We start from the raw sequence: 72,089 nt of genomic DNA, 5'->3' as shown, positions 1-72,089 counted from the left end.
GGCGAGGAACAAGACATCCCCTCCCCATTCCATGCACACCGACTGCATTGGCAGCTGAAAGTTTCTTCAGTATTGGTGGTGAGACAGAGTCTCCAAGGCAGCTGGCTAGTTTAGGGTGGCAGGACAGACCTTTTTGTAAGCTCTTCTAGCTCACCAAGAGAATGGGTCTTTGCATAAGACCTACCGGTATATCTAGCAAGAAGTAAGCCCTGTTGTGTTAAGTGTGGTTTAAAGGTAAAGGTAATTGTTTACAGAATTGCAGCCTTGCTGTGTTTTTAACTTGCATTTGTATGATTCTATTGCATGGCAAATGCGGTGTCCTGCCTTGAGCACAGGAAGCTGATAATAAATGTCTTCCTTTATTATGATTGCATCCCACCTTTTCTCCAAGATTTTCAGAAAGGTGTGTGTTGCCTCCCACTTTTTCCAATCAACAACTCTGTGAGGTAAATTAAGGTGAGGTATAGGAACTAGCAAGTATCACCTACTGAGCTTTTGTGGCTGAGTGGAATTCTGCCCAGTACAGGCCACAAACCCCACCCACGACACCACACCAGCACTTTGTAAATACCATAACTGTCACCGGCGATGGGTTGCGACTACTCTAGAGTAACGACTCTCCAAACCGTTGCCTTTTCATGCTTTTATTATGTGCAGGCTATTTACAGTGCTAGAGCTGTACAGGATACATGTTCTTAGTCTGACCCAGAACCCTGGAATGGCGCTCCCCGCGTTTTCTTCCAACATAAGAGTCTGGGCACCCCAAATCTCCTCCCGCGTTTCCTCCTGCGTAATTCCGGAACCGGAGGGAAAAAGGGTCTCCTTTCCATGTTTTCCTTCTCCCCCCTTCCCCCCCCGCTCTCTCTTCCTCTCCCACGTGCAGCAGAGGCTCTGCTATCCTGCCAGAGCCCTGTCTCCTACTTCCTCCTTCCCCACTGGACTCTTCCCCCTCCCCGCTGGCTCCGCTGCTGGTGGAGGAGCTGCTCCTCAGGATGGGGGGGGGGCTCTCTGTACTCTTTCCCCCTCACAATAACCAATTAAAAAATACCCCAAAATAATGGCAAGTGATTTCCGCCCCCCTCTGATCAGTTGAGCACTTTTAGTGGCTATAGAGATGAACATTAATATCAGATATGTACCCCCTTTTCTACCTTCTTCCCAGTCAGATGTTGTTGTTATTTGCAAAGTTCTCTATGGAGCATAATATCTGGAATTGAAGAAGATGTTCTACGTTGAAAGAGCGGTTGTAACGGTTAGTAAAATATGAAAGAAGCTGCATCTCTTTTTTTACTGGGGCTGACATGCTAGATTGAACTAGCAAGGAAATCTGTCTGTTATGGAGACAGATGGGGGAGCTCTGGGACTCTTAGTGAAATGATGCCGCGGTTTCTGCCAGTGCTCTTACAGCATCCTGACAATCGCTGCACTCCGAAAAGCAAGAGTTTACATGCCTGAAATAAATTGTTTTGATTAGAACCTTTAGGAGAGAAAGTCATAAGGTACAGTTTTATTGACTACTTGCCAGACAACAGAAGCCCTGGCTATCTGTGAGCTTGTTTTGCTCTTGTAAGTCAAGCAGGGAACCGGGCTCTGCTTTTTCTAAGGTTATGGTCTTAATACTGCAGCACATTATCAATTTGCTCTGAATTATTACATCCACTGTACGGTCCGAGGCAAAACACAGTTTGGATTTATAAAGTATCGCTTATCTTAAGAAAAAGTTACAGGTACCGTTACACTTCCTATAATTTATGTGCTTGGGTAGGTGAAAGCTGGAGGCTTGCTTTGAACTAAATTAAAGATACAGCGATGGAAGAAGTGTCTAGTTACCGGTAGAAAAGTATTTCCTCATTTGTGTAAATTAGATCACAGTTGTTGTTTGTTTTCATTTTTATGACAATTATGTGTCTGAAGCCACTATTTTATATACCAGTTTATATAGCAGGGACCCAGGTGGCACTGTGGGTTTATATATAGTTTATATATAGGGACCCAGGTGGCGCTGTGGGTTAAACCACAGAGTCTAGGGCTTGCTGACCAGAAGGTCGGCGGTTCGAATCCCTGCAATGGGGTGAGCTCCCGTTGCTCGGTCCCAGCTCCTGCCCACCTAGCAGTTCGAAAGCACATCAAAGTGCAAGTAGATAAATAGGGACCACTCCGGCGGGAAGGTAAACGGCGTTTCCGTGCGCTGCTCTGGTTCGTCAGAAGCAGCTTTGTCATGCTGGCCACATGACCCGGAAGCTGTCTGCGGACAAACGGCGGCTCCCTCGGCCTATAGAGCAAGATGAGTGCTGCAACCACAGAGTCAGACACGAATGGACCTGATGGTCAGGGGCCCCTTTACCCTTTACCTTATATAGCATAGTTAATTCATTAAGTAATATAACCAGTCTATTATTATTATTATTAAAAAAGAGGTGCTGGAACTCACCACAAACACCTCCCTTGTTCTATTAGAATGGCAATGGGGCCCACCTGAGAGGTGCTGGAACGGAGTTCCGGAAAGTTCTGGATGGGGAAAAATATAACAGCGTTGTTATTGGGAAACAAAAGAGATGAGACAACTCCCTGCTCTGATTTTACTTCTTCCTCCTTGACCTCCTAGTTAAGGAGAAGTCTATACATTTTAGAGAGCAGGGTTTTTTGGGTTTTTTTTGGGGGGGGTAGATCTTTCTTGAGTCTTGAAAGTTCTGTGGGAAAGCCTTTCTGTTTCTACATTCCTACTGGAATGTAAAATCAGTAGTGGTACAATGGGCCAGAGATTTCGGTCACAAAATCCAAATGGAATCATGGGAAAGGTTATGGAGGGAAGACCTGACATTCACTGCATGCTATGACTTGAAAGAAAATTTCATGCAAATGCTTTACAGATAGTATTTAACACCTGTAAAATTGGCCAAAATGTATAAATCCAGGTCAAGCATCTGTTGGAGATCCAGGGAGGCGGAAGGCACGAAGTGGAGGAACTGCAAAAAAATAAAGGAATTTTGGGAAACAATATATAACGAGCTTAAATAATGTTTGCATGTTCCTTTCCTAAGAAACCTGAAGCCTTCCTGCTGGGTATAATGAATAATGAAATTCTGAAAAATTTAAGGAGAATTTTAATGTATGCAACAGCAGCAGCAAGAATCCTAATTGCGAAGGGATGGAAAGGGATGGAAAGGAGACTCCATTCCCTCTAAATTGGATTGGCAGAACAAAATGTTAGAATATGCAGAGTTAGCAAGATTGATGGCAAGATTCCAAGACTATACAGACCAAATATTTAATAGAAAGTGGGACATTTGCAGAGTATACCTAAAAGAACATTGTAAAAATCTAAATTCTTTGGCAGGCCTGGATTGACTTCTGCATAAGAGAATTTTACAAAACCAACACAACTGAAACAACTTGACTTATATTGTGTAGTCAAAAATGTAATTTAGGAACTTTACCTAACTCACAGCAAAACACAGCCACCCTTCAGAACGGGTGCTCAGAGTTTTGTATGCCATTCTCCAACCAAACTATGTTTACAAAAACACAAAAATTAGGGGCAAGTGGAGGAAGAAAATGCATGAAATAAAAAGTGAAAATAACATAGAATAATGCACTGTATTAGAAGAAATTGCTTGCTAATATGAGTATGTTAGTCAAAACCGCGTATAAAAATAAATAAATTGTGTTTGTGAGGAGAAATTCACAAATTGCTGCAGAAATGTGCTGCAGAATGTAAGATTGGAAAATTTTGAAAGGGAGGGAAGTAAGATTGACCAAACCTTCCATCTCTAGGTAGGGCTTTGATGCACATGCCATCTCAAACACATTAAGGCAATCAGCTGAATAGGTTAGGCCATTGACTTCTAACCAGTCTGCCGTGGCACCCTGGGGTGTCTTGAATGACGGTCAAGGGTGCCATGGGCAACACTGGCCTCTGTCCCTCTTTCCTTCCCTCCGTTCCTCTGACCTCTTCTCATGGCTCTGCCTTCCAAAGGCTTGAACAGCTGTTTGTTGCAGCAGCCCTGGCTACAAGTTCCCCAAGCAAATGGTGCTAACTGTGGCTGGCAAGGGGGTGCTTCCCAGGCCCCTGTGGGGCAGTGTGAGGAGGCACCTCTCTTTGGGGCAAGGGGGCAGCTCAGGGACCAGGGGGCAGCTGAGGCTGCCCAGATGACTCCCAAAGAGAGGGGAGAAGAGAGGAAGCTGAGGGAACACTCCACAAGAGAGGGTGTTTGAAAAAGGGTGTTGGGCTGCCAGCAGGCAAGGGGGGGACATACCGTAACTGTGCCCCACAGATGTGCCACCGAAAGAATGTGGTTGGTCAAGGGATCTGTGGACCCCAAAAGGTTGAAAACCTCTGGGTTAGGAGAACACTCAGGCTTGGTTATGTGATGATGTCTGTGGAGGCAAATTAAGCTATGCCATCAAGGGTAAGGTCAATGAATACATTTTTGGATTCATTGTCCTCTCTCCTTCCACCCCCAAACCCACATTAATAGAGAAGAGTGTTGTTGTTGTTTTAATGTAAAAAAACTTCCCTCCTTTCAGCTTAGCTCTATTCACTAGAAGACTGGTTTGAATTCTGTGTTGACAAGGAAGGATATTTCAGTACTCGACTGAAGTCAAATTCATGTTGTATTCATTTCCGGGCTTTCTGCATAAGCAATGTTGCATTGCTCCACATTTCTTCTGAGAAATGAGAATAAGAATAAATCTTTGTGCCGAGTATCGTTCATGTGGTTAGGAAAAACAAAACAAAGCCATACCCTCAGCATTGTAAATGTGTGCCCAAGCAAAGCTGCATATTTCACAAGCTATGCATTTTGCTGATTGCTGATTGCTTATGTATTCACTTCAGATTTGAGCCCCTTGCGTGTTGGCAAATATATATATATATATATATATATATATATATATATATATATATATTCTGTGCAGAAATAATTTCTGACAGCGTTTGGTAATGAGAAACATTTTGTCTCACATCACACAGGAGAACTGCTCAAGAATGGCAAGGTTGTTGAAGGCCGTTGGGGGAATCAGTCAGAAAGGGGAGCGGAAGCAGATGGATTTCTCTGTTTCGTCAGAGTAACGAGACTCCAAGTTTGTGTGCTTCTGTCTTTGCTTGAATACAGAAATCAAAACAGAGAACTAAACCTTGTTTGGGGGGGGGGGTTCACATTCCTTGAAGGAACAAGTAGGCGGCGTTTCTATATTCTCAAAATATAAATGTCAACGGTTATTTTGCTTGCTTCGCTATTTTCAGTTGCTCTTGTCTTCATCGTAGATAGATGTTGACTTTGACATTTAGCCATGATGCTGAGGGCTAAGCTCATGTTCAGCAGCAGGCCTGGGTCTGAGAAACTGTCCTTCCATTAAACCTTTAAGTTGGTGAAGGATGCTTAATGCAATTCTCGGTCCACCATTTCTCTCCTGCACTTCCATTCTCCAAACACATTCCAAACCAACCTGAGACCTAGACTTCCCCGTGTACATTCAGTTTGTTCCACCAACTATCAAAATTGCATCCCGCAATACGTGCTCTGTGTGTGTGAAATAAAAACTGGCAGCTTTTTGAATGAAAGGACCTAGTTTCCAGCAGACCAAAACGAGTGCTCAGTGGCAGATCAGAGCCATATCAATTCACATGTATGTTGTAAAATAGTAAAGATGAGAGAGAGAGCCAGAAAGATTTTTAAACCACAGCACAGCCCTGGCAGAATTAATTGTGCTTAAAAAACGTAGAGGAGGAATCTGGGTCAGGAAATTCTATCCATTTGCCAAATGAGAGCAAAGGAATTTGCACCAAGTCCTGTAACATATATTGTAACATTAAAATATGCTGTAATGTAGCAGAAGATACAACACTGATGTCCTGCAACAATATAGTTTGTAACGACAGCACCGAAAGAAACAAGCAGAGACTAGCCTTTCATTGATAACTCTCCTGCATTTCTCTCTTCTGTCTTCATCTTTTGCACCCAGCAACATTTTGATAATCCTACACATTGAGACTGTGGGCACATTGCTGACTTACAATGCTGTAGTTAGGTTGAACATTTGCTTAATTCAGATCAAAGATGGGTTTTTTTTGGGGGGGGGACACAACAAAACACAACATTTCATAAGAAATAACAGGATACATATGGATTGTGACTTATGTCCTGGATACAATGCTTGCCAAACCAGCGGTGGGAGGGCACTGGGTGCAGAATAAAGAGGAATGTGTGCACAGCCCAGTACTTTCATCAAAAGCATTTTAATCTCTCTGATTTAAAGAGCTTCTGAACGGTGGATAATCACAATGTCAATGCTGTGCAGATTGTCCTAGGCATGGAGACAGGAGTCCTTCCGTGGAAACTAGAATAATAATAATAATAATAATAATAATAATAATAATAATAATAATAATTTATTTATACCCCGCCCATCTGGCTGGGTTTCCCCAGCCACTCTGGGCGGTTTCCAACAGAAAAATAAAATACAATAATGGATTAAACATTAAAAGCCTCACTAAACAGAGCTGCCTTCAGATGTCTTCTAAAAGTCTGGTAGTTGTTTTTCTCTTTGACATTTGATGGGAGGGCATTCCACAGGGCGGGCGCTACTACCGAGAAGGCCCTGTGCCTAGTTCCCTGCAACTCGGCTTCTCACAACGAGGGAACCGCCAGAAGGCCCTCGGTGCTGGACCTCAGTGTCCGGGCAAAACGATGGGGGTGGAGACGCTCCTTCAGGTATACTGGACCGAGGCCATTTAGGGCTTTAAAGGTCAGCACCAATACTTTGAACTGTGCTAGGAAACGTACTGGGAGCCAATGTAGATCTTTCAAGACCGGTGGTATGTGGTCTCGGCGGCCGCTCCCAGTCACCAGTCTAGCTGCCGCATTCTGGATTAATTGTAGTTTCCGGGTCACCTTCAAAGGTAGCCCCACGTAGAGCGCATTGCAGTAGTCCAAGCGGGAGATAACCAGAGCACGCACCACTCTGGCGAGACAGTCTGCAGGCAGGTAGGGTCTCAGCCTGCGTACCAGATGGAGCTGATAGACAGCTGCCCTGGACACAGAATTGACCTGCGCCTCCATGGACAGCTGTGAGTCCAGAATGACTCCCAGGCTGCACACCTGGTCCTTCAGGGGCACAGTTACCCCAATCAGGACCAGGGAGTCCTCCACACCTGCCCGCCTCCTGTCCCCCACAAACAGTACTTCTGTCTTGCCAGGATTCAACCTCAATCTGTTAGCTGCCATCCATCCTCCAACCGCCTCCAGGCACTCACACAGACTAGAAGTGGAGAGATATAAGCTTATTTGTTTTCTGGCTGTATCAGCTTTGCACATGCTTTGTTCTGCCTCTAACGCCCCCCCCATTGGTTTTTTTCTTTTTTATCCCTGAAAAATCAGCATCTAAATTTTACACATATGCATTCTTCCCCTAAAATACACATATCTGTGAGTTATTTGGTGCAATACACATTTCTGTGTCCATATTTCTCCAGTCGAAACGGCATCACAAAATTGGGAGAAATGCGTAATCCAACTGATAGCTGTGTTAATTTGGGACAGAAGGATGAAGTTCCTGTATGTGAATCTTAGCTCCATATTAAAATACTCTAAGGAGGCTCTGAAAATTGTGTGTGTGGATGCAAAGGGTATTTGGCAATTAAGACAAGGAAATGGTGTATGATGAGGAAAATGTTCTGCCACCTGACTGTCAACTTTGGTTTTGAAGCACTTGATTTGTGTCTGTATGTTCTAAATGATGAATAATCCATTTCTGTTTGAGTAGCGGGTTAAGTGGTGGGCATCCTGTATAACAGTTGAGATCTTGCATTCATTCATTTGTTTCTCTGCAAATGAGTCATGTCGTTGTCCTTTTCAGCAAAGAAATTATTAAAGGAAGGCATTTTTTTGAGCTCTTTATTTCCTGCTATCAGAAATGGGTCGTAGCAGCCAGTTCAATGGTATTACAGAATGCTAAATGATTTGTGAGGGCTGAGCAAACAAGAAACTGGGTGCTCTTTTATTTATTTTTATTATACAATTTGATGGCGGGAGAGGGTCTGAAAGCTATAAGGAAGGGGTAAAAAAATGGAATAAGATAATAAGTAATTTATCGTTAGAGAAAACTAATCAGAACACCTCAATTCCCTTTGTCCCTACACAGGTGTTCAATTACTTTCTGGGAGAAGCTGAAAGACCAATAACCCAATGTCTAAGATATAAATGAATTTTATTATTAAGGAACGTATTAAAACTTACATAAGTATACCAATGTAGCTCATCTAAATTCTGTACAGATTTTCTACCAACCTTCCTTCTCTGGAGTTTCTTTTTCTTAATACAAGGTTCTGGTCTCACTTTGAGCTGCTTTATGAATGGCCCCAATAGACATGTTGCACGTGTGTGTGTGTGTGTGTGTGTGTGTGTGAGAGAGAGAGAGAGAGAGAGAGAGAGAGAGAGAGAGAGAGAGAGAAAGAGAGCATGGAATTCAGCTTTGGGGTTATATTTGCACTCACAACTATAGAGCTCTTCAACTGAGGCCAACACAAGTAAATGCCCATCTAAGAAAGCCTGGATCAGATGAGCCTACCATTTCACTTTTGTGTGTGTGGCAGCAGAGAGATTGTAGCTTATCTCGTAGCAATTTGCACATGTTGGTTTCCATTCAGAGCAGAGAATCTGTGCATGAGTAGGGATGGGGCAATAAGAGTCTAAGACTCATTTGCATCCTTCAGTGGCTTCATCAAGCATTTCATGTTTATGTGTATGTCTTGTGTAATGGCTTGGGTCTCTCCCACAAACGCGAGATGACAACGGCAGTGATTTTCTCAGATTGATTGATTGATTGATTACGGTTCTTGACCAGCACACATAAATATGCAATACATAAAACAATAAAAGAAAAACAGTAATAATCTAAAAATAGGCAATAAATATAGGTTTTAACAATTGTTTAAAAGAAAACTGATTAAAAGGAGTGTTACTACTTAGGGAGGTAGACTACAGCAATTAATAACACTGGGTCCTCTTTAGCTAGTCCTGAAGATGTTCTGAAGATATTTGGACACTGCTTATTAGATTAGACTGAATTTCTATGACTCTAGCACAGAATTTGGCTACCTTCGCTGACACATTAGAGTTAGCGTCGGAAAGAAGCCACTCTATATAGAAATTATCTGAGCGTCCAGGTAGCTCTGCCAGTATAGTGTGGATAAGCTCGCCTCGCACCTCCTCGTAGAAGCAGCATTGCAAAAGTATATGGCCGATAGATTCCATTTCTCCTGATCCACACAGGCAGCATCTCTCACATAAAGGGATCCGTTTGTACTTCCCTTGGAGAACTGCTGAAGGCATTATGCGGTTATGGGCCAAAGTGAATGCTCTTCTATGAGAGGGTATTTCCAGGTGGAATACCCTATGAGAGGGTAGTTCGCTTCAGTTTATGAACGCTTCAGTTTATGAACAGACTTCCGGAACCAATTGTGTTCATAAACCGAGGTACCACTGTATATGTATTCTCATACAACCTTTCCCACATTTTCCGTTGGAGACTTGCACCACAAAATTCAGAGGAGTGCACATTCTCTGAAGGCTCATTTCAGTTTATGTATCATCTTGGGAATAAGGTTTGCATTTAAATCTGAACTGATCTGAATGTCTCTCCTGCCCCAGCTGTATCTGGCCATGAATAAAGCTACTCTCTATTCTGCTTGCTCAGTGCCGATACCAAGATAATGTCGGTGGTATGGGAAGAAAATGGTGGGGAACAATAGAGTAGGTAGAAGAATTAGCACCTTTGTTCACAGCCAGTATTTACACTTCCATCTACCAAGTTTCCCTTGCCAGCTAATTTTAATGTTACCCTCTAAGGTTTATAGGGCTGAAACCCATTATTAACTTTATATAAAGGCTTTTATTAACTGGGAACTTAAGCTTTCTAATAATAGTTTTAAATTACGGTGGTTAGCTCTCATGCCACTTCAGTAAGGAAACGAAACACCATTTGAATGAAATGTTCTGTTGTAAACGGAAAGAATGACCGCTTCCCCAACATAAAGGGGAGGCGCATTTTGCGCAGCCGCGTGCAGCCCCCACCTGGGATCCCTGGGGCAGACCTGGAAGTTTGGAGGCTGGCACTGCCTACCTGAGGCTGGAGGCTGGAGTCACCGCCCACTCAGTCAGCCAACCAATCCAGCCGTGGGGAGGCGTGCCAGGGGGATCGGCCAGGTAGGATCAGGTAGGCTTACCTGCACACAAAGAAGAGGAGCCATTCTTCGGAAGCAGCCGACGGATCGGGGGGGGGGGGCGGGCTATCTGCTTGAACATATGTTTTCCAGAGTTAGCCCAACCCCCACTCATGCTGGACAACCCTGAAGATAACCCCACCACCGGCTGGGGGCTGGGAGGGATATACGCCCAATGCCTGCGCCAAGGTCTTCCTACATCTGAATATTAATAAAGTTGTGGCCAATTTTAATCCCATAAATACGTTGTCCTGTGTCATTATTCCGCTCAGGGCTGCCCCGGGGACTGGGGGGGGGACTCCGCCTGGCTGCGCAACAAATGCTGCAATTTTGGGGGAACACGTGCAGTGGTGGCTTTAACAAGCTGGTGAGTTGCCATAGGGTGACTGTGACTCACATCCAAGACTGGAGTCTTGGGATAGTTCCAAGGTCGGGGTGTACAGGACATGGCTTTCTGTTGTTGTTTTTTTATATAAATTTATTTATTTGGTTTTCAGATTAAAATTTTGCATTCACATATCAAACATTCTACAACATAGAAACAAGATTCCTTGGAATCTCCTGAACTTCCCTCCTTCCCTTTGTGGGTCCTATGTTAATCATTTCCTCCTGCATGTTTTATGGTGATCCAACTCTTTTACATCTCCATTATGTCCATGATTCACCACAAAACCACAAGTGTTATTCCAATCCTACTAACAATTTTAACTGCTTGCAATGGTTTTTAAGGTAAGTGTAATGGCTTGGTTCTCCCCCACAGACACGAGACAACTCCAGCAGTAATTATCTCAGGTTTATTGCTCAAACTCATAAATCACTGGAATTTCACAGAGCTGATGCAGTGCTTGGAAAGTTTCCATGACATTGGTCCAAGCCAAGCTGCAGTGCTGCATGGCTGAAGAACGTCTAGCAACACTGGGCTAAGACAGCTGATCTTTGCAGGGTAGCAAGAGTGTCTGTCCTGCACTCAGTAGCTGCAAGGAAGCAGGAGACAGCCTGCAGCAATGAACATGAGTACCGATTTCCATGCAGGTGGCGCTGTGGGTTAAACCACAGAGGCTAGAGCTTGCTGATCAGAAGGTCGGCGGTTCGAATCCCTGTGACGGGGTGAGCTCCCGTTGCTTGGTCCCAGCTCCTGCCAACCTAGCAGTTTGAAAGCACACCAAAGTGCAAGTAGATAAATAGGTACCGCTACAGCGGGAAGGTAAACATCATTTCTGTGCGCTGCTCTGGTTCGCCAGAAGTGGCTTTGTCATGCTGGCCACCTGACTTGGAAGCTGTATGTCGGCTCCCTCAGCCAATAACGCGGGATGAGCACCGCAACCCCAAAGTCGGTCACGACTGGACCTAATGGTCAGGGGTCCCTTTACCCTTTACCTTTATACAACTAGTAGCAGACCCTCCAAGTGTCCCTATTTTCCAGGGCTGTTCTGATTTACAGAAGCCATCATTGATCCCAGAATGTCCTGCTTTTCCTTAGGATGTCCCTATTTTCATTGGAGAAATGTTGGAAGTTATGGTAGGATGTCCTTAATTTCATTGGAGAAATGTCTGAGAGTATGTAGTAGTCCCATAATAGCCAGTTTGGAATCAGATCTCTCATACATCCCTCCCATTAATAGATGGGTTTTGAGTACAAACTGCACAAAAGGCTTGTATATCCCCCCCCCCAATGCTTGATAACGCAGGCTCAGGGTTCTCACATTTTAAGCTTCCAATGTTCCTTTTCTTTCCTTCAGCTATTTCTGTGTAAATATCCACAGAGGTCAAGCAGGTGCAAATCGGAGACATTGAGCTACCCGCTTGATCTAGCCACATCACTGTAGGCCAGACGTACACAATTCATGAATCGCCAACCCCCACATCTCAAGTACTTGACACCCCCCACTTCCCGATACAATCTCAATCTATCCTGTTTAAGGCAGATGATAAAAACAGGAAGTTTATTGAATAGTCATCGGGGCAAAATACTAGGCCTTGGAGCTGAATTTGGCTGACTGGGTTGCCAGCCAGGCCTGGTGCCAGTTGCCGTCTGTGAATCTATGGAATATATAAGGTGAAGAGACTTTATGTCTGTAAAACTAAACAACAGACTTCAGTATCAGACTTACCCTGGTCTTCCAGAAATTAATCTACCTACTAATAGTGTGATCAATTTTGGAAGCCATTTCAAGTGACTTGACATACTAACTTGAAATGTCAAACAGCGTAGCCTGATTAAAATTAATTATTCTTATTTCTGCATCCAGCAACATTAATTTCATATTGCCTTTGCAATATTGGAAAAAAACAACAAGTGGGCTGATCGACAGCAGTCACAATTTTTTTTTTAATAAACTGTTAGAACTGTGTGACTGCTGTGGACTTGCATGTGTTGATATAGTATATAGTTGCCTTTGCCAGCCTGGTGCCCTCCCAAAGTACAATTCCTGACAACCCCAGTAAGCGTGGCTATGTTGACTGGGGAATGATGGGAGTTGTAGTTCAAGGTGTATGGAGGGCACCAGGTTGACAAAGATTGTATTGCAGAATAGGTTAGGCCATACTTTTTTGTGTGTCATCTCCATAAACGCACTTCCCAGCTGTTTCTCTGGTGAGTGGTATGGAATGGGTGGATTTGCAAATAGACTAGCCGAAGTATCTGATACTTTCATGAGACCGTTCATTCCCTGGCAATGGCAAAAGGCCTTTGCACTGACTGTTGAGGCCTATGGTAAATTGGAGTTTGAGAAAGGAGATTTGGAGGGAGAGACTGTGGTGGAGTTTGGCAAAGTTTTTGGAGGAGGAGTTTCTGCACAAGTTTTTTGAGATTTTTTTTCTTAGGAGGTTTTTTTGAGATTTTTCTTTAGTTTCTTTGAGGAGTTTTTGTCAGCTTGCATTTCTTAGTACAGAAAGTATTGATCTGATGTGTAGAGATATTTCCTATTCTAATTAATTCAAGAGGGTTCTGGAAGCTTCTCTGTGTGAAAGAAACAAGCAGAAGGTTCATGATGTTTGGGTTATTCCTTCAGAGAAGCTGACTACAGCCAGTTTAAACTGGTTCTGTTAACTCTTTCTGTCAAGGTCGTGCTGACTATAAAAGTACAGTCATACCTCGGGTTGCGAATGCTGCGGGTTATGTGATTTCGGGTTGAGCTCTGTGCCGAACCTGGAAGTACCGGAACAGGTTACTTCCGGGTTTCGGCGCTCATGCATGCGCAGAAACACAAAATGACAGCATGCACAGAAGTGCCGAATCGCGTCACGCGCATGCACAGACACGGTGCTGCGGGTTGCAAGTGCACCTCCCACACGGATCACGTTCGCAATCCGAGGTATGATTGTAAGGCCAGAAGGAGCCTGGGTTTCACTTTCTCTTTCTGTCTCTTCTCTTTCTGGTGTGGTGTTCTGTACATAGTATGCTTAGTGTTAAGGTTTAGACCAGGCATCCCCAAACAGCGGCCGTCCAGATGTTTTGGCCTACAACTCCCATGATCCCTAGCTAACAGGACCAGTGGTCGGGGAAGATGGGAATTGTAGTCCAAAACATCTGGAGGGCCAAAGTTTGGGGATGCCTGGTTTAGACTTATTATAAGTTATTTTAAGTTTAAATTAAGTCTGCTGCAACTGGGTTTCTTGTGGACAGTGCCAATCCTGAAAGTATTGGATTTGTGACCATTATACTCATTTGCCTTCAGTAGCAGTAAAGCTCTGCTGGATGAAATATTAATTGCCTCTGGTCTGTTTTTGGGGAAATCCTGCAATGTGTTTAAGTTTTTACTCTGCTAACTATATGTTGGAATCTGCCGTGGATCAACATTCAGTATAATTCCATGACAGTTTTTAAAGCCTTTTTAAAGAGATGGCACCTAAGCATAGCACATCGTCATCTTGATGATGACAATAAAATCACCAAGTGATGACAAACCCAAGAGGCAGCCATTTTGTGTAAACATGCAGTGCCTCAGAATGTAATCCCTGTGTTAATGGGGAGTTGCCTGTATATGGAGTTGTATATAGTGATAATAATAATAATAATAATAATAATAATAATAATAATAATAATAATAATAATTTTTAAAACCCCTCCCATCTGGCTGGGTTTCCCCAGCCACTCTGGGCAGATTCCAACAGAAAAATAAAACACAGTAATCTATTAAACATTAAAAGCCTGCCAGAACAGGGCTGCCTTCAGATGTCTTCTAAAAGTCTGGTAGTTGTTTTCCTCTTTGACATCTGTTGGGAGGGCGTTCCACAGGGCAGGCACCACCACTGAGAAGGCCCTCCGCCTAGTTCCCTGCAACTTGGCTTCTCGCAACGAGGGAACCGCCAGAAGGCCCTCGGTGCTGGACCTCAGTGTCCAGGCAGAATGTGAGGGGAATGATCCATTCACAAGGGTTTTTCCTTGTGCAGCAGAATATTTTTTCCCTTTCCTACCCACGGTTGCCCATAAACCTGTTCTGTGGTTCTGCCCAACCATCCAAACCAGATTTTGGGATGGTGTGGGACTCATGCACAGGGGGTGGGGAAATCCCAATGTGTTAGCATTAATCTTTGTACTAGTGCAAGTGTTTATCTCTATATTGCCCATGGATCTTTTTTTACCAGTACTTCTATTTTATTTCATTTTGTTTTGTACTCCTGATGCATGATTCCAACGTTGGGGGGGGAATGGACATCAGTTTTTTTAATGTTTGGGAGACACTTAAATAAAAAAGCAGCTGCCCGTCCCAACGTTAGTCTCTCAGGTTCATATATCCTATTCCTTTTATTTATATTTTGAAGTTACACTTCAGTGCAATGAAGACTTGCTCCTGTTAGAAGCTAGTTGCGCTCAGCCTACATCCTATTTATTTTCGTATCCGGAGGTGGGAAATTTGTGGGAGGCAAACTTACTGTGTTAGCATTTAAGTAGCTTGCACTTGGCTTTGAAGTGAATATGCCATTAAGATGAATAAAGGCAGTTCATACAGTTCTGCTGGCATTGTTATTCCTGTCCATCTGGGAGCAAAACACACAATGCAGGAATACACTGATTTATAGAACCAGAGCTTCCTCTGAAAACAGGTCTAGAAACTTTATTTTCTTTAATGAAGCCTGCAAATCTGTCATGTCGAACCAAAGGGAAGCTACCTTTCCCCTCGATGCGGAGTGAATTTGTGTTATAATTCACATTAACTCTTGACACATTGTAACATCAGAGGGAGAACATAGAGCCTTACATCATGAAAAGGTAGGATGTTTTTTAGGAAGCGGTACATTTATTGTCTTGTGGGAAGGCAATGGAGTGGTAGACTTGGAGGTAATGCTTCTGCTGCGGCCATTGTAAATTAAGACGTGGCAGTAGCTGTTTCACATTTCCAGACATGTTTATAAGGGCCAGGTCAGTGAGGATTAAACAGGAGAAAATCAACAGGGTTGCACTTTCTCTCCTGGAAGCAAGAGTTTCCGTGCCAAAACCAAGCCTAATAGATCTGGAAAATCAGGTTCACCCAAGACTGCCTGGCACTGTTAGACAACCACTTGCTCAAATACCTTGCCCAAGAAGAGTGGTTGCCATATCATCTGTGCTGTGTTGCCTTTGGGGTGTTTCTGACTAGATATGGGGCTCCTCTGGATTATCGTATAGTGAGGATTTAACCTCATTTGCTTGCAGAAAGCTGGTTAGACAATGTCCAGTTTTAATTAACCATTTTCCAGATTTGTTTGTGGGCAATCATAGAGTCATATACTTGTAGAATCGGAAAGGAACCTGAGGGACGTCTAGTCTAGGGCTGTCAAATGTCCTGGTTTTCCACGACATGTCCTGGAATTCGCCTCCAAAAATGGTGGTCCTGGATTATTATTTTTGGAAATTGGGCAAATATTCTGGAAAAACAGCAATGGTTTTTTTACTAAACAAAACTCAACAACTTTTGGGGTGTTTCAACTAAATCATACATGACAGGTGGCCATTCAACCTCTGCTTAAAATCTAGAGTAACATAGAGTCCTCTACCTCTTGAAGGAGTCTGTCTAACAGCTCTCACTGTCAGAAAATTCTTCCTGATGTTTAGTCAGAATCTCCTTTCTCATAACTTGAATTCATTGGTTTGGATCATAGCTTCCAGAGCAGGAGAAAACAAGCTTGCTCCATCTTCCATGTAACAAATAAACACTTGGGGGGGGGCATCTTTTAAGGTAGTGCACTTTTGTATGTTATTTTCATGAATGCATGTGTTTTCATGTGCACTTCATCTTTATCTCTACATATTTGAACACATTATCCGCCTGGAGAAATGGCTGCACATTGGTATTTGCAAGTGTGTGGCAAAATTCAGATAACTGCACATTTTAAAGGATAGGTCTGTTTTGATTTGAGTATTGTTTCAGCAAGTACAATTTTTTTAGGTAAAGGTAAAGGGGCCCCTGACCATTAGGTCCAGTCGTGACCGACTCTGGGGTTACGGCGCTCATCTTGCGTTATTGGCCGAGGGAGCCGGTGCACAGCTTCCAGGTCATGTGGCCAGCATGACAAAGCCGCTTCTGGTGAACCAGAGCAGCGCACGGAAACACCGTTTACCTTCCCGCTATTTATCTACTTGCACTTTGACATGCTTTCGAACTGCTAGGTTGGCAGGAGCTGGGACCGAGCAACAGGAGCTTACCCCGTCACAGGGATTCGAATCGCTGACCTTCTGATCAGCAAGCCCTAGGTTCTGTGGTTTAACCCACAGCACCACCTGCGTCTCTTTTTACAAATTTTACAAATTGTTTTAGGACAGTACAAAATATGTAGGCTTGCCTTTAAATGTGAATCAAAACTGTCTTCACTTTACTCAAATGTTTATACAAAATCTTTCTTTCGTAATTCCTTTATTGATTGTTTGGTCTTAGTGCTGAATGTTTTTGCACCTTCTTTATTAAGCAAATTATCTGCAAAGACCAGGTTTCAATAGTTGCATGCAATAAATGTGTTAACTTTTTCTTCTTCTTTTACTGGCACTCAGTCAATTTATTTTTAAGTTCCTTATTTGGAGCAAGAAGATAGGTGTGATTATGTGATCTCTTCTCCTCTTCCAATCCTCACCAGCCTAGAGGAAGCTTGTAGCTTGTAATGTCACCTGGGATGGTTTGCCCCCTTTGGGATTTCCATCTGTCATAAGGAAATAGAGGTTTGCATAGGAACAAATGGAATATGATAAATAGTTCATTCCTGCATGTGCAGAAATAGCTTAGGTGATATATCTCAACAGTGCACAATTTCATATTCGTTTTATAAGAGGCTAGAAGGCCATCAAATCTGACACAATGTTGTATGTCTGTTGAGAAGCATTGTTGTTAGATAACAGATAAATAGAATGAAAGGGGGGAAAAAACATTAAAGTGGGGGAGAATGAGATGTTCCTCCTCGTCACATCCATACTAAGGTTACAGAACTAAGAGGGAACTACTAAAAGAGGGGCAGAATGTTGGGAAGAGGTTTCATCTTCATAGTGAACATACTGGAAAGAAAACAGGATCACTGAAAAATAAAGTAGCAGTTTCTTCATACATGGCTCAGGGCAGCTAGAAACTCCTGATCATGTCTTCTTCCACTGCCAATACTATACAGACGTACAAGTTAGGTTTATCCTGCCAATACTGTACTACACAAATTGCCTGGATGGACAGAGAAATTCTTTACCTCCTTGCTACTTCAAGATGCAAACCCAGACATAACTTACTCAGCAACCAGATTTTCGGTGCTATGATGGACATTTGCCAAAGAATGGTTTGGAGCACGTACCAGACCCAAACTGAAGGCTCATATGCCCTCTTTGGCACCCTCCCTTCTATAGTTACTTTTGCAACTGCTGGTTTTAAGTCTTCCTCACCTCACACATCCCCCCCCCTTCTTTGAGTCACTCCTTTTACATCCTTTATCTGTGTTACTTCCTAAATCACTGTGTGTTTCTATTTTCACTTAGGCTGGTCTGTGACCATAATGAAGATGGTGATGATGTAGTCAAAACTTGGTTCCCAAATGGCTTAGTTGCCGAACAAATTGACTCCCGAATGCCACAAACCCGGAAGAAAGTGTTCCGGTTTGTGAATGATTTTCGGAAGCTGAACGTCTGAAGCAGCTTCTGTTTGAGTGCAGGAAGCTCCTACAGCCAATCGGAAGCCGTGCCTTGGTTTTCAAACAGCTTTGGGAGTCGAACAGGCTCCCTAGGTTTGAGAACCAAGGTACTACTGTACGTGCATACACACGATATTGATAGGCAGTTAGTAGCACATAAACTCTGCAGTTTGCCAAAAAATACAAGGACAATCTATGGAGTACTGTTTTATTTGGAGTCAATATTTAAATACAGCTCCAGTAGCAAATACAAAAATCCCTCTTTTTTTGTCTGTGCTCAAAGGGTGCATTCTCCTTCTGTGATCGACACTGGAACTTGCTATAACACATGCAATTACTTAAATGTCAAGATCAGCTTCATTGAGGTTCTTTCTTAAAACGATCATGTAATTTGTTGTTTTCACCCAACTGCTTCTTAAATGCAAACATGGAAATTTACTTGCTTTGCCATCTGAATTATTTACATCCTATAAATGACATGCATGTGTACAAACAATTAAGAACTGTAAATAGAATAGAAAGCATCCACAGAGGCTTGTGAACATAACCCTGTGTGTGTTGCTTAAACTGTGTTATGAAACTGCTGAAGACTTAAGAGTCATTACTGCCATTTTAACTAAAAGCATATTGGCCCTGTGAAAGAGACATTGTGCTTATAAATATTTTACAGTTAAAACTGAATTATTGAGAAAAAGTGAAATTCAATAATCTAGGGTGCCTTTAGCATTCATTTTACACAAAGAGTGTCTAGCTATAAGGAGGAGATCAGGAAGGCTGCACATGCAGAGAGGCCCATTGTTCTTAACTGAATATTTAAACTTCAAAAACCTGCCAAGGGAAATGCTGGGTGGGAATGAATAATTTCTTCTCCTAAAAGCTTAACCACTACAGTCTGCTGTACTTGACTATGTTCTAATCCATGGGTAGGCAAAGTAAGGCCCAGGGGCCGGATCCGGCCCAATCACCGTCTAAATCTGGCCCAGGGATGGTCCAGGAATCAGCATGTTTTTACATGAGTAGAATGTTCCCTTTTATTTAAAATGCATCTCTGGGTTATTTGTGGGGCATAGGAATTTGTTCCTTTCCGCCCAAGGCCTGACACCGCCAAAGTTGTGACGTATTGCTACGGGAAAGGCGAAACCTGCCAATGCAGGGAAATTCCTTTCCGACCCTTCAACAGCGGCCTTGACGTAGCAGCGCCTGAGAACCTGTAGAGAAAAAGGTTAACCTGCAAAAGAACCTTGAATGAGAGTGTGGAGGGTGGGAGAAGCTCTGGAACCAACTGGTGCTTGGAGGTAAGATTCCAATTCTATTGTGTGAGCTAGAAAGACCCTCCCCTTACCTGGCCATCCCCTGGCAACAGCTCCCCAGGCAGGATTGGCCACCAGGCTTGGGTAGGCGGAGACCCCTGGCATCCTACCTGGGAAGGCGGTGCCAGCCCCAAAATCGCCTCTGGGATCAGGGGGCTGCGCGCGATCATGCAAAAGTCGCTCCCCCGTTGATGTGTGGAGTGGTCATTACTGCAATCCTGCTAATGTTTTCATCTGCTTACCATGGTCTCTAGAGTAACCTAAAAGAAAATCCCATTCTTTATTGAAGTTTTGGTCTTCTTCGTTCCTTAGCTTTCTGGTCAGTTTTGCCACTTTGGCATAATCCGACAGTTTAATTTGCCATTCTTCTCTGGTAGGGAATTTGTCTTCTTTCCATCTCCAGACTAGTAGCATCCGTGTGGCTGTTGTCACATACATAAAAAGTCTTTTCTGCTCCTTTGGAATATCAGTACCTACAATTCCTAATAATAATAAAAAAAGCTTCTGGTTTTTTTTTAAAATAAAAGTTATTTTAAACATTTTTTTCAGTTCATTATATATTCTTTCCCAGAATGGCAGAAGAGGATTCAACAAATTCAGAGTGAATTTAGCTATCATTGAATACTAGCCATGATTTAAACCCCGATGTAAAAATTATAGTAAAAGTAGATTTATTTTAATATATTTTTATATAAATGTTTGCTTCTATTCTAAAATGCATTTTATTCTTCTTTTCCCTGGAAGTGACTTTGGATAACAATTCGGGGGGGGGGGGAGGGCGGAATTCATTGTAGGGGAGGATGGTTCAGGGAATGAGTACTGAAGCGTTTGTAGTAGTAGCTAATTGGCTATATTAAATCTACTTACCTTTTATAATCATGTGGAACTTGAACGGGATGCATTCTCTCCAGTGGCTATGTCGCAGAAATGCAATCCAGCCTGTGGAGCAGTTTCCAGGAAAACTGAGAGGGCTCGTGAGATGTGTGTGCAGAGCCCTCCCAAATTAAGGATACAGCTGGCACCTTTACATGCACTAAAGAAAGTAGATGATGTGCTGAATTTGCACTGCGTCTTGATATCCCCTTGGTAGAGCGCCACGTAAATTATGCAGCTCCATGACTGGAAGCTTTTCAAATGCAGACCGCAGTCTAGAGTGAGCTCGGTGGCAGTGATAGATGGAAGCACTTTGAGATAGGAAAACGACACAAGGTGTAGCTCAGAGGTTTACCGACAATTAGCAGGTTCAAGTGATTATTGAAATGAGACTGACATTGGTAAATGATGTCTTTGCGCTGCCAGCTTTTCCTCTGTGTTGAACACAGTTATCTGTGCTCCAATCCCCTGCTGCTATTTTTCCAAGACGAGGTACATGACGTATTCATCACATTGCTGCTACCCTGTTTCTCATATTTTAGGACATACCCATAAAATAAGCCATAGCAGGATTTTTAAGCATTCAAGGAATATAAGCCATACCCCGAAAATAAGACATAGTGATAGGCACAGCAGCAATGCCGGCCGCGGCAGGAGGAGGAGGAGGAAAAAAATAAGACACCCCTTGAAAATAAGCCATAGTGTGTTTTTTTGAGGAAAAAATAAATATAAGACGTGTCTTATAATATGAGAAACACGGTACCGTAATATTAACTCCCATGCAAATTGTTATTGAGGTAGAAACGGGTGGGTACTCTTCTTCTTCTTCTTCTTCTTCTTCTTCTTCTTCTTCTTCTTCTTCTTCTTCTTCTTCTTCTTCTTCTTCTTCTTCTTCTTCTTCTTCTCCTCCTCCTTCTCCTCCTCCTCCTCCTCCTCCTCCTCCTCCTCCTCCTCCTCCTCCTTCTTCTTCTTCTTCTTCTCCTCCTCCTCCTCCTCCTCCTTCCTCTTCTTCTTCTTCTTCTTCTTCTTCTTCTTCTTCTTCTTCTTCTTCTTCTTCTTCTTCTTCTTCTTCTTCTCCTTCTCCTTCTCCTTCTCCTTCTCCTTCTCCTTCTCCTTCTCCTTCTCCTTCTCCTCCTTCTCCTTCTTCTTCTTCTAAATTTTCAACTGGAAATGCTGGGTTAGAATCAAGTCTGTACTAGCAGATGTGCAAAATCTCCCCATTTGTTTTCAAAATACCTTTAGGAACACCAGGTACCAGAGATATGTGTTATATATCTGGTTTGGGCTGGGTGTTCATCAATATGCAGATGACACCCAGCTCTACCTCTCTTTTAAATCAGAACCAGTGAGGGCAGTGAATGTCCTGTGTGAGTGCCTGGAGGCGGTTGGAGGATGGATGGCGGTTAACAGATTGAGGTTGAATTCTGACAAGACTGAAGTATTGTTTTTTGGGGGACAGGGGGCGGGCGGGTGTGGGGGACTCCCTGGTCCTGAATGGGATAACTGTGCCCCTGAGGGACCAGGTATGCAGCCTGGGAATCATTTTGGACTCACAGCTGTCCATGGAGGCACAGGTTAATTCTGTGTCCAGGACGGCTGTCTACCAGCTCCATCTGGTACGCAGGCTGAGACCCTACCTGCCCGCAGACTGTCTCACCAGAGTAATGCATACTCTGGTTATCTCCCGCTTGGACTACTGTAATGCGCTCTATGTGGGGCTACCTTTGAAGGTGACCCGGAAACTGCAATTAATCCAGAATGCGGCAGCTAGACTGGTGACTGGGACCGGCCGCCAAGACCACATAACACCGGTCCTGAGAGATCTACATTGGCTCCCAGTACGTTTCTGAGCACAATTCAAAGTGTTGGTGCTGATCTTTAAAGCCCTAAATGGCCTCGGTCCTGTATACCTGAAGGAGCGTCTCCACCCGCACCGTTCAGCCCGGACATTGAGATCCAGCACCGAGGGCATTCTGGTGGTTCCCTCACTGTGAGAAGCAAAGCTACAGGGGGGGTTCCGGTTTCCGCCTGCAGGAATGGCGGACCTGTTTTCCATCCCTCTGACCTTCGTAAGGAATTTGGTGGTTGCTAGGGGAGTAAATGGCAACCCCCTACCCTCTCCGGGGGTTACGGAGAGGGGCCGCTGGCCCGCGATGCCCCCAGACCCACTCCGACTGTTTATGGAGTGGGGGGAGCTTGGGCTGAAGCACTTACGAGGGCCAGGACTCCCGGACGCTAATCTGCATGGCGGGGATTTCCATGATTAAAGAAGATAATTAGGCTTAAATCTATGGACATACTTCAGAAGGAGGGGCAGAAGCGCTGTTTACTGCCGAGAAATCTATGCTGCTGAGGGTGAGGAGTTAAAGGCTGTATTTCATCTGGAAGAAGAATTGATGGGGACGGAGCGATAAGGGAAGCGAGTCTTTTTTATTTTTTTTCATATGAATTACTTCGTACCTTCCCAGACGTGATGTCCTGGCTTGTTTGGAGTGAAAGAGAAGCAAAAGACTGTGTGAGTTGAACTTTATAAACTGTTGTTATTGAGCATATTTTTTGAAAATGAGGAGTTGCTGGCGAGAAAAGCCCCCCTCTAGTTGGATGGGAGGAGTGCCTGGACGCGTTCGGAGGATTTATGAGTTGTGACGCACTTTGAATTGGAGCAGCGACCTGAAGCTAAGTTCAGCTATAGGGCAAGGAGATCCATTAATTTACCAAGAGTCTATGCATGGTGTGAGGTTTGGTTCTTCTGCCTGGAAAAGCTGTAAATTTTATAAAGATCGTTAATCTATGAGAGAAAACGAAAGTGATTTGAGTTTTTTTAAGATGGCGCTGCTTCGTGTTGAGAGTCGACGCAATAGGGACGCTCCAGACCAAGAAGATTTATGGGGAGGCTGGACTGATTAACTCACACAGGAGAAAGAACATTTGTGAAACTTTGTTTGACATTTATCTCAGCAGCTGGGAAATAATCGGTTGAAACATCTATGTGACTGTAAGGGAAAGATCTGGATTATTATGAACTCGGAGAGACGATTTGAACTTTAGAAAAAAGACGGCAGTGGACGGTTGCGAGGAATCCCCAATTTCTTGAAGCATGGGAACCCAAAAAAATTTTCTAGATGATTTGGCATAACATTCGGTTTGATTGATATATATGTGTATAATTTGAAATAATGAATGTGATATAATTGGTTTTAATTGGAAAAATTAATAAAAATATATTTTTTTTTAAAAAAAGAGAGAAGCAAAGCTACAGGGAACCAAGCAGAGGGCCTTCTCGGTAGTGGCACCCGCCCTGTGGAACGCCCTCCCATCAGAGGTCAGAGAGATAAACAACTACCTGACAGCAACTACCTAAAGGCAGCCCTGTTTAGGGAAGTTTTTAGTCTGTGATATTTTAATGTATTTTGATGTGTGTTGAAAGCTGCCCAGAGTGGTGGGGGAGACCCGGCCAGATGGGTGGGGTATAAATAATAAATTATTATTATTATTATTATTATTATTATTATTATTATTATTTTGCAATGTTTGTATCGATGGATGCAAAGTTCACTGTTCTCACGATTGTTGACATTGTAATTGTACATTGTGATGCAGTTGTGCACTAGTGCATTCCTTCCCATTTAAGTAAAGCACAGTCCTGATTTAGGCTGCAGTTGTATTCACATTTACATGGGAGTAAATCCTAATGGTGCTTGTATAGGACTTACACTATTAATAGCTCATCATTTTCCATCCAGTAGCACAGACTTGGAATTCTTATGCATTGGTCTTCATTCAGAAACCTTCACCATATCATTATCAGCTATTGTTCCTTAGGCTTGAAAAAAAAATGTCATAGCTACTTCAAATGGTTTATCATTTCTCACATCTACAACACCTATTTGCAAACCTTTCAGTCACTGTGGACTCCTGATGACAAATATGCAATTGCTGCTTAGGAAGTAGAGAATCATCTGTGGTATTCTGACACCAATCCCTGACTCAAAACCACATTTGAATGCTTAGCAAAACCAATGTTCATAAGATCTGGCAGTATAATAAGTACCTAAGTCATCTTTATCTATCATGTGAGAAGCTCAGTTTACAACATAAAAAGCATGATGATGTGGTGGTGTGGTATTTATCACCTCATAACACACGCGGGTGGCGCTGTGGTCTAAACCACAGAGCCTAGGGCTTGCCGATCAGAAGGTAAGTGGTTTGAATCCCCGCAACGGGGTGAGTTCCCGTTGCTCGGTCTCTGCTCCTGCCAACCTAGCAGTTCGAAAGCACGTCAAAGTGCAAGTAGATAAATAGGTACCGCTCTGACGGGAAGGTAAACGGTGTTTCTGTGCGCTGCTCTGGTTTGCCAGAAGCGGCTTGTCATGCTGGCCACATGAACCGGAAGCTGTCTGCGGACAAACGCCGGCTCCCTTGGCCAATAAAACGAGATGAGTGCCGCAACCCCAGAGTCGTCCGCGACTTGGACCTAATGATCAGGGGTCCCTTTACCTTTAACATACACACAGAGAAAAAACTTTTTGAATGAAGGTTCATTGAAAGTATGTATGCAGGTGGAATACGGACTTGGCTGAACACCAGTTTTGTATTAGTATTAGCAGAAGGTCTCATGTTTGGTCCCTGGTTCTGCAGGTCAGACTGGCAAAGACTCCTTTGTGAAATTTCGGAGCGCCACTGCTCTCTGGTAGCACAGTTTTGTGACCAATATAACATCTGTAAACTTTTTTTATATGCTATTTTTTATTTTAGCTAATATGATTTAAACTCCAATTAATATTGAAATATTTGTGTTTTAAATGGATTAATCTTCCCTAGGAAAAAAAATCAAGAAGTTCGCCAAAAAATAGTTTAAATGCTTTCTTTCTGTTGTGTTTTATGAGATGTGACCAACATGTTTGGAACCTCAAGAATTTATCTGTAACTAAGACATTCTTATTTTCTAAATGTGTGCATCAAAAAACAAATCCCATCTGCAGCAATATATATTTTTAACACACTCAACCAATGTAAATTATATTGTCTCATTTGTTCCTAATGTACAATTTCTTCTTGATTCTACAAATGAGAAAGCAAAACTATCAGTACAATAAAGGGACATTAACCTATTGTCTTTTTTCTTGGAAAGGTCTTTAATTAAACTTTAGAAAATAATTAGAGAAATTCTGAGTCATCTTGCATGTCATGCTTCGGGTTGTTTTACTCACATGTAAAATGCCACCTTTAAAAAACTGTTGGCAGATTATTGTGGATTCGATTGCTGGTTTGATGTGAATGATTTTTGGTCTGGGGGAGTTGAAGTTTGTTTATTTGCTAAGTAATGGATAAGTAATACTTGAGTATTCTTAATGTTGTTCACTACTATTGATACAGTTGGTATGTTCCCCCCTCCCTGCATGGATGTTACGTTATATGAAATATTAATGTATTATATGATCTCCCCCCTTTCCCCCAATGGTATTATGTATTGTATCTTTTTGTTTGTTGTCACTTGGAGGCTTTTGGGTGACAAGGATTTTTGTTGTTGATGATGTTGTTCCTGTTGAGTGTGTTCCGTTTGTAAATTGAGTCCCCCGCTGCTATGGGAAAGCACACCTTGGTTTAAGAACGCTTTGGTTTAAGAACAGACTTCCGGAATGGATTAAGTTTGTAAACCAAGGTACCACTGTAGATGATAAACATAATGAAGGCATCATCCAAACATATTCACAACTCTTTGCAAATGGGTGATGGCAGTACAGACAAGAGCATTTCTGAGCATATGAAGTGTGACTTTCTTTTGTTCTCGTTCTACTGATGATATAAATTTCTGTCCCTTCTCTTAAGACATTATCTTAACATTTAGGTGGCGCAAAAGCACTCCTAATTGTTAGGAACACACACACACACAATGCATTCATAGATTTGACTCTAAGTAACCAATTTTAAAATATTGGTTAAGTGAGCAGGGCTGTTTCCTTCGTTCTCCGGCTCACCAAAGTTCTCTTGGCCTTAAACATTTCTTATTACTTTGTGAGACCTTGGCTCTTTTGATGTCTGCATTTGCTATTAGAATTATATCCATCAAAGGCTCAGGCTGTCACTGTGAGGCTTACCCACTGGAACAATGTCCAAGAAAGGATCTAACACCTCCATGAATCAAACATTTATTCATTTTTGTTTCTGTGCCAGGTATCAATAAAGCTAAATATCCAGTGTAAATAATTGGGCTAGCATCTAAATGAACACTGACCAAAGGCAAATGGGATGAGGGCCAGCTGCTGGCTGTCAGGAGAAAGATGGAGAGCTCTGTCCCTCCTGCAACAGCTCACTGTGTTTTTAGGATGGGCATGGAAGAGATTGCGCCTCTCTTCTAGTGGACCACTTGGTTTATTTGATGAAGAGGAGGGCAGAGAGCCCTCTCTCTTCTACACCATATATTGTGTAGATGTGGATCCGCTCTGGTCTAATTTTCAAGAACAAACATGCATAAGGTATCTATTCAAAATCAAAGCTAAATCATTTGTTGCTTGATGCACTTCATGTTGCTACTTAGTAGCTACTCCAATATTACTTATGAATCTTATAGATGGGCCTTCTCCAGAGCTCGATTTGATGTGATGCCTTCAGCTGTATTACACGGCAAATTCTTGGGTGTACCAATTGATGAGCGCTTTTGCCCATGCATGTCCAATAAGGTGGAATCTGTTATTCATTTTACCCCTATTATCAAAATTCACACCCTTGCAATATTATCTGGAATTTCCCCCCGAAACATTACGTAAATTCCTTTTGGAAGATTCTCTGAGCTCAGTATCCTACGCTGTGGCCAATTTTTGCACCTTAGCTATTAAAAAACGTAAATCTCTTTTATTGAATAACATATTATAACAATTTGTCCTGCCCTCCGATGATGATATTGCTGATCTTTTGTTTGGAGTTGTGTTGTTTTGTTTTGTATTGCTGGCTCTTGCTGCAATAAAATTGACTGACTGACTTAGTAGCTACAGTGGAACCTCGGTTTACAAACACAATTGGTTCCAGAAGTCAGTACTTAACCTGAAGCGAACTTTCCCATTGAAAGTAATGGAAAGTGGATTAATCTGTTCCAGACGGATCCACAGAGTACTCAACCTGAAGCATGCTTAACCCAAGGTATGAGTGTAATTGGTTCTGGAAGTCCGTACTTAACCTGAAGCGAACTTTCCCATTGAAAGTAATGGAAAGTGGATTAATCCGTCCCAGACAGGTCCGCGGAGTACTTAAGCTGAAAATACTCAAACCGAGGAGTACTTAAACCGAGGTATGACTGTACTGGTATGTTAATCTTTTAATGGTTTATGGGCTGTTGGATACTTCCAGACATCACCTCCACCTGCTTCTTGATCTTGGCCAGATCCTACCTAAACTCAGAAGCCTGCAAAATGGAATCTCTGCAGCTGAAAGGCAGAAAGCTAACATTTAAACTAATAACACCACTGATGTATATTGGTAACTGACAGCTCCCTGGGTTTCATTAAATTGTCTCCTGACAGCTGAATCAATGCCAGACAGCATCAAATGCTTGCTTTTGGCCATGTTAGTGCTTCACACGCGTGCTATAGCATCAAAACTAGTTGGACACATAACTAAAAGCTGAAAACAAAACAAAGCCAGAAAATACAACAATAGAAACTTTTTGATAATCTTTGTGCAGCTCTTCAAACAGGGGAAGGATGTAAATTTTTGGAAACATTTTACAGCAGCTCTCTATCTTGACTTTGATTTTCTAGACAAAGAGAAGAACATTTCAAGCTTTAAGGGCCAGGCTGCTAGGGACATGTGGATGCTGTCGAGAGCAGCAACTCTGCATCTCGTTGGTAACAGCTCATAAAAAGAAGATACACACTTGTGATATCATTACACTCCCAATTCCCTGTCGCCTGCAAGTGCTAACCCATGAAACAGAGATCTTGTTTTCTGCATGTTATCCTGGAGATGTGATACAAGCGTTCACCCCGGCATGCTGAAAGAATGGCTGCCATGAGATAACTAATTCTGGGGTGTGCTTAGGAACATTAATTCTTTTCCTTGGCCTCCAGCAACTTCTGCTGGACCACATCCCCCTAAACAGAGCCAAAATGGAGACAACGACAACCCCATGTGAGCTTTTTGTTGTTGCTGCAATCATTCACACATAAACATCTGCTGTCGTGATCGTGCCTACTTCAAATCTTAAGCATTGCACAGTGTGTTCTGGCCCCCAGTCTTCTAGCATTCTGAATTGCCTTATAACTCACCCAATAACATTGAACTCTTCTTCCCAAACAGACTTGTGTCTCTACACATCTTATTTTTTCCTTGACATTTCCATGGAAAGAATTCTGTAGGCTTCAGTGATGAACTAGAGCACAGTAGACAACAATATCTGCAGGGACACAGGTTTCCCACTGTTGTTTTAGCAAGTAGAAACTGTCTTATCAGTAATTTGTATCAGGTCCATGCTGAATGTCTGCCGGTACACATTTTCACAGCAAGCAGTGCTTCCAGGGGGGCCAAAATGCCCCTTGACCTCTTTCACTTCTGGAGTGCTGATTGTTGTCTGATTGATCTGCGGCACAATTTAAAAACCAATCCAAAGTATTTCTTCATGCTGCAATAGCTCAGTTGGTTGGGTATCACATAGCAGAACAATCCCACGAATGTGCTATTCAGCCAATGAGACTTGCTATGTGATAGCTGCATCACCAAGCCAATTCAGAGGGAGCACATTGGCTTCTATCAGTCACCCTTCCCTCCCCACAATAAAAATCTGCAGAAGTACATCCTTCTCCCACTAGGGATCAATGTGTTATTAGATCCACTTTCATATTAAGGGGCCACAACAGCTGGAAGGTGCTAGATTGCTCTTGGATGGGGCCAGAGGAAGGAGAAGGAGATGCGGGGAACGCTGAACCCAGAGCTGTTGACGCAGCTATATTACCATCCTCTGGCTGATCCTCATAATATTGAAGAGAAACACTGTTTTATGAAGTTGGGCAGACATAACAAGAAGCAGCCTGGTTCAAGAGCCCTTCTGGAGTTTGATCTCGTTTGATCTCCCTACCATCACCAAAACCCTTCCAAGGACTGAAAATGGAAAGAAGGTTGATTTGCTAGGCTGACGATGCCAACATAGCCTCTTCTCCTTAAGCCTTATTAGAAATGTGCTAGAATAAATTCGGGGGGGGGGGGCAAGGGTGTGCTTCCCAGATTTTCTGGTTTCTTTCTAATCCATCTCTTGAGGCAGTTGTTGGCATTTAATATGTTCCCCATAGATAAAATTGAAATTTGATCACTTTGTTTTGGATCATCAAAGGAAGCAAATGGTCAGAGTATTCTTTTTTTGGGGGAGGGGGGCCCTGGCTTCAGAGATTTTGCTATTAACTGTACCACACCATTTATCTGACTCCACCCAAGCTCCACAGATCCAAGCTGTGTCCCTCGACCTACCCGGTGCCATCATAAGAACATCAAAGAGAGCCCTCTGTATCAGACCAAAAGCCAATCTAGTCCAATGTCCTGTCCACACAATGGCGAACCAGTCAGCTATAGCCTGTATACAAAATACTACTCCAAAATTCCACAAACCACCTAGACGCAATCCACAAACAATGGGAGGACGATATAGACTATGAGATTAACCCATCCCAATGGACTAGAATGTGGTCTAAACCTCCCTTTAAATCCATATCAGTGAAAAGAAAAGAACTCACTCTGAAACTGACTTACAGGTGGTACCTAACACCATGGAAACAAATGTTACTATGCCCAGGAACCTCATCATAATGCTGGAGAGGATGCACCTCCACAGGCACATACCTCCACATGTGGTGGGAATGTCCTAAAATCCAACTCTTCTGGACATCAATCATACAAGAAAAATGCAAAATAACTAAGCAAGTATTAGAAGTCACCCCAGAACTGGCCCTACTAAACATCTTCCAAAAGAAGAATACCCACTCATATCACAACGAGCTCATAACCCACCTACTCTCAGCAGTTGGAAGCATCGTAGCCAGACACTGGAGAGACCTGTCAGGTGTAAGCATGGACCAACTGTATCAAATAGTATGGGAAACAGCCTTCTTAGAAAAACTAACCAACAAACTGAAACTGACACTGGGACAAATAGAAGACTCTTGCACCCCAGTATGGTTACTCTCTATCACATACATAGCCCAGCAAGACAGCAACAACCTGCCAACGGCATACGAATCAATCTGGCTAACCGGATCCAACCTGAGTGCAATCATGCTCTTCCCACTTGGGATTCCAAGCCACTGGCAATGAGAGGGATATTGTCTCCATCAGTGGAGGCAGAACATTGCCATTTTGACGTGCGGTCATGGATGGTTTAATCATCCATGAGCCTGCCTAATCTTCTGTTAAAGCCATCCCCTGAGCTAGGCTTCACCTCTCTCATCTGGTTCTACTCCCACATCTTCCTGGTCCAATCCCTTAGCTCCTCCTCCCAAGGATCTGAACCTCAGGGAACCTGGCAGGAGAGTTTTGAGGCCTCTGGTCAGGAATGGCCCAAGCCACTTTGCTGCCTGAGGCAACCGACAAGATGGTGCATTCCCATTCTGTGCAGAAAATCTGACTAGACTGGTAATTGAGTCTTACTTCAGTGCTGGTGATGGAACTAAGTCTTCCACCACGTCCTTGTTGGGCAGCAAGCTAAGTTAGGAACTGCAGGACAAACCACATATTTCTAGCCACTTTTCGCCTCTCAGAATTTGCCACCTGAGGCAACTGCCTTACTCTGTCTCACAGAAGTGCTGCCCTGCTGAGGCTGTACAGCCTCCATTAGCTCACCAAATTAGACCCCAGCTTCAGAGCTGATGCAAGTGACCTGCCATATGGCTTCTTTTCGTCCCACTTTGTTTTTTCTGTCCCTCTGCCTTCACCTTCCTTTGGTTCTGAGCGGAGGATGACATCTTAGATACCAGGAAGCTGATGTGCAACGGAGCCTCTCATCTGCCATGTACAAGCAAATCATTCTGTCTCTCCCCTTGTGCTCTGTTTTCCCAGCCAGCACAATTAGTATAATTATCTCTCTGTTCACACCTCAGTTGACAGCACAGACACTTCCAGTTTAATGGGCTGAGACACCGATGAACTCAGAAAACAGTTCACGTTATTGTTCCTGGTTTCAAACTGTTCGGTATATTTTACTCACCACTACCTGCTTCAGAGCAAAAAGTGCGGGATGGAAAAAAACAACCCATAAAATCTATTCTGTCTCATTTCATTGCCTAGCATTTTCTTTGATTTATCATAAAACTGGAGTTAGAAGAATGGAGGAAGGCTCTTTCATTTTTCTTTTCTTTTCTTTCTTTTCCTTTCCAAAAAAGGAAGCCCAAGGTAGTTACATCTAGGTCATGCACACTCCAACCCTGTAAGGGGGAGGGCTTGTAGGGAAGAGACCCCCCCCATCAGGAGCAGCCCATCTCCAAGCAGTAATGAAAGCAAAGGGTCGGAAGGGGAAAGTCAGGAGACGGAGAGGGAGTGCCAGAGCTCTGGCAACATCCAAGAGCCACAGCTCCTCATGCAGGAAGAGAGGGAGGGGGAAAGAGAGGATGGGACTCAGACGGACCGGAGACCTTTCCCCCCAACACTGGAATTAAGGAGGAGGAGAAAGGGGAGGAGGTTCGCTGTCCCGCGACTCTTATGTTGGTCCAGGTCGCGAAAGGGGGCAGTGCCAGATTCTGATTCGGACTGATGAGACATGAAACCAGCAGCTCACTTCACTGTAAATAATGTGCACCAATAAAAGTTCCTGAAAGACAAGCATGTGGAGGGTCGTTACTCAAGAGTAGTCGCGAAAACCCTGACAAACCCCTTCCCTTGATCTGCACTTGAGGAACTGAATCTTTTTTGAATTCTGGTAAAAGCTGACCTGATCCACACCTTCTGGCAGAGTCAACCCACCCATGAGGAAGCTGAGTCACTGTTGCTTATGAGGAGGCCTGTGTGGTGAAACCACACCAGCCGGAGTACCAGATTGGCAGTATCAGTGCATTTGCACCATGCCAAGCTCCCTGCCACTTTGCCCACCTCCCTTTTTAGTAAGCAGCAGCAACTCAGGTACAGTACTGGAAAACCAAGTCAGCTCCACCATGCTGTCCCCTGCTGAATCCTTGCAAATTCCTATACGAACTCATTTGATCCACAGCTCTGAAACTTATTAGCAGGTCAGAACCTCAACATGCAGATGATGCACTTATCAAAATTTAGGATGTTATTCTGTGCATACCTAATCCCAAGTAAATATGCACAGAACGGCACCCTGATTTACACGCAGGACAGATTTTGAAAATTTTTGTGCACTTAAAATCATTTGCAGTCATTACCATATAATAAATATATGGCTGCCTCTGAGATACATATTAGCACTTACAATATTCAGAAAGCCAAACCCATAATTTGAATTGCATGAGAAATATGGTGGTTGGTTTTGTTTTGTTTTTAAAAAGAGCTCAATCAAATTTATGTACAAAATAATAGAAACAATGGGGTGGGAGGAACAAATGATTTGAAGAATATGTGTTTATAAACAAGCCTGGATTCCTGCCCCCCCCCACTCAAACTAGTGTATCATGTACCAAATGAAATGTATTTTGACCTTTAACAGACAGCGGCTCTGATGATTCTTGCTTTCTTCCTCTCTTGTGCTGACAGGAAGAAAAGCACCATGTTGCAAAAGGAGCTGCTCAGATTTGTTTTAGATTTGACATTATATGCTGCATAACTCAAGGGTATAAATTTTGATTACCAGGCAAGAATGGAATATTTTGAGAGAGAGAGAGAGAGAGAGAGAGAGAGAGAGAGAGAGAGAGAGAGAGAGAGAGAGAGAGAGAGAGTGTCACACGTACAAGTTATTTCAGTTTAATTGAGTTTTGAAATACTTTCTCATACACAACTTATTGTGATGTCACAGACTGCCACCTTAGAAAAATAAATAAATTCCCATTAGCTTTGCCATAGCTTTGCTCTTGACAATGCATTCTAACTTTATGAGCCATCAAGATAACCTTTGTGCAATCGGATGGAGGGTGTATGGTACATATGTGCCTCAATGCACCCCAACGTTCATTTGCACTTTCATCTGGCATTTTCTGATCTGTTGCAGCTGGCTTATTTCTTCCTTGTTCTTTCCATGTGAAAAGAACAATCATGAATGATGTGCATTGCATTGGGTTTTCTTTTTAAATCCAACCTTTGATAATTTTATAAATTTGAAGAGGCTTTATAAAAGCTTTTTTTAAAGCATGGGCAGGAATTTCCATATTGGCCTCGTAATCTGCTGTAGATCAACTTTGATAGCAATGATGCATGATGACAATTTGAGAGAAAGTAAAACAACTATTTTTTTTTTAAAAAAAACACCATCATGAACTTTGACAATAATCTAAAAGTCAGTGCTAAATTCTCAACCTAGGGTGGTACTTTGCCACATATTTAGTGAACTTGGCACAGGTGATGTTAAGATGCCATAGAATTCTCATTTCATTACATCTCTCTCTCTTTCATAGGGCTGCTTTTATAGTAGCCGATGCAAACAGAGACTTAGGTTGGCATCTTTATCCACTTACCTGGAAACCAGATCAATTGTACTCAATGGGACTTTGTATTGGATTGACTATACATGCACAGGAATGTGTAGGCATTCAAAATGATACATTGCTATGAAGATCACTCCAGCTCCTGACAAAATTTGACATTCACATCAGATGGTAATTCAAAAGAAGAAATACTGCTTCTACTTTAAATCTAGTTTTTATTTTTATTCACTCTGACTATATTGTGCCTCCTTTATAAAATAAGGATAGGCTAGAGTTCAGTAACTTTTGTAAGTGTGTGTGTATGTATCTATAAAATGAAAACGGCAGCTATTTATATCCGAAAGCACTCAAGAACTGAATGATAAAACAGACGAGGAATAAAAAGCAGAAAACATTGAAGATTCAGCACAAGATGAAATGTCAGCATATTTTTATGTTCTTATGAACAAATGTATGGAGGACCAGTCCATTAGTAATAATGGCTACACAGGACATCTGTGATAAAAGATAAAAAGTATATACATCTGAGTATCCTACCTTAGGATCGAAAAAGAGAATGATTCTTGCTCGTGAGCTTCCAGGGGGATCTAAGGCACTACACCTGGAAACAGAACAGTGGACCATAGCCGAAGCTAAAATAAAAAGTACTGGATCAAAGAGTTAAACATTTTTGTGTATCTCAGTGATTGCACGCTGATAATGATTACATTGTCACCAATATACATTGCACTTAGCCACAGTTTATTAGTTACGCATACGAACCAGAAGTTCGACTTCTGTGTTTATGATCATGGGAGCTCCAGCTACCAGATGTTAAGGTTAACAAAAGGCATAATCCTCCCCACCCCCAATATGAATTTCATTTTTTCTACTAATTGACTTCAAATTAAATAGTTACATAAATTAGCGTATTGCCTTCCCACCCCTACTTCCGCAATCTTTTTTGTTTAAACCCTTTCTACTGCATTGTATATCAAACTCTCGCCCATTACACAAATCCCTCTAATACAGTCACTCCATCATTTTTCTTCCACTGCTCCCATCTCAAATCCTGCCTGTGATTTCATTTGTTTGTGGTGCCTTCCCCGATAGCCCAAACAAGGCCTTCATTCTTCAAACAAATGGGAGAATCCCAACATCACCATGCAATCTTCAATGTGCCATACACTATGAGTAGGCAAGTCATGAACTATCTGCACTTGACTCGAAAACCCCCAACTCTAAGTGCTGTTGCCTTGTGTGGTGGGCCACCATCTGCTATTGGGACATCTTCTGTGGTTTGGAGTATCTTTTAGCTTTGACCACCCAGGTTGGCTATTAGACCCACCTAGATACTTGCCCTCTGCAGTTCTACAAGCACTTGCATAAAGAATACCAACCAAGGGCTGCTTTTTCATCGGTTACCATGTTTAATTCATTAAGCTAAGCAATTGATCAATTAAATGCTTTTTGTAAACAGTTTCCCTGCCCATATTATAGCCCAGGAGTCAGCAAACATTTTCAGCAGGGGGCCAGCCCACTGTCTCTCAGACCTTATGGGGGGCCGGAGTATATTTTGAATTTTTTTTAAAAAAATGAATGAATTCCTATGCCCCACAAATAACCCAGAGATGCATTTTAAATAAAAGCACACATTCTACTCATGTAAAAACACCAGGCAGGTCCCACAAATAACCCAGAGATGCATTTTAAATAAAAGGGCACATTCCACTAATGTAGAAACACACTAATTTCCAGACCGCCCATGGGCAAGATTTAGAAGGCAATTGGGCCGGATCCAGCCCCCAGGCCTTAGTTTGCCTACCCATGTAATAGCCTGTTTTTACTCTGATCTGACATGTAAGAGCATATTTGGTACTTAGTAGAGATCCATTTGTTTGTATATGTGTATTCATGTTAATGTGCAACCATGCAAAGTTGCTCTTACATGCTAGAGCAGAATACACATGTGTGCGGGCACACACACATATATAGAGGGGCGTATGTGTTAAATTTCAGATAAAACCATTCAAGCCAAAGAAATAATTTTAAGACAAAGAAAATTGTATTCCACTGCTATGTCAACGAAGAACTTTTTTTCAGTCCTAAGGAGAGAAGGGAGAGGGAGCTGAAGTTGACATTCTCACAGTAATCATAGCTCTCCCACACACTGCCGCATACCTGGAATATATTGAATGTCTTATTAAAATTCAATCCAAATGGTCTATTTTACAATAGCTAGGACAATGTGCTCTGCCCTCAGGATTGCACACATGGCTGGCTTCGAGGAGGGTTGCATGACTGCATTTCAGGGGATGGAAAGAATGTTAACTTTTTGCATTTCTTGTCATGACACTTGGTAAAAATGATAACGGATAGCTCTCTCTGGATTGATTGCATGTTTGTTATTTGATGTATGCATTGCACTTTATACATACAGAATACGAGCCAAGGTTTGTGCACCATTAATTATCATAGCTGCGAAGTTCTCCTTTTTTAAAAGGGAAATTCCCTTATGCTGAATAGGCTTCCTCGCGAGAAAAGGGAAAACTTGGCAGCTATGCTAATTATGATAATAAGAAGAAGCTAATGGAAAAAAAATGTGTGAGGTAGCAACATTTGAAATTTTACTGCAGAGTAGAAAATGGCTTTGAAACAAAAACTACAAAATAGCTTGAACCTGGCAAAGGGCGCATCTTTTCTACAACTTAGGGGATGCGCCACTAAAACAAAGTTTTGCACCAAAAACAGATGTAACACTAAACCAGTGTTTAGTGGTATGTGTAAGAAAAGCTGCTTTCTGTTCTTGGTTGCATTCAGTCCTTTTTTTCTGGGGGTATGTAGGGGTACGCACGCCCCTAAACGTTTTTGTGAATCTAACGGGAGAATAAATTAAAAAAAAAATAGCACAGTGAATCGTCAGTTCCATTGCTACCCCTAATGGTGGCCTCCTTTCCTGTCATGGTGTTTCCATCCTGAGTCTCATATGGAATGAGAGTACCCCTAAACATTTCTTTAGGGGAAAAAGCACTGGTTGCATTAAGCATCAAATCATAGCTCACCAACCATAGTTTGCCCAGAAATCAGGACTGGAAATTATCGTTGGATCTTGGTTTTCAATACTAGTTTCTGGGCAAACAATAGTGAGTCCTAACCAATTTCCTAGATTTTGAAACAGTGGGCAAACTGTGCTTGGAAAGGTTGGAGTAGCACATATGAAAAGCTCCTTTGATTCCCATACAGCACCAATATGGTGCCCACATGCACCACTGTAGTCACGGCTGTCCCTTATGGCATCCATGAAGCGTCTTCATAAACATCACCTCAAAACTCCACAATGCACAAGAGATGGTTTGCTGCTCCTGCTCAGTTCTCCCCTACAATGAACACCCCCTCCCCCTTTACACAGATTTCATTCAGTGCTAGGATTGGAGGCCTGCCCTCCTCTCTGTTCTGAACAAGATAAGGTAAAGGACCCCTGGACAGATAAGTCCAGTCAAAGGTAACTATGGGGTTGTGATGCTCATCTCGCTTTCAGGCCAAGGGAGCTGGCGTTTGTCCACAGACAGTTTTCCGGGTCATGTGGCCAGCATGATTAAACCGCTTCTGGCACAATGGAACACTGTGACAGAAACCAAAGCACACAGAAACGCCAATTTCCTTCCTGCCGGAGCAGTACCTATTTATTTACTTGCACTGGCGTGCTTTTGAACTGCTAGGTTGGCAGGAGCTGGGACAGAGCAACGGGAGCTCACTCCGTCGCGGGGATTCGAACCACCAACCTTCTGATCATCAAGCCCAAGAGGCTCAGCGGTTTAGACCACAGCGCCACCCGCATCCCCCCCCCCCCGATCAGAAGATATGTACAAAGAGGATTTCTCTTTGGTGACCATGATGGTGGCTTATGCAGGTGCCTCCCCACCTCAAATTGGCGGTATGCCTGCATCATTTTGTGGTCCTGTCATTTTTTGTTTTTGTTCTTTTGGATGTGGCAGCCTTATGCCATGCCCCTCCCACGCCAGCCATTTTGTAACTGGTGCCCGCGGCATTTTCTCAAAATTCAAATGTCCCCACTGGTTCCCCCTAAAAAAGATGGGAAACTCCTATCATGAAGACAGTGGTTCTGATGTAAATTCAACTTAGTTGTTAACTTGCTGAGTGAGCTGCTCTTTCTCTGTCTGAATCTAGCCTGCTCCTCAAATGTGGGGGTAATTATACTGATCTACTTCCAGGGCTATTGTAGGATTACTAGCACAGCACACATTTCTCTCCTTTTTTCCAGAAATTGCTACGGTTGTGACAAGTCAAAAGAAGTCAGCTTTGAAATGACTGGGGGATATACAGCATTCATACAGAGAAGAATGGTATAGTGAAAACTTTGCCAGCCGCGGTGGGGTTTAAAGGTAAGTCACCTCAATCTTTACTCCCACTCTAACCGCTGCCATCCTTGTAATGCCAGTTCATAACATTTAACTTTTGATTTATTGATCTGGAGCTCACTATGCTGGGAATCAAAGTCCTGGGCCTGGAGATGCATCTTGCCTTTTGATCCCTACTGGTGTTTTACTGCTATTCTCTATCATTTTGAGTTAAGCGGTGCTCTCCTAGCTCCTAGCTCTTGTCAGTCTATTTAGTGTATAAAAGGCTGCATGTTTCTTCCCTAAGGTGTATCACAGAACGGTCAAATCTCATAATGCCATGCGCTATACATAATTTATAGTCCGGGCTTAAGATGAACATACAAGAAGAGATGGTGATCTAGCAAAATGGATGGAAGCGAGAAAGGTCAAAGACATCCATTCCGCAGACGGGGAGATCTCACCAAAAAGATTCTGGCATTTAATCTTGATGATTAAACCTGACTCAAAAATTGGAAAATGTTTGCATTTGGGAAAATACATCTACCCCAAATACAAGGTATCTGTAGAACAATTCCTGACCAATTTAATCTTGCCGTTGTCAAGCTATTTTTGAGAGCACCTTGGGATACCTCAGAAGGGTTATTGGGAGGGTTGGTGTGGGTGGGTTTCAATTCGCAGGTGGGTAAGAACGGTTGCGGGTGGCACTGTGGTCTAAACCACAGAGCCTAGGGCCTACCAATCAGAAGGTCAGCGGTTCGAATCCCCGCAACGGCGTGAGCTCCTGTTGCTCGGTCCCTGCTCCTGCCAACCTAGCAGTTTGAAAGCATGTCAAAGTGCAAGTAGATAAATAGGTAGGTAAAGGAAGGTAAACGGTGTTTCCGTGCGCTGCTCTGGTTTTGCCAGAAGCGGCTTAGTCATGCTGGCCACATGACCCCGAAAAACGAGGTCCTTGCCGCGGGATCACATTCATCCAGTGCTTTACCAGCTACACTGGCTCCAGGTGGAGTACAGGGTCAGGTTTAAGGTGCTGGTTTTGACCTTTAAAGCCCTATGTGGCCTAGGACCCTTGTTCCTATGGGACCGCCTCTCCTGGTATGCCCCATGGAGGACCTTAAGGTCCATAAATAACAACACTTTGGAGGTCCCAAGCCTGAAGGAGGTTAGATTGATCTCAACAAGGGCCAGGGCCTTTTCAGCACTGGCCCCAACTTGGTGGAATGCTCTGTCACAAGAGACCATGGCCCTGCGGGATTTGACATGTTTCCGGAGGACCTGCAAGATGGAGCTGTTCCACCTGGCCTTCGGCTTAGACTCACTCTGACCCCTTATATGGGATTTGGTATATAAATTTTCCCTTGGCTTTTTTGCTAGCCCATGTAGGACCAGAATGGATAGCTGGCTTGGGTGAATATCTGATGTTTCCTCCCTTTATGGTCTTGATTTATGGGCTACTACTAAAATGAGGCTGTATTTTAAGCTGTATTTTAATCCGTATTTTAATTAACTGTTATTTGTTTGTTTGTTTATTCATCCATCCATCCATTCATTCCCTATAATGGTTTATTGTAATTTATATTTGGTGTTAGCCACCCTGAGCCCAGCCCTGGCTGGGGAGGGTGGGGTATAATTAAATTATTATTATTATTATTATTATTATTATTATTATTATTATTATTTGTATGACTGTAAGTTATCATCTTCTGTGACCTCCCTGTGGGGCTCTTGGGTAGGCAACCACCACCACTCTTCCTCATCCAGGCAGCCTTTGACACTATCTCACCCTTGAGTTTCTCCGCAGATCACACCCCTTGTTCCCTCTGGCATACTCTACACTTCTCACCAACCTTCTTCACATCCTCCTTGAGTGCTTTTGCCAGACTGGAGTGTTCCCTCAAATTTTAATATTGCCTCATGGTTGCATGGGTAGAAGATAATGAGGGGTGCTTTGGTACACGTGCAAAGGCACATGCTCTGAAGGTAATGTGGCCCTGAGGTTGAGCAGCACATTTCATGTAAGCACCTACCCCCAATTACCTGTTTGCAGCATTGGGAAGAGGTGATTTGGAGTATGAAAGGAGTTGGACTTGATTTGCATAATTAGCAAACGCTTTGCATAATGTGCCCTAATTCAAATGCCGTTTGAATGCCACAACCTTAATTCAGTGCAACTGACTTCATTCCGAATTGCTATGTTTAGCTTTCTGCAGCTTAGATTGCGCACATTTGTCGTTTTGTGTGTGTGTTTTGTGCAAACCTGGGAATGTATTCTCTCGCAGGGAGCATAAAAACAGGGTTGTATTTGATGAAAGAAAATATGCCTGCTTTGGAGGGAGAGAAATCTGCTGCTAATGTAGCAGCTGCATTGTTAGTTATTTCACAAATGCATTGAATTTGAAGTGAGCAAAACCGGCAAATATATCACACGGTTCTAAATGCCAGCTTACCGCTGTGCATGGGCATTGTAACTACCTGTCCTTGAGCGAGGCAATTCAAGCAACAATATAAAAAGAGAGAGACTTTAACATGTCTGGCTCCATCTAAGCCAGAAGGACGGAAAGTATGACATATGAAAGCAATATACTGTTTAGTGTGAGAATCAATTTTGTTATTTCTATAACAGATTCACTTCTCTGGTTCCCACATTCTGTTTTTACAATGTCCCCTGCATTGCCCTGATATCATTTTGCATTTGCTTGCCTTGTAAAAATGGTCACAGAGCAACACTGTCATTATATTGCCTCTTTCCCTACCATAAAGCCATTGCTCCAAGCCTGCAATGACAGAGATTTCTTTTCTCTTTACAACACAGAGTCATTTTCTGTGAACTTGCTTTTTTCAAAATATGTATATATAAAATAACACAACCTTCACTGACTCTGAATGAAAAATTGCTTTTAGCCAGATTGCATTGCACGGGTCAATTATAATATACTGGGCTCACATGATAGTCGTTTTATATAGGGGCATGCACTGATTTTCTAATGAATGAAACACTGAACCAAATGAGGTCCATTTGGTTCAACGTTCATTCAGTACCAAACAAATGCCATCTGTAAGAATTTAATCATCCCACTCAGGTTATGGGGATGGTTAGCTTTCTCCCATGGCAGTAGCTAATGTGGGGGCAGCTGTCGCCCAGCAGGTGTCATTTTATTTTTTCAGAACTGCCGATCACATGGTTCTGGAGCATTTCTGTGGGAAATGGAAGCCACCAATGGGGCTGCCACCTTTTTGAGGTGACCGCCATTGCCCATTCCTAGAATGCCACAGAATGTTGTAAGGTCTGGGATATTCTGGGAACAATAAAACAGCGGCTGGCAAACCAGGTATGCTGCCACAGCAGAGCGAAGAGGTTGAAAAGAGCTCAAGTCACCAAAAACAAATGTGAGCATTTTCATTTTGAATAAATGAAAAACTAAGGGTCCTATCCAATTAAGGACTTCTAATGCCCCTCTCTCTGCACCCACCAAAAATCTGTTCCAGGGAATGAGAGGGAGAGGAAGGTTTATTGTGCAGGTCCTTGCATTAATTAATAGTAAGCCCTGCCCCTGTGAACAATGGCTCCTCTGTGGGAGGAAAATATATGGTCCTGTGATCAGCATGTGTGGGTAAATAACAAAAGAATTGGCTGGGTGCCTGGATTCAAAACACAGGGGAAACACACTCCCCAGCAGGAGAGGGCACCCAGTGGCAGACTTGAAACTCACAAAAAAATCAGGCAGCAGTATAATGCGGGGATATAGCCTGTTAAACCTTTGCATGTCCCATTTAGTTTGCTTGCAAACAGCACTCCTCTCTTTCTACCCCTCTGGAAACGAATAGATCGCACATTGTTAAGTAACTTTAAATACTTTACTTTCAAAATCTCCAAAGGTCAGATTGATGTATTTGTCCAAGCAGCAGCAAGAACACAGGCAGAATGTTCTTGGGTAGAAAATACAGAACAGGCATAGGCAAACTCGGCCCTCCAGATGTTTTGGGACTACAATTCCCATCATCCCTGACCACTGGTCCTGTTAGCTAGGGATGATGGGAGTTGTAGTCCCAAAACATCTGGAGGGCCGAGTTTGCCTATGTCTGATACAGAAGATACTTCCAAACACATGTTCTAAGCTTGGAGCTTGCTTAGGCGCTTCTTCTTTGGTCAATTACATGGTGCAGTGAGAGAAAGAGGGAACAGGAAGAGAAGGTTTCATTTCCTCCCTTACTGGAGAAGAGGGGGACGTTACCTAGCTGAGTCTAGGAATCCAATTCTATTTTCTTAACCTCTTCATGCACTAACTAGCACTCATGCATGTTCGACTACAGTTTCCCACATTCTTCCTTCCAATCTGGTGGAATGTTGTCCCTAACCTCTCTGTCCACAAGTAGGCCATTTGCAGTGGTGGCTGGTGTCAAATGGGATTGATAGGGCGGAAAGCAGGGAAGCCAACAATAGGAGGAGCAAGTGAAAAGAGGAGCACAAGCCAATGACAGGCGGAGCCAACTAATTCTAATCCTACTCTTCCTTGCAAGAACAAAACTAAGGAGGAGGAAGCTGGCAAGAAATGTCACCGACTAGTCACCTGTAAGACAACAGGTGGTTAGGAAATGTGAGAGGGCAAACTGAGCTTGGTGACGTACAGAACCATTTGGCTTAATGGACCAATTTCCATTACAGATACAGTGATACTTCGGTTTATGAACACAATTGGTTCCGGAAGTCTGTTCATAAACTGAAGTGTTCATAAACTGAAGCAAACTTTCCCATTGAAAGTAATGGAAAGTGGATTAATCCATTCCAGACGGGTCCGCAGAGTACTCAACCTGAAGCGTACTTAACCTGAAGCATGGGTGTAATTGGTTCCGGAAGTCTGTTCATAAACTGAAGTGTTCATAAACTGAAGCGAACTTTCCCACTGAAAGTAATGGAAAGTGGATTAATCTGTTCCAGACGGGCCGCGGAGTATTTGAACTGAAGCGTTCATAAACTGAAGCGAACTTTCCCATTGAAAGTAATGGATAGTGAATTAATCCATTCCAGATGGGTCCGCGGCGTACATAAACCGAAAATTCATAAACCGAGGTGTTCATAAACCGAGGTTCCACTGTAAGTGCATTTGGAGATGATATGGTCTCATTCTGACTGTACCATATGTTATTTCTGAACACCTGAATTAGTTCTTTTAGTCAAAGATGGGTTAGTATGTGGCCACTATGGGGCAAGCAAGCTCAATTTCATAGGAATGGGGTCTTTTAAAGCACAGAACAGCAATGCTTGCCAAAAATAGCCATATTGCTCACGACACTTATTATGTAAAATGCAGCAGCAGGTAAATATCCATGTAGGTCTTCATATACCCTTAAGGATTCCTTTCACAAAGAAACCGTTCAGTTTCAAAAGAGCTCCTTTAAATATTTAAAATATGAATAGTTTCCCCACCCCTTCTCTGGCCGATGAAAGGGGAACTTGCCTTTAGTTTTTTGAAAACATGAAAGGGGTCAGACCGTTAGTATTAGAAGCCTTCCTCCCTCTTTGAGAGATGTGCTCTTTCAAAACATCAAATAGAAAAACACTTTTCTCTTTAGTCTACCAGTCTTGCACAATGTGTGGCACTCAAAAAGTCCTTTAATCCCATTAGAGATTGCACAGACCATAGAGGGAGTCTGGGAGGTGGGGGATTGCTTTTGAACAAGCTGGAAGCTTCTGAAACCCAGGATACAAAAATTAATGTTCATTCAGTTCAGTTGTTTTTACCAGCACATCTGTTGCACAACATATGCAGCTCGGGTTGTTGTTTTTATTTCCACTAAGTCTACTAAGAAAGCTGGACTCCATCGTGTCACAGGCAGATGGCAATTCTTTGAAATCCGTTGGAAAAGGAACTATTTTTCTGAAATCTCTAAATTTGAGTATCAGTCGTGTGTATCTTGTTCCAGAGCTGAAGCAAAACCTTCTCAGTGTTTCTCAAATTGATGAGAAGGGGTTTGAGCTGTGTTTTCACAGGGGCACCTGCGTGATTTCTCATGAAATCACGCAGGTTCTTTTAGAGTAAACAGGATTTCCACCTCTTACGAAGATCTGAAAGGATTTCTAGAGGACCCAAGAGGTACTCCCAGGAGTTTGCCAACACAGCAATTGCAAATTTAGCTGTGCTTAGAACTCCAAAACAGGCAGCGGTCACACAGGCTAAGCCACAACAACAGGTTGTCAAACGCAACACTGTTTCTGTCAACAGAGCAACTGTTTTCAGGCATAAGGTAATAATGCTTGAATTGTGTTATGCACTGAGCTGAATCCTAGAAAAATGGGATCCAGAATGCAGCAGTCTGATTGGTCCGCAGGAGCCACCCAATCCAGCTCCAGGTTGAAGTGAATCAGCGACCTGATTGGCCTGCAGGAACAGCCAATCAGGCTTCTGGAGGAAGTGAATCAGCAACCTGATTGGCTTGCAGGAACAGCCCGGAATTAGCCAATCATGCGGGGCCCATCATGTAAATAATGTATATATAGCAGACGTTGGGGAAAGTTTCATTCACTGTTTTACAAACTTCAAGAAAGAGCATGAAATCACTACAGGACTCCGAGTATATTTCAAATAGGTTTCTAATGCTTGATGTTTTTATTATGTTTTTAGATCTGCTGTAAGATACCCAGAGTGGCTGGGAAAACCCAGCCAAGTGTGCAGGGTATAAATTATAAAACACAAGGCATGAGGAGGTTCATTTCTCACTAAATGATTGTAAGGTAAAGGTAAAGGACCCATAGACGGTTAAGTCCAGTCAAAGGGGACTATGGGGTTGTGATGCTCATCTCACTTTCAGGCCGAGGGAGCCGGTGTTTGTCCACAGACAGCTTTCCAGGTCATGTGGCCAGCATGATTAAGCCACTTCTGGCACAATGGAACACCGTGACGGAAACCAGGGAGCCTCTTATTAGAGAGTGTATGAATATTATAGTCTCGCCCTAAAGGCTGTGATTCATACACATATTACAGAGAAGGGAAGAGATTCCGGACATAAAATTTTAAGGCAGTTCAGCAATATAAGTGGTATATTAATGCTACCCAGCTAACCGAATCAAATTAAAAGTGAATAAATAAATCGATAGCAGCTGTCCCTTCAGTGAACTGGTATGTCTCTTAATTACTTTTGCAGTACCCAGAGATTTCAAGACCAAGAATATATTGGTCTCTGAGCTCGTAAATAAACACATTGCAAAGGGAAGAACTTCAGATCTACTTTTCAATACATTTATGAAGTCATAATAATAAACCTTTCACATGTGCTCAAATCGCCCAAACCTTTTCATACAATGAGTTATGTTGTGCTCAGGATAACTTCATCCAAACGTTCCAGTACGTGAAATGGATGGAGAATTATATATACTGGTTTGTTCTGTTTGTGTTTGATGGTTGATATGAAAGGTTATTTAAAAAATATGCTGCTTTATGGCTTGTAAATATAGGTCATGGTGCTCACTATGGTTCAGTAAGTGGGGGAAGGGAGAAGTCTACCATGTTTCATTAAAAAAGGATAATGTTCTTTTGCAAAGTCAGAGAGATTAAAGGTCACATTAAAGCTTTGTTTTTTACAGCCCTGTCTCCGAAGTTCATCGGTTATACAGGTACAGTAAACAAAATTTAGGACATGTTGCTTGCATTCAGAATACAGAAGGTAATATTTTGGAAGTTCAAGTAACAAGAAAAGCCATCTTCAGGCTGTATGTTTAACTTCAATAAAAGGCAGGCAGTGGGCATCTGCTGTTGTGCAAACAGTATATGCTAACCTTATTAAAGCTCAGTTATTTTTATTTTATTTTGATCTTCTGAACTGCCCAGGCAGTTACTTAACTATATAAGTTTAGTCTCTCTCTGTGTGTATGAACCCACAAAAATAGGAAAACCATCCCTAAGACATAATTACTTCAATTGGCTGCTCGGTTATGTGACTGGCTCACAATTTCATATGACTGCTTCTACTATAATTTAAGGCATAAATTATAACTCTTGTCAGGTAGGTGTGTTTCCTGTTCTGTAGTGTAGTGAGTCCCTTCAAATACAACTTGACACTGCGGTTTCAGTTAAATCCTACTCTTGCCAATTGGGCGATACAATGCTTTTCAATTTCAACGTATTCTTTATTATTATTATTATTATTATTATTATTATTATTATTATTATTATTAACTATGAAGGCAGAGGTCAGTCTGCTCTTGTACTTTGCTTTTTGTCAGATGTACTTGTAGCTGAAAAAGAAAAGCTAATTTCTAGCCTATATTTTTTGCTCAAAAGGCTTTTCCCCACTCTAGATATATCTTTGCTTGTTTATAATGATGCAGCTGCCATCCCTCCACTTCTGACTTTGAGCACTGAAGTGTGTGTGTAAGCAAAATAGGTAATTCAGAAGGAAATGATTGAATCAAGGCAAATGAGAAATAATGAATTGACAAATCCTGAGTACGGAGTATACACAATGGCTGGCAAACTATGCCTCTGCTAATTTCCAGCCCCTAATGATGCTAGAAATATATAGATATCAGCAGGTTAGCTAGTTACAGAGTGGGAAGAAAAAACACCAATGACTAATTGGCTGAAGTAAAGCCAAATAATAATAATAATAATAATATTTGTCCTTGGAGTGCAGGCAAGGACAGACAGACAGACAGACAGACAGACAGACAGACAGACAGACAGACGATAGATAGACCTTAAATTTTAAAATGTGGATGTGACATGTTTGCAAATATGTAATATGCAGAACTTTAGTTGCAACTCTCTCTTGAGTGAACATCCGCATTTGCCTCCGCATAATGCCAAGCCTGTGTGTGCCTCTGCATAAAATGGGAAATACTTCAGAGTAGGTTACCTGCTCCCATCATGATCATACGCTTTGGGCAAGAGCTGGGAAGTCCTCGTTCTGACTCAACTATATCTCAGCTTTGACACCTTCATTTACAATATAATAAACCTTGCAATGTTGTCATGATGAATGTGATATAAGAATAATGCATTCCAAGTGCTTTGAACGCTTCAGTGAGCTGCATAATGGCACAACACGGCCTATCTCCATACCACATTTGGTCTGCAGTGTTGTTTAATTTGGTCCTAGTTCGTTTCTGTATTTAGCTACTTCCCAAGGCTGGCCCAATATATTTTGCTACCTGAGACAATGCACAAGATGGCTCTCCCTCCCAATTCCATGTAAAGAAACCAACTGGATTGATAGCATAAAAAAGCGTAAGAAAAACATGCTAGATCAGACCAGTGGCCCATCTAGTTCAGCATCCTCACAGTAGCCAACCCAGATGCCTAAGGGGAGTAAATGAATTTTACTTCAAAGCTGAGGGGTGGCTATGTCCTCCTTTGCACTTGAAAGCAGCAGGCTCAATTAAATGTGCCAGAAAGGCTTCATGGCACACTCAGGTTTGTGTTTCCACCTTCCACGAAGTGCTGGCCCACTTTGCATCTTTCAGCTGAGGTGGCCATCTCATTCTCCCTAATGGCAGGACTAGCTCTGCCCTGCCCAATAATTTCCTTTCTAAAATAATGATGATGATGATGATGATGATGATGTGAGTGGGCATAGGCCACGGGTACATGAAATAGGCATATGCTTCTCAGGTATATAACTTCAGGAATATGAGCCATTTTGCCTTTCTGTTAAATCCTATATTCTGTCTCCCTTTGTCTTACTAAGATGCTGTGCCCATGTTTACATAAAGCCACCTGGTCAGAGAATGTTCTTGTCTTACCTTCCAAGTCCCGGACTGCAGAATCCAGGACCGGCAGCCGTGTGACACCGGAAGTTGCGTCGACGTAACTTCCGGTGTCGCTTTGCCCTTCTATGGGCACAAAAAATGGCTGCCACCGGCTTCAAAGGTTGCTTCTACGCATGACCGGAAGTGCGTCTACGCACTTCCGGTCATGCGTAGATGCGACTTTTGAAAAAAATCAGAAAAAATCAGAAAAAAATGGCTGCCGGCAGGAGAAAATAATAGAGAAAAACGGGAGACGAAGTGATAAGGGGAACCACCGGGAAAAGGTAAGTAAAAACGGGGGTTTCCTGGGGAAAACGGGGTACTTGGCAGCTATGCTTCTTGTTCCTGTTCTTGTTCCTGTGTCCGGCTGGCGAAACGCCTGGAACTTTGATAAGAATGTTCTTGGCGCATGAGCCTGCTTCATAGGAAGTGGGCTATGGGTTACGCCAGACTGTAAAAATGACTTTTTGCCGTCTCAGCCTAAGGAGCCTTCCAGACCCCCACCGTGTTTCTTGGAAATGTATTGAAAGCTGTAATGCTAATTGTTGTATGCTACTGATATCCCATGCATTGATGAAGTGTTCCTTATGTATTATATTGCTTTCTGATGTTTGCCAATGCTTAACTGTAATTTGTATCTGTGATGAGACTGTACCTATGCTGGATCTGGGACAGAGGTACATCTGTTTCAACTCACTGGGTCATAGTAACCCCAGATGTCCCAAATATGGTGGGGGGTGAGCTCTTCTAAGAAGGAGGAGATGAAATTCATAAATGGTAAACGGAATGGGCCTTGCCTTCACCGATTGGTAGTTCTTTGTTCTAAATGAGCCAATCTGATTGATTGTTCTGTAATGTATGGCTACCCAAAGGTATAAATGTTTGAGACACCCATTGTTCTGGGCTCGGCTTTAGGAAAGTATCCTCTGGGCCATTGCTTGCTGTCAGCAAACAATAAAATTACTTTCCTTTTCTCTATTGCTACGTGGCGAAGTTTCTTCAGTCTGTGTGGCGACCCTACAATAATAGTAATAAATTTGGTGCAATAATGGGCTTGGTGTTTTTTACGCCTGTCTGAAATAGTCATTTTTGGCAAGGTTTCCCAAAACCTGGGTCTCCAGCTATTTTAGGACTACATTTCCCATCACTCCTGACCAGTAGTCCTGCTAGATAGGGATGATGGGGGTTGTAGTCCAAAAAGAGCTGGAGACCTAAGTTTGGGAAGCACTGGTCTAGACAATGCTGAGCTAGAGATTTGCATTGAGATCTGCTGCCCTGTGGATCCTGCCATCTGAGGCAGTCAAACCTTGCCTGGATTGCTGGACCTATGGTCAGACTTGCTATAAGGCACCTTTCTGTTTATGGGAGGGATTGGTAGAAGGTCCCAGGCTCAATGAAAGACCTACATTGTCTCCCAGTACATTTCCGAGCACAATTCAGTGTTGGTGCTGACCTTTAAAGCCCTAAATGGCCTCGGTCCAGTATACCTGAAGGAGCGTCTTCACTCCCATCATTCTGCCCGGACACTGAGGTCTAGTGTCGAGGGCCTTCTGGCATTTCCCTCATTGCGAGAAGCCAAGTTACAGGGAACCAGGCAGAGGGCCTTCTCGGTAGTGGCACCCGCCCTGTGGAACACCCTCCCACCAGATGTCAAAGAGAAAAACAACTACCAGACTTTTAGAAGACATCTGAAGGCAGCCCTGTTTGGGGAAGCTTTTAATGTTTAATAGATTATTGTATTTTAATATTTTGGCAGCTGGCCAGAGTGGCTGGGGGGCCACAGCCAGATGGGTGGGGTATAATGATAAATGATAATTGATCATCATCATCATCATCTGCAGGGCTGGGAATGTTTCCTGTCTGAAATCCTGGAGCGTCAACTAACAGTCAGTGTAGGTAATATTGAATTATATGGACCCAATGGTCCTCATTTGGCTATGAAGTTCACCAAGCAGCCATGGACAAGTCAGCCTAACTTACTCTGCCGGGTTGCTGTTGTCGAAAGGGTGAAATAGCACTGTTCTTTGCTCCTTGGTGTAAGGGTGGGATTCATCCTGGGTAGCTCAGTGAGTAGAGCATCAGCCTCGTAATCTCAGGGTTGTGGGTTCGAGTCACATGCTAAAGATTCCTGCACTGCAGGAGGTTGAACTAGATGACTCTTGTGGTCCCTTCCAACTATACAATTCTAGGATTTGACTGGTAAATGGGTCCTGTTGAAATTGTTGAACTCTCCAACAGCTTAAAGTTGGATAGCTCTGCCAATAGCTGCCGGATTCATCACCAATAAGGTTTATATCATCTCACTGGTAAATAAAAAAGTATATAAACTATTGCTAAGCAGTATAAAGACTGTGAAATAACTAACTTTCAGAACATTTATTATTTAAAAATGTTATATATATATATATATATATATATATATATATATATATATATATATATATATCCCTCATTACTTTTTCCCTTTTCATTCCCCTCGCATGTATTTTTTGAGATGGTTGCATGATAATATTTCTAGGTAGCTTTAGGCTATAAAACTCTTATCATTTGCTGAGAGAAACGAGGGAGGTTAAGGAGAGGCATCTTCCCATCAAAATTGATGACACCTAGCTGTTGTCCATAACTTTTTTTAGAACCAGGAACAAGAATTCAGAATATGCTTAGTGGAGATTGTTTAAGGCTATTTTGGATGGTAGGAGAATTTATGACTTGAATTAATAATAAATGAGCCCATGTTGCGTCTCCTGGAGTTTGCAAACAACCTCATCTGACCACTGAGAAGATGTATGCTTTTCAGCAATAATGAAAGTACATAAATATTAATAACTTTCTTTTAAAAAGAAAGAAAAGCTGTCACTGTATGGCTGTTGACTATACATAAAGTTTAATGAAGACTATGAAAATAAGTGGGTGTTACAGTTTTAGGAAACTCGCTATGCTTTAGCATTTATTGTCTGGGAAGTTGCCAATTGCTTAACCAAGAGTATTGATTGCTTATTGAGACATAATGCAGATGAAATATTCACACAGATAGAGAGTTAGTTACAGGTAGGGAGCTGTGTCGGTCTGATGTAGTCGAAACACACACAAAAAATCCTTCCAGTAGCACCTTAGAGATCAACTAAGTTTGTCATTGGTGTGAGCTTTTGTGTGCATGCACACCTCTTCAGATACTATCTGTATCTGAAGAAGTGTGCATGCACACGAAAGCTCATACCAATGACAAACTTAGTTGGTCTCTAAGGTGGTACTGGAAGGAAATTTTTTATTTTGTTTCAGATAGAGTGTTAATAAATCTCTGCAAAGAGCCCCTTAAATGTGTTGTCTAAATAATGGCTGTTGACTGCAGATACACATTGCGGGTCTGAAATAAACCTTTCCCTCTCCCTCCCTCTCTCCCTCTTTCTCTCTCTGTCTACACACACACACACACACACACACACACACACACACACACACACACACACAAGTCTTCATTGCCCCCCCCCCGTATTTTTCATTTTCATTTTTCATTTTGACAAAGTAATAACCCCCCAACTGGAGATCAGCACAAGCCACTGCCCTAACAAGAAGATGTATCTGGTTTCAGAGACTGTGCTGAGGAGGGCTGCACTGAGGACGAATGGTGGGAGCCTCTCCCCCTGCTCCTGATCAGGATCCTGAATCTTCCCAGGAGCAAGAGGACAGTATAGATCTGGAAGAGTGGTTTACAGAGGGGCATAGTTCAGAAGGCAGAAGCTGGGAAATACTGGATGGGGAACAGCTAGCAGAAGAAACACTGGAAGAGAGAGGATTAACAGATTTGCGGTCTCTGGACAGCATTCAACCCCCATCCCCAAAGACACAGAGTTAGAACAGAAAGCGCAGAGGTTACAAACTCAGACTACAAGATGTAGGAGTGGCATAGATTAATAGGGACGGGGGGTGAACCTTAATTGGGAGCAGCACCATTCTAGGGAGACTTGTTCTTTTGTCTCTTGCTGTGACTATTAAAGAATCTAACTGGCAATATGTTTCTTTCATTTGATCTTCTTATTTACTGCCACAGGGAAGGAAGTCAATTCCCCAAAGCCTGACACCTGTGTAGCAGTTAGAGTATAGGACTAAGACCTGGAAGAGCAGGATTCTAATCCCCACTCAGCCAGGAAACTCACTGGGTGACCTTGGGTTAGTTACTTACTGCCTCTCAACCTACCCTACCTCACAGGGTTGTCGGGAAGAATAAATGAGGAGGCCACATTGAGCTCCTTAGAGAAAAAAGGTGGGATACAAATGCAAGAATAAATAATAAATAAAAGCAAATGTAATAAGAATACGGTAGAGATTTTAAAAATAATGTTGTAAGAATGATGTGAAGTTTTGGTCAACTTAAGTCGTAGATGTGTGCGCGGTTTTATGTTCCTTTTCCTGAGCTTGTGAAATGACATTGGAACATTGTATTTGTTCAGCCCTCTTGAAAGTTTCTGGGAGCTGAAAGCAAATAAAGACAAATGGATAGTTGATGCAGAATACAAAACATTATCAAAGCAGCACAGGGAGCCATCAGAATATATTAGGTGTTAAATCCCATTGTCTCGTGCTTGCTTAAAATAAAACAGAACGGGAAATGTCACTTCATTAATCTATGGCTGAGACAAAGACTTGCCCAATGAGAAATGGTGTAAATTTCCAGGCAAGGCAACTACAATAGGGAGATTACATTGCCACTGTCTTCCCCAAATGCTGTAAGAACTCCTATTTAAACATTAATTCAATTAACTAATCAATTTTAATTGTAATTAATTTTAATTAAGTCTCCAGCCATTACCAAAGAGGCCTACTATTTTAAGGCTCCGAAAGATTTTCTTTGCATTGTTAACACTGATTTAGCTCAGCTGAAGCATGTAGCCACTCACAACAATGACCCAGTGGCGTAGTAATAGGGGGGCGGGGGCGTGCCGCCCCAGGCAGCAGGCTGGGCGGGGGGCAGCAGGCTGGACGGGGCTGACCACCTCCGATGGCGGCCGCGCGACACGGCCACCGCCACGGAGGAGAAGCCCTGATCCAAACGAGACTGTCTCACTCCGCGGCTTCCTTGTTGGGTTTGCTGTGGCGCCACGGCACATGCCTCTTGTGCGCACATGCGCCGCATGTCGTGACGCATGCATCGCGCGTCATGACGCATGCGCGTGACGGGCGCTCCCCCCCCCGGCGGGGTGCCTTCGGGTTTGCCGCCCCGGGCAGCCAAGCGGCTAGCTACGCCGCTGCAATGACCCCCCCCCAAAAAAGCCCCAACACATAAAACCTTGCAAATAAAAAAAAGGAGGGAAGCATCTCAATGAATTTGTACCTTAAAAGAAAGCATTAGGACTTGGGTGAGGAAACTTTACACTGTTTTACAAGCTGCAGTTTGCAGCATCTCTTCAAGTTACATGCCTTTCCTCCAAGTCAATAAATATGGAAATCTAAAAGTGAGTGCAATTCTCCGCATCGTGACTACTGAGAAGGAAGTCCCGTTGAATGCAGCAGGGTTTACACCTAGGGGGATTACGGCCTAAATTCTCATTTGTTGCAAAGGGGTGGAAATTGACAGAGAAGCAATTGAACTTAGTTAATTTGCATCAGGTGACTCTATATATGAGCAAGACACGGGTGACAGCATTGGGAGTCCTTTGGATGGATGGTTATATATCAAGGATTAGGGTGCAATGTGTTTTTTTGTTTTTTTACAGTGAACCAATTTGATTTTACCGAACTTGCCTGCAGAACAAAACACAACTTCTCTGTCATTACGTATATTTTTGTGTTGCGCTTCTAAGCACAACTTTAAAGCTCTGTGTCCATGTACTTTTTTTTTGCCCCAGTGCTTTTCCTGTGAAAACCTACTCATACTCAGACATGGAGCTTTAAGCATGAACCTATGCCTGGAAAGCACGGGGCAAAATTTAAGTGTGGATAAGCCCTCAGAGAAGGAAGCTGTGATATTGACAGAGATTAAAAAAGATTAGACTAATACATCTATGTATGAAGAAGGGAGTCCTGGGTTCACCCGGAATCCATTTGTTGTGATGTGAGGTTTAAAAAACAAATGAACTCTTGTTTGAATAACACTGCTTCATAGCTGGGTAGAAAGATTATGACCATGCTTTTCCAGTTAGGCTCCACCAACAAAACTGCAGCATCTAGAGCCTCTGCATTATTCAGCAACCTTTTTTCTTTCTTCCTTTCTTTTTGCAATCAGTGCATTTTGTGTCTGCTTACTGCAGTCATCATATTCTCAGAGTTTCCAGAGATTAGTCAGTGTGCCAGGTCTTTTTCTTGGCTGCATCACCCCTGACAATCAGACCAGTATTGATGAGCCCATAAAATAGAATTTGGCAGAGGTTCGCAAAACTGAAAGGGGGTGGTTCAGAGAATCATCTTCTTTTGTTAAAACATGGCCAACATTCATCCATCCGAATAAACATAACCCATCTAGTTGTGCAGCATTTTTCGAACGTCTTATGATTTGCTGGACTGCATGATGATGCAAATAAAGTCATCACCCTAGGAATCTCCAATAGAAGAGAAGAGGAGGCTGCATCTTCACATCGCCCTTCTATTTGCTTTCCAGTTGCCCCAGTTTATGTCTGCAAAGGTTATTTGCAAGCCACAGTGATGGCCTAGCTGAAAAGCACCACGACTGAGCAAATTCAAGCAGCAAAGCTACAGTGTTTTAACTGCAAAGTTTGAAAATATGAAGTGTGGCACATATACACTTTTGGGAAATGGACTGTGGCTCCATAAAAGAGTGCACTCAAAATGCAAACTTCAGTTTACCACTGAGTAATGGGTGAGCATGCTCATTTACAAGATGGGTGCTGTCTCCAAACATCCTCGAAAGGCTTATGCCAAAATGAGATGCAGGAAGTAAATCAAAGCCTGTTGAAGTAAACCTCTGGTTCCATCTGATGGCTACCAATGCTGCAAATGTCTTCCATAGTGAAAATATGACTAAATTAAATTGGCCGTAATCCAATCCTCCCATGATGAGAAGACAGGGTATGTTGGCTCCATGTGCAGAACATGAGAAGGCCCACCTGTTCATTTTCCCCAGTATCCTCTCTGTTGCTTTTCTACCCTATCTTGTTTCTCACAGCAATTTCCACTTATTTATTAATTAAATTTTTATGCCACCCTTCACCCGTAGATCTCAGGGCAGTTCACAACATAAGATGTGCTATAAAAATGCAAAATAATAAAAACAAGAACGGAAAACAAAACAAAACAAAACAATCTTCCTACAAACACATTTAACGGGTGTAGTTGTTGCTGTTTACTCGTGTCCGACTCTTCATGACCCCATGGACCATAGCATGCCAGGCACTCCTGTCTTCCATTGCCTCCCACAGTTTGGTCAAACTCATGTTGGTGGCTTCGAGAACACTGTCCAGCCATCTCATCCTCTGTCGTCCCCTTCTCCTTGTGCCCTCAATTGTTCCCAACATCAGGGTCTTTTCCAGGGAGTCTTCTCTTCTCATGAGGTGGCCAAAGTATTGGAGCCTCAGCTTCAGGATCTGTCCTTCCAGTGAGCACTCAGGGCTGATTTCCTTCAGAATGGATAGGTTTGATCTCCTTGCAGTCCATGGGACTCTCAAGAGTTTCCTCCAGCACCATAATTCAAAGACATCAATTATTTGGTGACCAGCCTTCTTTATGGTTCAGCTCTCACTTCCATACATCACTACTGGGAAAACCATAGCTTTAACTATATGGACCAGGGGTATAAGATGTTAATCAACCAAAGGTCTGGATGAAGAGGGACATTTTTGCCTGACGCCTAAAGGTACATAATGAAGGTGCCTGGAGCCAACTTGGAGAGAGCATTCCACAAATGGGAAGCCATTGCAGAAATGGCCCATTCTCATGTTGGTACCCTCTGGACCTCTTGTGGGGGAGACACACAAAGTAGGGCCTCACATGGTGATCTCAGGGTCCGGGTCAGTTGCTATGGGTAGAGGTGGTCCTTGAGGCATTGCAGTCCTGACCCGCTTAAGTCTTTATAGAAACAGCACTTTGAATTGCACCCGGCAGCCAGGATCAGTGTAGGATGCTCAAACTGTCTTGGCCCAGTGAGCAACCTGGCTGCCGAATTCTGCACTAGCTCAAGTTTCCAAACCACCTTCAGTGGAAGCCTTACAACATTGAAGTAATCTAGCCTAGAGGTTACTAGAGCATAGACAACACTAGTTAGGCTGCCCCTGACCAGATAGAGGCACAACTGAGCCACCAGCTGAAGTTGATGGAAGACACTCTGTGCCACTGATACCACTTAAGTCTCAAGCAACAGCAAATGATCCTTATTCATTGTACTTATTCACTGGCCAACCCTTGCTGTCCATCTCAGCACTCAAAGCCAATGTTCATTGTGCTAACTCCTGTCTTTTAATGTTTTTAATCTTGTATACATTGAGTCCCAAATGAGACAACCCAAGGTATTCTTTGATTCAAACAACTGTCAAATGTTTCAGCTGCTCTTCTCCCTTTCGCTGTTCAAACTCATTTTCAACGAGAGGCTGGAAATATTGTCACTCAACAAGCAAGTTGGAATGCTCGACAATAGTTTCATAGTTGAAACCATTAAAAAAACTCCCCCCTCCTCCAATCTCTGAGACGTTATTACTGATATCCCTGTCACTGGAGAGAGTCTGATTTATGGTGATGATGCTGGTTATTTACTGTGTTATTGTGAAATAACACGGTAGAGTTGCTGTGATTTACCATGTAGTTTATGCAAAGTACCAGGTGGTTGTTTATTGTAACTCAGTAAATAAAGCTACTCTCCAATGGAGCTTTTGCAACTGATCTTGACTTACAAAGGCAGAAGAGAGGAAACAAGCAAGCTTTACTTTAACGTTGTAATTCTCCAAACTGAGCTCAAAAGAAGTTTTATACAGTGGTACCTCGGTTTATGAACACAATTGGTTCCGGAAGTCTGTTCATAAACTGAAGCGTTCATAAACTGAAGTGAACTTTTCCATTGAAAGTAATGGAAAGTGGATTAATCTGTTCCAGACGGTCCACAGAGTACTTAAACTGAAGCGTTCATAAACTGAAGCGAACTTTCCCATTGAAAGTAATGGAAAGTGGATTAATCCGTTCCAGACGGGTCCGCGGAGTACTTAAACTGAAGCGTTCATAAACTGAAGCATGGGTGTAATTGGTTCCGGAAGTCTGTTCATAAACTGAAGCGTTCATAAACTGAAGTGAACTTTCCCATTGAAAGTAATGGAAAATGAATTAATCCGTTCCAGATGGGTCCACGGTGTTCATAAACCGAAAATTCATAAACCGAGGTGTTCATAAACCGAGGTTCCACTGTACTAGTATTTTTATTGCAGCAGTTCAACTACCTTTTAATTAAGAATAGGGTGTATTTTATTTCATGTTTATTAGGGCTGCCATACACCCTGGAAAACCAGGACATGTTCTAGATCTGGACTTCAAAAATGGTGTCCTGGCAGATTTTTCCGAAATCAGCTCAATGTCCTGGTTTTCAAGGACATATGGCAGGAAGTGTTTGCCTGGCTTTGGGAAGAAGGCAAGAGGGCTCTTGGACCCTGCAAGAGCCCCCCACCCCCCACTGCCTTCCCAAAGCCAAGTAAGCCCACAATCACAGCTTTGGGGAGTAAGTTTCCTCCACTCTCCATTTATTTATTTATTTTCCCCACACAGCAGCAAAAAAGCTGAGATCATCCAAGCAAAATTATTGTAAGATGTGAGTTACCTGTATTGCATTTGACATGTTGGTTTGGCTGACCATTAGGTCCAGTCGTGACCGACTCTGGGGTTGCACGCTCATCTCGCATTATTGGCCGAGGGAGCCGGCGTATAGCTTCCAGGTCATGTGGCCAGCATGACAAAGCCGCTTCTGGCAAACCAGAGCAGCACATGGAAACGCCATTTACCTTCCCGCTGTAGTGGTTCCTATTTATCTACTTGCATTTTGATGTGCTTTCGAACTGCTAGGTTGGCAGGAGCTGGGACCGAACAACGGGAGCTCACCCCGTCACAGGGATTTGAACCGCCGACCTTCTGATCAGCAAGCCCTAGGCTCAGTGGTTTAACCACAGCGCCACCTGGGTCCCTTTTGGTTTGGCTGAACTAGAGGCTAAATCAAATGACGAGATGGGCTGTCTGCTCTGATTCAACCTTCTCCTTGGATGCTAGAAGCCACTGTGGGTGCTCTTCAGATGTGGTAGTTCCCAGCGCAATACTAAACATGCTTATGTAGAAATGGGTTCTTCTACAATCAAAGGTATTCCTTTCTATGTAAATACTTTTAGAATTGGGATATAATTGCTATACCAACTTTCATTCCAATATCCTAAGAAGAAACATTTTGCATGTTTCTTCCCTCCTTGTAACATGGTTATGAGGGTTGAGCTAGTATTTGAACTTCAAACGGAGAATGGTGCCCCGAACATGAATACAGGATTTTGTTCTGATCTCTCAGAGTTCAAGGGAGATGATGTTGTAAACCAATAATACAAAAACAGGGAACTTAAAGCCATGGCCTCCGTTTACTCTGCCAACTACAGATAAGTGGCACAAGGCAACGAACCAGCTTATTTAGGGATCTAAATGCTAGCTCTGATGTTGCCATTAGAAACTTATAGCCTGATCTATCTCACTTCAGAAAGAATTTTTAGTGCCCGCAAGTTCCGAAAGATTAATTGGAAATATATATAACTTCCCCAATTCTCTTAGGGGCCTAATAACAGGCTGAAATTGCCCACAAATAGAAGTAACCGCAAAGCACAGGAAGATTCCCCAGAGTTCTTCCAGACTTTAATAACAGACACTGAGTGGTAAGTTCTTGGCACATTTCCCGAAGCAAATGGGTCTTGAGGCTGCATTGAAGAGAAGGAAACTCTCCTGGAACTTCTTGTGACATTCTGTTGATTTGGAACTGTGTATATTCACATCTAAGAGCTGAGCTGAAACTGCTTTCCATTCGTGGGGACTTAGGTATTTTTGACATGTTGAAAAACTGACCTCATTTTCCTAAAGGGACTTCATCACACAGTTAAATCTGATTGCCTATATAATGAAGTGACACAATATTGCTCTCTGAGCAATCCAGATTGGCTGGGATCACCCAGGTCTCCAATCCATGTCATTAAAGGACTTCAGTTTCTTGAATGAAGCTCTTTAGACATTTAGAAGACATCTGAAGGCAGCCCTGTTCAGGGAAGTTTTTAATGTGTGACATTTTAATGTATCTTAATTTTTTTTTGTTGGAAGCTGCCCAGAGTGGCTGGGGAAACCCAGCCAGATGGGCAGGGTACAAACAATAAATTATTATTATTATTATTATTATTATTATTATTATTATTATTATTACCTTTCTGGGAAGCTTTCATCTGAGTACCTCCACTATCAGAGCCAAGGAAGGTAAGGCCAGAGATAAAGCTGTGGCATCATAGTATTTGAATAAGATGAAAATTCAAACTTTTTAAAAAAAAATCTACATACAACCAGAGGAGGATGGTCCACCACCAGCCTCAGCTTGCCTTCAGCCAGCTCCCACCTGCTTACTTACAGTCTTGGGGGTGCTTGGCTATCAGCTTCCTCCTTCGTCTCAGCATCATCCTTGTAGAACTCAGCAGAGAGGAGCAGGATGAGGGACAAAGCAAGGATTAGTTGGCTCTGCCTCTCATTGCAGTGGTGTGCAGTGAATTTTTTTTCATAGAGGAACAGTTACAGCCAGAGGTGCCAGCTTGTGAGAGCGATTGAGGGGGGGACGTGTCGATGAGTGTCACATCTTCCTCCCTAAGTTAGGCAGAAGCTTCCTGGGCATTGACAAGGAGATGCCAGGGCTGTGATAGGATGCTGGAGCCCTCTTGCCTCCTTCCCAAAACTGGACGTGCTTTGGGAAGGAGGGCTCTTGGACCCATCAGAGCATTGCACCTCCCTCTCTAAGCTGGGCAGAAGCTTCCCTAGGTTTGGGGAGGGAGCACCAGGGAAACAGGGGGTTAGCCTAGTCCCCTTAGTCCATTGACCACACACCATTGTGTCATTGGCTCTGTCTGCACCTACTCTTGGTCTCTCTGGCTTCCACCCTATGTGTGCCAATGGGCACCATCTCCAAAGTGAATTTTGTGACTGAAACTTGTATATAGATCATAAGGGCTGTATTGCTTACTTGAACGTTTGAAAGACACTGTGCAAAAACTTAGCTCTCCCAGAAGAGGAACATCTCCATCTGAGTTATACTATTTTAGCCACGAAGATGTTAGCTCCTGAGGGTAACCGAATAAAAAAGGCGGGGCAGGGCTCCTGCACCTTTAATAGTCATACAGAAAAGGGAAATTTAGTAGGGGTAGATGTCGCCTGGTACCCTAGGCTTCTTGCAAAACAATTTTATACAGGCAACTCGAAGCTTACATGGGGGCTACATTATGGGGATAGTGCATAAAGCCAAAATCACATACAGTGGAACCTCAGTTTACAAATTTTCAGTTTACGAACGCTGCGGACCCATCTGGAATGGATTCATTCACTTTCCATTACTTTCAATGGGAAAGTTTGCTTCAGTTTATGAACGCTTCAGTTTATGAACAGACTTCCGGAACCAATTACACCCATGCTTCGGGTTAAGTACGCTTCAGGTTGAGCACTCCGCGGACCCGTCTGGAATGGATTAATCCACTTTCCATTACTTTCAATGGGAAAGTTCACTTCAGTTTATGAACGCTTCAGTTTATGAACAGACTTCCGGAACCAATTGTGTTCATAAACCAAGGTACCACTGTATAGTCAAAACTCATTGGGAACAATGGTAGGTGGGATGACTGCCCCCCCCTGTCCTTTCTTTTTTTGGCCAAGTGCATAAAACTGAATGCACACAAGTTACATGTGCATAAGTTGAGAGTTGCCTGGCATGTCCAGGAAATGTCATTTCCCTCCTTCTGACAAGGATGTATTTGCCCCACACCCTGTATATCTTGAAACACTCCTTCCTGAAGAATGGAGTGGATGGAAATGTGTGTGGCCCATCAGGCTGGTCAGCATAGGGCTGATAAACACTTGATATAGGCAATGGCACTTCCAAGTTCATCCTCTTATTATTTTACATAGGAACATTAAGTCATGTGATTCCTTGCCCAGTCAGAAGTGGTGCAGCCCAGACACAGATTTACTATCTTAGTGAAAGCAAAGACTGAAATTAGTTGCTACGTCCATTGAAAATATGTGAGGATGTGTGTGGAGGCAACTAATTCCTTGGATCTCACTTCTAGTTGTTTGAAAATTGTGGCTTTAATTGAGTCGTTCAGTGACCCTTTATCCTGCTGTTTCATTGGAACTACTCCATGGAAAGTGCTCGTTGACTCATCCCCCTCAGTGTAATGATCCTGCTATAGCACTCGCTGTGTTTGAAGGCACGCTGTTTTTATTGCTGGAACACGGCATGTGGACTAATCAGATCTGATTCTGAAAACACTTAAGTATACATTTCTCATTGACTTACTCCCAACATGGTTTATGGTATAAAAGTGAGACACTTTCATACTCAAAAGCTCCCACCCCATTGCTAAAGCCAACGTTTCTAAGGGCCCCACTGAACCATTCAAGTCTTACTTATCTCTCTAAATGGAAGGTGGAATCCTAGGCCTGGAGCTGAATCCAACCCCACCCCAGGCTTTTCTGCCTGACCCTAAGGATTCTCCTTAGGATGAGCTTCCTCCCTGGCCACACCCTCTCCCCCTAGACCACGCCCCTTCAGCAGCCCTGATCCTCACCTCCTTGAGTGTTTCTGCTTCATTGGTATGTATCATTGAACACAGATGACGCCTCTTGCTTGCCTGGAGGGAGGATAGAGATCTGTATGTGTGAAAATTAAACTACAATATAAAGGCGTGCTATGGTCCATGGGGTCACGAAGAGTCGGACTTGACTAAACGACTAAACAACAACAATAAAGGTTTAGGACTAGGGTCACTTTTGTCCATGGCCCTGCCCACCATGAAACTAGGCTCCTTTGCAGTGTTTACACTGCAACACTGCAAAAGCTGAACAAAGGAACAAAGGAAGATAAGCATTAACTCTCCCAGCACACCCGGTCTGAGATAATAATGATTATGAAGGACAACAAGTGAGAAATGGATTTTATATTTTGAAGAAACAAGTGAGGCGCTGTTTGTAAGGAGGTAATGATGGGTGGCTGTTAGAATGGACAAAAACAAGTGAAGGAGGAAATCAGGGCCAGCTCTAGGTATAGTTCCGGTGGCGCAGGGTGCAGGGCGCTGGGCTGGCAGGTGGGGCGCTGCGCTGCGCGCTGCAAGGGGGGGCGCCGGAGCGATCTCCGCGCCTCAGCGCCAGGGCGCCCGATCTGCTCATGACTGCTCTGGAGAAAATGGATATTAATGAAGAGAAGATGTGGCTATAGGAGGAAAAGATGGACATATGTTTGCGACAGGAGTGGGAAAACCTGATTTTGTTTAAGAAATTGTATTAAATAAAAGAATTCAGTTTGATTTGTATAGTGGACACTCGGGATGCGAACGTGATACGTGCGGGAGGCACGTTCGCAACCCGCAATGCCGCATCTGCGCAAATGCAGGTCAAGATTCAGCACTTATGCACATGCGCAAAGCGTGATTTAGCGCTTCTGCGCATGCGTGAGCGTCGGAAGTAACCCATTTCAGGACTTCCGGGTTCGGTTCGGTGCGGTGTGCAGCCCAAAAACGTGCAACCTGAAGCAGCCGTAACCCGAGGGATGACTGTAAATTTGTTGGAAAACTAATAAATATAATTTGGAAAAAAGAAAGAAAGTAGGCTTCTCACCCCTGCTTCAAGTTTTGCTGCCTAAAGCAGTCTGCTGTATGATTGAGTGAGCCGTGGGCACTTTAGGCAAGTCAAACGAGTATTTTATTTTAATTTTTTAGTCTTATATCCTGCCCTTCAACCCAAAGGTTCCCACGGCAGTAACAATGATCCTTTAAAATAAAGCACACCAATATCGTACAAATTCACATTAGGAACCCTAATTATAAAATAGAATTCCAACAGGAAATATAACTCTTCACACCAGCCATCTACATATGCATTAAGGAGATGATCTGCCTTAACTTGACGTCTGAAAACATTTAACATGGCAGACATGCATATCTCCAGAGGGAGAGAATTCCACATCTGGGGCACCATAATTCCTGCTGTCACACCTTGACATACAGCTGCTAATGGAACAACAAGCAAGACCTCTCCAGCAGCTCTTAAGGCACAGGTCAGGAAGTAGCAAGAGATCCTTCTAATCCATGGGCCTCAAATGAATATATGACTCTGTAGACCAATGCTGGCACCTTAAACTGGGCCAGGTAGCGATCCCACTGCACAGTGCCAGTCTGGCCACCCCTTTCTGCATTGGTGCAGCTTCTGGATCATCTTCAAGACCAGTCCCTTGTAGGGCACATTTCAAGAGTCTAAACCAGGGGTCAGCAAACTTTTTCAGCAGGGGGCCGGTTCACTGTCCCTCAGACCTTGCGGGGGGCGCAGACTATATTGGGGGAGTGAACGAATTCCTATGCCCCACAAATTACCCAAAGATGCATTTTAAATAAAAGGATACATTCTACTCATATAAAAAACACGCTGATTCCCGGACCGTCCGGGGGCCGGATTGAGAAGGCGATTGGGCCGGATCCGGCCCCTAGGCCTTAGTTTGCCTACCCATGGTCTAAACTATGTGCTCTACAATTGAGTTCCCCTTCCCAAACCATTGCCCCAGTTTCCCATAGAGACTCAACAGTAGCTTGCAATAAATAATTCAAATGATGCAAATAAAGCATTTCTAATGTAAATTGACACTCTCAAACTCCTCACATTATTCTGCAGGTGTCTTGTGTTTTCTTTTACAATACTGATTTTCTTTTTCCGATACCAGGGCCTCGAGTCCCTACAGTTTCAGGTTTCAGTCTTGCCAGTGTACTGTAGTGAACAAGTTACTGTTCGGAAAGTTCAAGGTTTGGCTCTCAGCACTCCCATGAATTCTTTAGGTGGTCTTAGACAAGCCCGCAAGCTCCCACTCCGCCCACCCAATCCTCCTCCTCCTCCTCCTCCTCATCATCATCATCAATATGGAGACAACAGTGATCTTAGAGGCTATATTGCAGATTACAAGCTGATCTGTGTGATCAGTTTTAAAATTATTCAATATTTGATATTATTATTTGCATTCATATGTTCCATATGACTTGCAGTTAATTGGGAATCACAAGTGCCTTCAGAAGCTATGGTGCTGCTTCTCAATGCTCTAGGATAACTTCAGTAGATGGGCGAGAAATACACATTATTCCAGTTCTTTCCAAATGGTCAAAGTCTAGTGACAGTTAATTAACAAGGCATTCAATTCTCAAAAGTTCTTCAACGTCCTGACTTGGTAGTCAGGACAGTTTCTCTGGCAAGTGGGCAGAGTTCTGTGCTAAATATTTGAGAAGTCAGTTTTTGCTGCAAATCTTGCAATTTGTGTGTCGAGGCTTACCAGAAATTTACCTGAAATAACTCACAACTGACAGCAGAATTATGGTTTGGTTTTTGGCAATTAATTTAGGCCACAACTTTATTTAATTACACCAATTAATCCGAGTGTTGGCTTAGGCTTTTGGTTATCCACTCGTCCTTTCTTAAGAAGGACTATCACCATCTGTCCACTGAGGACAGGACTCAACTCATCTGTCCATTTTAGGACAGGACTCAATCAGCTGTCCCCTTCGGACAGGACTCACCTCATCTGCCCATTTGGGGCAGGACTCACATCAGCTGTCACCAAGGGACAGGACTCACCACTGTCCACCTGGACAGTTCCTGCTCCGACTTCCTGAAGGGAAGTCAAGTGAACATACCTGGGAGAGGAGGTGGCTGAGCCCAGACATTCCCTCCTCTCTTTGCCCAAGAATGTTCCCCAAGGCTCTTACTCTTATAATTGGGCCCACCATCCCTGCCATTGGCGGGATGGTAAGGTCAAGAGCGTAAGCCCCGAGATTCCTTTAACGGAATACTTCTATATGGAGCAAACGGTGGGGGGGGGTAGGCATCTGGATGCCACACCCCTCTACCAACCGCTTGACCAACCAAAAGCCTAACCGCCAACCTAACAAGTTGTGACATTTGCTAACGCAGTAGGCGAAAAACCAAGAGGCAAAGCCAATCAGCCAATTGGAAAAATTCCTACTGGCCCCTGAATACAGGCGGCCCCGAAGGCAATAGCAATGTCGTGCTAACCTGCAAGGAAAAAGGGCGGGTGGGAGGGGATTCAAACGCCAAGGCAAAGTGATTCCAAAAAACTTCCATATTTGCATACCCACTCCCCCATTACTCAGCATGACCTGTGGCCTATACAAGAACCCAAACCCTATATTAAATTTCCTAGCAGCCCTACCACAATCCGCTTTATATTGGATGATATAAAGCGCTTTGTGAGGAGTGCTAAAATATTATGTCAGGCTTCCCCAAACTAAGGCCCGCGGGCTGGATGCGGCCCATGAGGCTCTTTTATGAAGCCCCCGACGACCCATGCCGCCCACTGCCGCCGCCTGCCATTAACAGCGCGGCATGGCACGACTGCCCACTTCCGGGTCACTGGAGCATCGGAAACAGCTTGTGTGCATGCACAAGCATCATTTCCGGCACACTTCTGAGCAGGAGGAGGCCCATGAGCATGTGCACAAGCTATTCCTGGTGTTCCGGCGACCCAGAAGTGTGCTGGAAATTGCGTGTGCGCACGCATATGGGCGTGCACTCCCACACACTCCGGCCCCGCAGCGCATTTGGCGCTGGCGGCACCGGCCCTCGATGAGGTAAGTTTGGGGATGCCTGTATTAGGTAATACCTCCATCTTTCACTATCCGTATCCCCCCCACACACACCTGTTTGCAGCCACTTCACTCCTCTCCGCCTTGCTGCGGTGGGGATAGGGAAATCTCAACTGCTGATGCAAACAGGTTGACCCTCCCTTGCGTCAGATTGCACATTTACATGTTCAACACACAGTACACCCGTAGGTCAAGATTCTTCAGTTGCACTGCTTCACTTTAAATGGGATGGGCACTTGGAAGGACATTCCCAAACAAGAGCAAAGTGGCTTTGTTACCTTAGCAATGGGGGAAAAGTTATTCCTCTCCATCCTGCATCTGTGCCCTTGTGAAAATTTCACACCATTTTTGGGTGGGGACAGGTGTCAAAAAGAAGAGTTGTGTTTCATGGGAGTGAAACTGTTTCCATATCATGATCTCCGATTTCAGGTGAGTATTAAGCAGCCAGTCATTGCTGATTTCCATTTGCCATTTTCCATTGCCATTTTCCCAGTTACCAGCAGTTATGATAGATTCACATATTCATCTTTCTCTTCTAAGGAGCTCAGGATCGCATCCATGCTCCCCTTCCTACCTGACTCTTTACTACAGCTCAGTGGATTTAACCTATTGTATATAATGACCTAAAAATACAGAAGAAAAACATAATGATTTAGCAATCTTCTTTTCTTCACTTATAAAGATGATGTTCTGCTGATAATAGAGAGAGGGCTTTTATGGAAATTACGAGTGTTGTAAGGCTGTCAAACTGCAGAAATGATGAGGAAGAGCTATAGAAATCTAATTTCCTGCTAAATAATCCTCCTAAAGCAAAGTACACTTTATTTGACATCTTTATGACAGTGGATCAGAGTATGGTTATTTTTTGGATCCTCTGAAATGATTTGACTAGGCAGATCTTCACTGCTGAAGACACTGGAATGATAAGATATATAGATCATGGCCCAATGGAAGCAAGTTGGGGTTCTTCATTGGATTTGAGGGCATTCCTATACTTTGATTCTTATGTATTAGCAGAGCAAAGGAAAGTCAATGTTATGTTTGCCAAGACTCCTCTGAGAAATTACAAAACACACACACTTCTTTTTTCTGGGGGGACACAGGAGTTCACATACTCCTAAACATTTTGTGAATCTAATGGGAGAAGAAACTTCTTGTTGTTGTTGTTGTTTCTTCTCTAGCACGGTGAATCATCAGTTCCGTTGCCACCCCTGATGGCAGCCTCATTTCCTGTCACGGTGTTTCCTGAGTCTCAGACAGAAGCGAGCGTTTAATGTGTGAAGTAGGAGTTGGAATCTAGCATGGTGATTGGTCAGTTTGGTTGCTACCACCTCCGATGGTGGCTTCATTTGGCAACGGACACCAACAGCAAGCATAGGAATCAGGAAAATGTTAGTGCCAAGACCTGACATCTGTAATCAATAAATTGGTGCCCTATTTGATCCTCATTGTCTTGTCCTGCCTTTATTACTTCTTCTCATGATTCAACCTGTTATGTATTCAGTGGCCTATGTTTGCCTTGAGTCTGGACTAAGGATTCTGAGCTCCTGTGTTCTGATTCGATACATGATCATAGAATCATAGAGTTGGAAGAGACCACAAGGGCCATCCAATCCAACCCCCTGCCCAGGGCAGTCTGCAGCAGGTCGGGCGCCCTGGTGCTGAGGCACGGAGATTGCTCCGGTGCCCCCGCCCTCACAGCGTTCCGCCCAGCTTTGCTGCGCCCCGCCTCCCGGCCCGGTGCCCTGGCACCCCGCGCCACCGGGACCTTACCTAGAGCCGGCCCTGCCCCTGCCAAGCAGGAAACACCATCAAAGCATTCTTGACAAGCCTCTGCTTAAAGACCTCCAAAGAAGGAGAGTCCACCACACTCCTTGGCAGCAAATTCCAGTGGTACTATTACTTCCCGTGATCTAGATGCTATACTCCTATTGATGCAACCCAGAATTGCATTGGCTTTTTTAGCTGCTGCATCACACTGCTGACTCATGTCAAGTTTGTGGTCTACCTAGATCCTTTTCACGTGTACTGCTCTCAAGCCAGGTGTCTCCCATCCTGTATGTGTGCCTTTCATTTTTTTTTTTGCCCAAGTGTAGTACTTTACATTTCTCCTTGTTATATCCAATCACAGAAAAAATAATGATTTGGGCCTCTGCTATTGGCCCTTAAACTCTTGAGTTATAATTTGCAGCTTGGAAGTATAGACAGCCAATCACGTTGGGCGTGGGAGTGGCCCAGGCCTTCAGAAATGTATATAAGCAGTTGCTTTGCCCCTGTTGTCCAATTCTGTTAGTTCAATAAAGGTTCTTGCTGTTATCACTGTGTCTTGCCTCGTGGGAACCCGCCTACACTTCACTGGCAGCAAAGGTGGGGTGCTAGGCTAGGCATGCAGCCCTTTTTAGCTTCCACAAGCTGAAATCACTGCTAGGGAACCATCGCCTCAACTGAACTGAAATGTTCTGTGACAGGATATCATGTATCGAATCAGAACACAGGGGCTCAGAATCTTTAGTCCAGACTCAAGCTCAGGCAAATACAGACCACTGAATACATAACACAACTCATGGGCTTGCTGCAGCTGGGAACTGCAAATATTTATTATTACTGCTCTCGTTTTCACTGTGTATCTGGCTGAAGTGCTTTTTGCATGGCTGCTGGTGTTACTATGGCACAGCTGCTGACTGGCAGGAGATCTCATAACCCTGATCTGGGTATTCATTTTCTTTTGACCTTAGAAACTGTGTTGTAACATAGCAGGCAGGGGGGACGGGACACAAAATTCTATCTTTACAATCATTCCTAAGTAGATGTTTTAACAAAACTCCCCCAACCAATTCTGCCTAGTTTCTCTGTGTGTTAAGGTTAAGATTTCCATCTCAGCAACACAGAACCAAGCTGAATAAATGCAAAGGGAGCGGAAGAATCCCATCCACCGCAGCAACTTAACAAGATGACTTTTTGTACCTGTAGGGAATTTGACTCACTAGAATGATGTTGAAAACATTAATGAATATGTATGATTATTTCTAGCAATTTCTCGCTCTTCTTCCCTTCCCTTCAGTGGCATAATAGCAATAGAGAAGGCAATCTACTTCCCATTGTGCATGTTCTGTAGTGCAGAAGAAAGCTCTTCTGGGTACCGAGGGTTCATAATATAAGCAAGTCCTTTTGTGACTTTCAATTGCTTGTAGGTTTGTGAATGGTCCACAGCACTTTAATAATTAGTCTATGGGGAGCTTAAATAGAGTAGGGCAACTCTTTTTAATTAACAGTTCCCAGTACATGAGTTGACCAGGAGACATCAAACCACAGTTTAGCTCCGAGGTAAGATGAACTCGGAGGAAATCACATTTTTAACTACTGTGGTGCTGCACTCCATCTTCCCTTCTTGTGTAATTTGGAAGGGAGAAAAATGCACTCTGCCATTCTGGCCTTTGGTTAACAGGAAGCCAATATTTCCAGAAGAATTAATTAAACGGAGAGGAATAACCTCTGAGTGCTATTCCATGTGAATTTTCACTATACAGAAACACAGGTGGCCTGTTTTAATGAGGTGATATGCATGAGAAAATAGCATTTATTTATTTATTCTGCTATATGCAAGATTGGCTAGCATCCTTAGAAAGAGAACATGTTCTGGTGGTTGGAATCAGGAAGCATCCTAGGTACCCGAACACTGAGCATCTGTTTCACTCTCTCTCACTGATAGCAGTCAAACTTAAAACTCATTAACTTTGGGTAGATCTTGTTCTCAGGCTGGAGTGACCCCAGAGAGATGGAAAACCAACCACATGCACAGTTCTCCATTATCCTTCTAGTGGATACAAGGATAAAGGCAAGGGGGTCCATCAATCCTTCTGAGGAATAGCTGATTGGATGAGCAGTTGTATGTTGAGAAGATGTTTTTTTAGTTTCTGGTGACGATTCACCAAAAAGTATTTTCTCATCCTCTCTCTCTGTACGTAATATTCCACCTAATGTCGGATGGGAAACCTAGGTGAGGTAAAGGGACCCCTGACCATTAGGTCCAGTCATGACCGACTCTGGGGTTGCGGCGCTCATCTCGCATTATTGGCTGAGGGAGCCGGCGTATAGCTTCCAGGTCATGTGGCCAGCATGACAAAGCCACTTCTGGCGAACCAGAGCAGCACACGGAAACACTGTTTACCTTCCCCGCTGTAGTGGTTCCTATTTATCTACTTGCACTTTGATGTGCTTTCAAACTGCTAGGGAAACCTATGTGTGAGCAAATTGTCCTTGTGAAGGGGATTTGCTTTCAAATGACAACGCATCAGCTGGGTGTTGTTCTGACTCTCCCATGGTTTACCAGCTTTTCCACTGCCTCTCAGCTGTGACCTCCCTCAAACCCCTGTTGTAAATCTATACTGTTTTCCTCCTCCCTGGAAGGGTCAGGATCTTCACCATTCCTCCTCTGCCCAGTCCCTGACACCGGGTAGCCTATAAACAGCACAAACACGCAAGTAGCCTGTGGGCTGGTGTGTTGTTGTCAGTAATAAGACTCCTGTATAAACTCTGTGCTATGCAGAAGGGCAGCACCACACATTCAGCATAGCAAGATATATTGAAGTACACTTGACGCAGCATGAACTTGGCCAAATATTTGGGGTGGAGAAGAAGGGGGGATCCTGTTCTGCATGCGCAGAGACTGTGGTGGTTATCCTATGGTGTCAGGCTTCATGGAATCGGCTTCTTCCCCCCTGTGGCAGTAGATAAGCAGAACGAAGGAAAAGGAGTCTTCTTACCAGTTAGAAACTTTAATAATCACAGTGAGAGAACAAAGAACCCATCTCCTAGAAATGGCAGTGTTCCCAATTAAGAATCTCACCCCCCCTTACATCCCTAATAATCCACGTCACTTCTACGTCTTGTAATCTGAGCTCGCCCCCTCTTTGCTTTGTGAATTTTCTGTTCTGCTACTTTCTCAGCTCTTCTTTTTTTTAAAAAAATACTTTTTTTTATTTAATTTTCCAATGAAAATACACACAATAGCAAAAATATAACAAAAATACAGATAACAAAAATTAATACAGATAACAAAAATTCTTGACCTCCAGGAGAGCTGAGAGACAGTGAATCTGTTAACCCTCTCTCACCCAGTGTTTCTTCTCCTAGCTGTTCCCCATCCATTACTTCTCAGCTTCTGCCTTCTGAACTATGTCCCTCTGCAAACCACTGTTCCAAATCTATACTGTCCTCCTGCTCCTTGGAAGACTCAGGATCTAGAGCAGGGGGACCATTCCTCCTCAGTGCAGCCCTCCTCAGCACAATCCCTGACATCTGGCAATGGCTCCCTACTTTTACTCTCCCACATTGTTCTACAATGCATTAAGTATTTGTGTTGCATTCAGTTAATAACACAATAAGAATGGCACACATTTGTTGTTCTTGCCTTTAAAGAGGAAACTATTAACACCCCATTATAAAACATTTACTTTTTACTTTTTAAATTCTACAGCAGATATTCAAAAGCAGCACATGTCATGACTAATTCAATTTCTTATTTTATTAATCTTGTTATAAAAAGAGAAATTCAATCTCTTCAAACATCTTGATATAGTCGAGTTAATTTCCATAACTATAAATCTTTTATTACAAATGAGACATTGTCAGTTTCTAGCTTCGGCTAGATAAAAAGAAGAGGAAATCATCCTGCAATTTATACACTGCTAAGCTATAATGCCATTTATAATGCCCCACATCTTTAAAACATATAGACTACATCTTGTCTAACTTTGTATGCTTATATCTTATGTACCTTTATATAATGTTAAAGCTCTTCCCCTCGTCCAAGTCCTATTCTTTAATAGTTATTGCACCTTCAGAGTACATTGTAGGGTTGTAGACTATGCATGCAATTTCTTCCATCATTTGCAGGAATTTCATCCCACCATGGCAAGTATTTGCTGGAGAGTAAACCCTGAACCTAGACAGCATCTTAAAGTGCAGAGACATCACCTTGCTGACAAAGGTCTGTATAGTTAAAGCTATGGTTTTCCCAGTAGTGATGTATGGAAGCGAGAGCTGTACCAAAAAGAAGGCTGATCGCCGAAGGATTGATGCTTTTGAATTATGGTGCTGGAGGAGACTCTTGAGAGTCCCATGGACT

Source organism: Zootoca vivipara, chromosome 9 (assembly GCF_963506605.1).
Source record: "Zootoca vivipara chromosome 9, rZooViv1.1, whole genome shotgun sequence".
In the NCBI taxonomy this organism is placed as follows: domain Eukaryota; kingdom Metazoa; phylum Chordata; class Lepidosauria; order Squamata; family Lacertidae; genus Zootoca; species Zootoca vivipara.
Note: the sequence above shows the minus strand (reverse complement) of the source record.